This window comes from Anopheles merus, chromosome 3L (assembly GCF_017562075.2).
Source record: "Anopheles merus strain MAF chromosome 3L, AmerM5.1, whole genome shotgun sequence".
Lineage (NCBI taxonomy): Eukaryota > Metazoa > Arthropoda > Insecta > Diptera > Culicidae > Anopheles > Anopheles merus.
This window is the reverse complement of record NC_054085.1, coordinates 33,117,260-33,185,499: the sequence shown is the minus strand read 5'-3', so window position 1 is coordinate 33,185,499 and position 68,240 is coordinate 33,117,260. Positions and strand designations below refer to the sequence as shown.

The 68,240-nt window shown below is 47.0% G+C and overlaps 8 protein-coding genes and 1 long non-coding RNA gene across 9 annotated transcripts; 5 read left to right on the top strand and 4 right to left on the bottom strand.

Moving 5' to 3' along the window:
• Nucleotides 1–5,892: 5,892 nt before the first annotated feature.
• Nucleotides 5,893–9,077, top strand: LOC121599806 (venom serine protease-like). Its single transcript, XM_041927877.1, has 5 exons — nt 5,893–6,356; nt 6,881–7,113; nt 7,190–7,402; nt 7,475–7,583; nt 8,424–9,077. The coding sequence occupies exons 1-5, from the start codon at nt 6,185–6,187 to the stop codon at nt 9,059–9,061; spliced, it is 1,365 nt and encodes a 454-aa protein (XP_041783811.1). The 5' UTR covers nt 5,893–6,184; the 3' UTR covers nt 9,062–9,077.
• Nucleotides 9,078–9,091: 14 nt separating this feature from the next.
• LOC121599807 (venom serine protease-like) lies at nt 9,092–10,373 on the bottom strand. Its single transcript, XM_041927878.1, has 2 exons — nt 9,788–10,373; nt 9,092–9,718 (listed from the first exon to the last, which is right to left on the bottom strand). The coding sequence occupies exons 1-2, from the start codon at nt 10,341–10,343 to the stop codon at nt 9,099–9,101; spliced, it is 1,176 nt and encodes a 391-aa protein (XP_041783812.1). The 5' UTR covers nt 10,344–10,373; the 3' UTR covers nt 9,092–9,098.
• Nucleotides 10,374–11,528: 1,155 nt separating this feature from the next.
• On the top strand, nt 11,529–11,958 carry LOC121599095 (splicing factor 3B subunit 5). The gene has a single exon (XM_041926617.1). It carries the CDS (start codon nt 11,653–11,655, stop codon nt 11,908–11,910), a length of 258 nt encoding a protein of 85 aa, XP_041782551.1. The 5' UTR covers nt 11,529–11,652; the 3' UTR covers nt 11,911–11,958.
• Nucleotides 11,959–11,962: 4 nt separating this feature from the next.
• LOC121599094 (exosome complex component MTR3-like) lies at nt 11,963–13,078 on the bottom strand. Its single transcript, XM_041926616.1, has 2 exons — nt 12,833–13,078; nt 11,963–12,759 (listed from the first exon to the last, which is right to left on the bottom strand). The coding sequence occupies exons 1-2, from the start codon at nt 12,996–12,998 to the stop codon at nt 11,999–12,001; spliced, it is 927 nt and encodes a 308-aa protein (XP_041782550.1). The 5' UTR covers nt 12,999–13,078; the 3' UTR covers nt 11,963–11,998.
• A 300-nt stretch (nt 13,079–13,378) lies between these two features.
• Nucleotides 13,379–15,492, top strand: LOC121600213 (glycoprotein endo-alpha-1,2-mannosidase). The gene has a single exon (XM_041928628.1). The coding sequence runs from the start codon at nt 13,756–13,758 to the stop codon at nt 15,208–15,210; it is 1,455 nt and encodes a 484-aa protein (XP_041784562.1). The 5' UTR covers nt 13,379–13,755; the 3' UTR covers nt 15,211–15,492.
• Nucleotides 15,493–16,125: 633 nt separating this feature from the next.
• On the top strand, nt 16,126–17,777 carry LOC121598864. Its single transcript, XM_041926210.1, has 3 exons — nt 16,126–16,324; nt 16,481–16,640; nt 16,735–17,777. The coding sequence occupies exons 1-3, from the start codon at nt 16,189–16,191 to the stop codon at nt 17,174–17,176; spliced, it is 738 nt and encodes a 245-aa protein (XP_041782144.1). The 5' UTR covers nt 16,126–16,188; the 3' UTR covers nt 17,177–17,777.
• A 1,714-nt stretch (nt 17,778–19,491) lies between these two features.
• LOC121598863 (exportin-4-like) lies at nt 19,492–26,341 on the bottom strand. The gene is made up of 5 exons (XM_041926209.1): nt 25,590–26,341; nt 24,150–25,123; nt 22,563–24,081; nt 21,632–22,012; nt 19,492–21,541 (listed from the first exon to the last, which is right to left on the bottom strand). Exons 1-5 carry the CDS (start codon nt 25,638–25,640, stop codon nt 21,068–21,070), a joined length of 3,399 nt encoding a protein of 1,132 aa, XP_041782143.1. The 5' UTR covers nt 25,641–26,341; the 3' UTR covers nt 19,492–21,067.
• A 520-nt stretch (nt 26,342–26,861) lies between these two features.
• LOC121600435 lies at nt 26,862–64,283 on the top strand. Its single transcript, XR_006005825.1, has 4 exons — nt 26,862–26,948; nt 27,034–27,199; nt 43,872–44,017; nt 58,154–64,283. It is a non-coding gene; the product is annotated as an uncharacterized LOC121600435 (long non-coding RNA).
• LOC121600429 (longitudinals lacking protein, isoforms A/B/D/L) lies at nt 31,909–67,932 on the bottom strand. The gene is made up of 4 exons (XM_041929010.1): nt 67,278–67,932; nt 39,960–41,012; nt 34,172–35,583; nt 31,909–34,073 (listed from the first exon to the last, which is right to left on the bottom strand). Exons 3-4 carry the CDS (start codon nt 35,483–35,485, stop codon nt 32,784–32,786), a joined length of 2,604 nt encoding a protein of 867 aa, XP_041784944.1. The 5' UTR covers nt 35,486–35,583; nt 39,960–41,012; nt 67,278–67,932; the 3' UTR covers nt 31,909–32,783.
• Between the last annotated feature and the right edge of the window lie 308 nt (nt 67,933–68,240).

The following is a 68,240-nucleotide window of genomic DNA, read 5'->3' as shown; positions in this document are numbered from 1 at the left end:
GCGAGTCAACCCGAACCTACGCGGTCGAAGTCATCCAAAGTGCTGCGGGAGGTAATGTTGGTTCCAGTAGGTTCGGTAGGTTCAATAGGTACAGCAAAGCATATGCGATTCCCACCCGTGGGTGCAACGAGTGTAATAGGTTCATACGAGTTTGGTAGGTTCATGCGAGTTTGGTAGGTTCTGTGCCTATAGGAGTTCAATAGATTGCGTAGGTTCATTAGGTTCATATGAGTTAAGTAGTTAATAGGTTTGAACGATGTCTACGAGTTCAGTAGGAATATAATATGAATTCCCTGGTACGATTGACTAACTAAGGAGCTCACACTCTATAGTTGGATTGTTCGATAGACGGCGAATGTGATGATAAAAATATAATGGTTTATTTATGCTTTTATTCATTACAATTGCTGTCACAACTCGAATGCACCCACCAAACCTACTAAATCTACTGAACTTGTTCGAACCCATTGAACCTACTGAACCTATTGAACTGTCGTAAGCACCTACCGGACTCATATGCACCTATGGGTCGGAGTCACATACACTGGGTCGAACTCGATGCCGACCGCTGACCTGACTCCGGTTCGTTCGATCAGTGGAGTCATATGACCCAACACTAATGTGCATGAAAGAAAAAAAACAAGACCGAACAAGGGCCGGAAAACAATGATGCCATCGGGGTTTTCGGTGACTACGACTACTTGCAGGAAGCATAAATAATGGCTTCCGATTGTGCTCCGGTGGAGTGTTTTTTGGTGGGAGCGGGGGGGGGGGTTCAAAAACCGGTTTCTAACCGAGGTCCCGCCAGGTCCGTTTGGCGCTTTTTGGTGGTTTTTTGATTAGTTTTTGATTGACGTAGCCTAAAATTGAACCCAGACCAACCCGGGCCCGTTATCAACTTACTTCACCGGCTGGTTTGGTATGTCGTATGACTCTCTTTCTCTCTCTTTTTCTCACTCTCTCTTTCTCTCTCTTTTTTGTAGAACCGGTTTAAAAAAAAACCGTCCAATTTCTAGTCACACACGCATTCAGCACCGCAGCACTAGGTGCATTGGGTGAAAAGTGGGGCACAACGGTTTTGGTAAAATTACGAGCGGTTAAGCGATTTCACCTGTCACTGTGGGGGCATGGCGGAACTCGCGAGTACCAAAGAGGCGCCGGTTATATCGTTACCGACCCCCCGGTTCGAATTTTTTTTATATTAAGCCTTCTCACACCTGAAAGAGTTGCAAACCGTGGATCACTGTGGGTGGATCATTCAAATTAATGGATTCGCTTTTGTTTTAGCTCCAAACGTCACAAGGACGCGTTCTCATACGTTTTTTTGGGGCGTTTATGCTTGTCCTCTAGGGGAGGCAGAAAATACTCCTAAACTGAAGCCAGTACTAGGTTGAACTAGGCATTTTCTATTATTTTTTTGGTTTTCATTTTCCCACTGTCAACATCCACCGGGATTCAGCCGCTTTGTGAGCAATTGTAGAGTATAAAAAATAAGGGAAAAAACACTTTTTTGCCCAGCTGGCCTTCAACCAGGCTACCCACTGAAGCAGGTGGGCAGCCAGATTCAATGATGCTGAAAACGGTACCATAAATCATCGCCTCGATAAGGGACAGAGTGAAATGCATTTCCAACCACACCAGGGGAAGGAAAGCTATATTTTTTTCAATACTGCATCATCAAATGCGCTGAAAACCAGCCCCATGACCGTGCTGCGTATTAACGTGTTAAAAACTATAAACAACGATGCGTATTAAAAACTATTATTGCGAAAGCCTGCCACCACCCTGTTTCGGTCGCTATGGTAGCAGCTATGACCGTATGACAACTACACAATAACACTACAAACAAAACACGAACAGCAACAAAAAAGTGTAAATATTAAACTGATAACACACACACCCACTGCGGGGGGGGGGGGGTGTTTGATATAAGCTATTTAAACAAAGCAAAACAAAAGAAAACAACAATTGCCGCGCCACACCCCGTACCCTGTAATCAGCTGGAAACGCGTGGCACTTGCATCGCCGCCTGCTGCCATACTTTGTACCCCCCCCCCCCCCCCCCCCCCCCCCCAGTTGCCGACCGTGACGGAGCGCAAGCAATTAAATTCAATATTTACGTCCGTAATGGATTCGCGGAAAACGGCAAACGGCCAGGTCACTCGGCACTAAGAGAAAGAGAGAGAGAGAGAGAGAAGAGGGTCGTAAATTTTCGTCAACTTAGTTGTGCGTAAAATTGAATTTTTGTCAATCGATTTCATTTTACCTCGTAATCGCTGTTGTTGGCAGCGTGTTTTTTGTTTTTTGTTTTTCACCCTACCATTACAATCAATTGGCTTGAATGTATAAAAATCCAATAGAATTTATTGTTTTTGCTGCCTCATTAATACATTTTTATTATGCTTTGCTCAATTAAATCCATTGCAGGGTGGGATATTGCATCCTGCAGTGTGATTGAACAACCAGTGTGTCAGACCAAAAAACAAACAAAACAATCTATTAATTATTTGCCTAACATTGTTTTTGAAGTGTTTGCTATTGATCGTAGTGTGGTGAGGTTGTTGAACTGGTCCCGTTGTAAAGCTATTGATTGGAATGCTTTACACCATGTTGAATAAGTTTGAATACAATTTCAAAATGTGTTTAAAAGATAAATAAGATATACAACCTACGGATTCAAGTCAATTCCTATGGAAAATATGTTCATTGAGAACATTTATGGCATATTGTCGGGGAGCAAGACGCTTCTCAAAAGAATCGCACGCACCTGGTCCAACATGTATGACTATACATAACAGTCCAGTGGGTTGCAATCGGGGTAGCTGGGAGGCCACAAAGTCTTATAGACAAAATCAGTTGATATGATATGATCAGTCAATTGCCTCGACACCACGTTTGGACGATATTTTTAGCTCTGACCAGCCTCTTTTTTGCTGTAGCCTCCGTAACTCCGAGAGCGGTGAAGCGTTTCTTGTACGGCTTTCATCCTAGATCCTTCGTAATGATGGTTTGAGCAGTCCCGAACGACACATCCAGGACAGCAGCGGTCTTCCGGATCGAGCGGAAGACAAAACCTCTCTCCTGCTGCTGATTTTCTTACCGAACGCGGCGGCCGGATCTCACACGGTCATTGGTCAGGCCCGCCTCCCGATACTGACGGATGGTGGTATAAATGAAATTCCAGCATTATCCGGAGTCGCCCGGAGTCGCCCGGAGTTGTCCGGAGTCGTCCGGAGTCGTTCTGAGTCGGATTCGTCCGGAATCGGCCGCAGTCATCTGGAGTCGTCCGGAATCGATTGTAGTTGTCCGGAATCGATTGTAGTTGTCCGGAGTCGACCTTCGACGCAAAGGCCTGTAAACAAAGTGCACGCGCAAAGTGAAAGAAACAGAAAGACAACAAAATTAAATGCCTGATCACAAGCATATTGCACCGGGCGGCTCCTGTTGACTCTGATTGACTCTAGACAACTCCGAATGACTCCGATTCTGGTTAACTCCGGCCAACTCCAGGCGACTCCGGACGACTCTGGATGACTCCGGCCAACTTCAGACGACTCCGGACGACTCTGGACAACTCCAAGCGACTCCGACTCCACGCAATGGGTCAGATTTTGCTGGGGTCGAAATCGGACTAACAATAGTCGGTGTTGGATCGGAGTCGTGGGTGCGATCCAAAGAGCTCAACACTAGTCCACAGTTTGGCATGAAGCGCAGGGGAGCACAGCGAACTCGATGGCTCGATCAGGTGATGCGAGACCTGTTGGAGATCGGCTGTCTACATGGAATGGGAGGCTGCAGCTGTGGACCGGGCCATGTCATGACGACGTACTCTATTGTGAGCAGGCCAACTAGAGAGAGAGAGAGAGAGAAAGAGAGAAAGAGAGAGGAAAATCAACTACTTCACGGAAAAGGTAAAACGTTCAATTAGCTTTAAAGCAATTAACTAGCATGATGAATGAAACAAGTTTTGAGAATGGCAGGAAAACAAAAAACCTTAAAAAGCAATCATTTCTAAGTGCAAAAAAAAAAGATTCCAAAGCCATTACTTCGAAGCGCTTTCTCTGTAAACCATGTGATGCTGATATTTAATTTAGCTCATAGTAGGAGAAAAAAGGGTACCAATTGTCCCAACCGGTCAAAAGATATAATACAATTTAAATTACATTCTCAATGGATTGTGGAAATGGTTACAAAAAAAAGAGCTCCAACCACCAGCTCAAAGCGGTTTCGATCGAGTTTATCTCCCCACCCGATGATGCGGCGTATAATAGGAACCAGGAAAAAAACACCAGCCCAATCAACCCCAAAACTCAACTATTTTGTTCTCCCTCTCTCTCTCTCTCTATCTCTCTCGCACTCGGCAAACCATCCCACGCAGATCGAGCATGATAGGGGTTGGTATGCAAGGAGAGTGGTTTGTGTGTACCGTCTTGTGTGATGTGCTTTCTTTACTTCTGGGTCACATAAAACCCGCTACTGTATGGCACATCCCTCCCTGTCCCATGACCAACGCCACCCCACAAACACACATGATGATATGCAAAATTTATTTGCACCGCCACCCAACCACCCACCACCAACATCACCAGCAACGTGAACAATAATGTGTGATTGTTGTCTCAGACTCGTTTTTTTTTCCTCATTTCGGTTGGTTTTTGTTTTTGGAAAGGCTTATCTGTGTTCTCCCATGCAGCCAACGTCCGCACCCATTTGTTAACATTCTGAATTACTGTGTCGCCATGCCCCTGGAAGTATGCGTACCTATCGCCACTACGTATATTGCTTGTAGCTTACGCTCGAAAGATTAGAAGTATAAAAATCATATCATGACATTTTTTGTTTTTTTTTTTTTTTTTTTTTTTTTTTGTTGCATGCAATAGTTGGGTGATCATCATGCGTGTGAGAAGAGGGAGGGAAAAATGACAAAATTATTCTTATCCAACAGCAAACAACACGGACATATTTTGACCTCATTCCACACAACTTTCTACAGCGAAAACGGACACATTTCCTACATTGTGACCACTTTGCTTCGCGTTCTTATTTCCACTGGTATGTGTGCGCCTATTTATCCCTTTTAATACTTTTCCTGCCTTCCACTCACCAGCCCCCCCCCCCCACCCGCTTCTTTTCGTGCATTCCAACAGCCTTCACGCTATAAAGCACGTGATAGAATGTGGCACACACGTGCTGGCCCCCGCTCCCCGGGCACTAACGTGGGAGAAGGAAGAAACTATGCGAAACTATAAACACTCCCCCGGCACTCTCCCTTTTTCCCAAGAGATGAAAATATGAAAGAGAAAGAGAAGGAGAGAGAGAGAGAATGAAAAGCAAATAACTTCTCCCCTGTCTCGGTGGAAAGGAGCTTCCTTCCGACGCAATTTACACTTCCGCAGCGGTGCAAACTTTCCCCCACACACACACACAAAAGGGGCGCTCCAACGACACACACGCTTGGTGTGTGCAGGAGGAGGAGAAGGAAGGGTGAAAGTATTTGCAAAAGTTGAAGGTTTGGAAAATGAAATGAAAATTCCACCCGTCTGCTGCGCGTGAAAAAGGAATAAAATCTCACTTACTATCATCAATTGGATTCGCTTTTTCTCATTTTATTTTTCGTTTGTTTCCCCTTGCTAGTGGGTTCCTGCCTGCGCCTGCCCACGATGCTTGACGTTTTGGTGGTGTAAATGTATATTTACTTCCATGGTTTTTTTATCTTTATGACTGGCCGGGGGCCAGTAGGAGGTAGCCGTACCCATGTCCACGCTCGAGACGCACCAAAAACCCCATGTCAGCGCTGTAGACAAAACCCGGGAAGACCTTTCGCCTACGGTTCATGCTTATCATGAACGCTTGGTTATCTCTTATCCCCTTTCTGGACTATATTGGACTATAAACGCGGAAGAAATTATCCCGCCAGCTTCAGTCCGAGCGAGCATCCGTGGAGCGGGGATCCACCTTCCGGACGGTTAATTGTGTGTGCTGCCTGGACTCCCACAGGGGCAGGAGAAACTTTGCGAGCTGGAAGACGTTTTGGCATTTCCGTATTATTTAATTGTGTGATTTTTGTCCAGTGAAAGAAGCGGAATTGAAACTGTGCGAATTGTGTGAGCAAAAGGACTAAAAAAAGAAGCTAATAAGCTGAACGCTGAATGATCAGCGCTTTTATGCTGTTCGAGTGGCGTTGATGAATACAGCAAAAATTAATAACAAACGGAAGGAAAGAAGCAACAAAAAGGGCGACAATAAAAAAAAAACAATCCGCCCAAGTGGAAGAATTGGGCAGCAAAGGGGGCTGGACGACCGGAACACCGCTGTAAAGGAGCGGATAAGCAAAATGAAATTAAAATTATCCTTCGGTAAATAGTCGTCAGAAATGGCAAGGGGAGGAAGTGGGAGGGAGAGAGAAGGTGAGGTCACACGACAGCACAAAAAAGCACACCAAGTATCGGAACTCATCGGATACGCTTCCGGGGGCAGGGAACCATAATTAAATATCCACTTCCCTATCGTGGCGCGATCGCATATAAACGTAAAGTGGACGGAACCGAAGGTTAATGAGCGTTTGTTTGGTCGTGCTTTTTTGTTGTTGTTGTATGACCGGAAGTTCCTCTTCAATCTGTGGCTTTGCTTTCATTTACATTTACATCCCGGGGAAGGCGCTTTACAGTATAGACACACAAAAAAAAACACATCTCCATACACCACATCCAACAACGCAAAGCAGGGAAGAATGTCAATATTACGGATTAAATAATAGCTCGATTCTCGGTAGCTCCCCGGAGCCCAACGCGGTGGAAACGTTGGACAAACATTTAATTAAGACTTCGTTCTTCTTCACGCTTCACGCTGTGGTTGGGCTTCTACCACTCTTTCTCTCTAGGGCCGGCCACTTTATGGCTGTTTGTTTGTGCCGCGCTGGATGCGGCATTGTTGACCGACGCTCAGTACGCAGGGTGTGACTACACGATCGATGTCGCTAGCGGGCAGTCGTACTCGATCTACTCGCCGTACTACAGTGGGCTCTATCCCGCCTACACGCAGTGCCGGTGGACGCTGACCACGACGCCCGGTTCCCGGATCGCGCTGTCCTGCAGCGATGTTGCGATCCCGCTGGTAAGATCGTCCGTTTGCTGATCGTTGACAAAAATGGTATGTTTTGAGTGAGAACTTTGTCCCGCTTCCCTTGCAGAGCACTTCCTGCGGCGCCGATCGGCTTGTCATCTCCAAAACGGGACAAAGCAACCTGGCCGATGGGCAGGCGTACTGTGGTACCGGCGTGCTGAGCACGGAGTCAACGTACGGCGGGCTAACGATCGCGCTGCTCGTGCCCGGCACATCGAAAGGGGGCCGGTTCTTCTGTACCGCCACCAAGATCGAGTGTCAGTGCGGTATGCGTCGAACGGTAAGGCGAATTATTTGCATTAAATGAGCTTCAGCAGATGTGCTCATACGGAATCACTTACTTTCCGCGCAGAGAAAGATTGTTGGCGGTGAGGAGACGCTGGTGAACGAGTTTCCCATGATGGCCGCCCTGGTGGATGGATCGAAAAGCGGCGAGGGCATCTTCTGCGGTGCTACAATCAGTAAGACACATTCTAATAATTCTTATGATTCGTTAAGTGAAGAGCTGGTTCAGTACCGAATCGCTTAATAGGCCTAAATCGTTGATCATGCAATTTTCATGATTTTTAACCTTTTTTTCCCGCTTATGTTGACACCTGTTTCGTATCGAAAGCTCGATTTTGCCATGGGAGATGCCGTTCTTTTTTATGTGTACAAATCAGTTCATTCTTTTAAACTGTCCTGTCCAATCAGTTCGTCGTTCATCTATTCGTTAATATATTCATTTGTCGCATGGAAGGATACTTCATCAAAATTACTTCCCAAGTGCCACAAATACACTAACCGACCCTTAAATGGAGCCTAAACGACTCAAGCTCTCGGCTAAAAGGAACCTTAAAAGACTCTGTTTAGCAGACGATAAACGACTGGCGCATTAAAAAATAGTAAACTAATTGTGGCGCCATCTGTTGATGGGATAGCTAACTTTAAAAGCTTTCACCTTCCTCTTGTACTGTTGTATGGTTTTGCATTGATATACAATTTACCAGTCGTTTAGGCTTAATCTGTGTCGCTTGAGAATTGTCGTTTGTCCGTTCATTTTTCAACGCTTGTTGGTAAACGATTTACATTTAAGCAATTTTGTGGACACAGTTCGATCTTCCGCTTGAAACGAACTGATCAGATCTCGTTCATTCTTCAGACTGAGAGCAAGATTGTAGTCTTGTAGAACATCTCAATCTTCTAGACTTTATGGAAACATAACGATCTTTAAGATCGTTAATGATGAACATGATCTCTAATGAAAATCATCACAAATCTGGATAAAAATCACTCAACATCATCCTCCCGTTTCTTTCCAGTAACGAACTATCACGCAGTAACGGCGGCCCACTGCTACATGGGCCGCTCGATAGCAAACCTGGCGCTGCTCGTCGGCGAGCACGACATTACCACCGGGTCCGAATCTCCCTACACAGCCCTACTCCTGCTCGCATCGATCAAAATCCACGAAGGATACAGCAGCACCACCAGCTCCAGCAGCAACGATATCGCAATCGTACGCACGCGCACGGAGATCCTGTTCAATGCCGGCGTTGGACCTGCCTGCCTGCCGATCAAGTTCGTCGGTGCCTCGTTCGTCGGCATCCAGCTGGAAGCGGTCGGCTGGGGTACGCTCGATTACGGCGCTCCCAAATCGAACGTACCGATGAAGGTCGCCCTACCGGTGGTGAGCCCGTCCCAGTGCTCCGCGCTCTATCCGACCTTCTCCGCCCAGCAGCAGCTGTGCACGCTGACCCCGAACAAAGACACCTGCCAGAGCGATTCGGGCGGTCCGCTCTTCTACACCGATGCGTACAACAAGCGGGCCTATCTGCTCGGCACGATCGGGTACGGTATCGCCTGTGCCACCGATCGGCCCAGCGTCAGCACGAACGTGCTCTACTACACGCAGTGGATAATGAACAACACACCGGAGTGGAGCTATTGCTATCAATAAAGGAAACGCAAACGAACGCTAACACGCTAATTCAATTTCATTTCGCACAGTACGAAACTTCTGGTGTATTCTGACGGATCCAGCTTAGGTAGGCCGTGACGCGCGTTGCTACGGACGGTGTCGAGGCAGCGCAGGCCGACCCGTAGCTAATGATGCCGATCGAGTACATGCGCTGGCTGCCCCGCAGGAACAGTGCGCCGCCAGAATCGTACTGGCAGGAGTCACGGCCCACGGCAAACGTGCAGATCTTCTGCTCGTTCACGTACGGCGCGGTACAGTTCGCGTTCTGCAGCACGTTCAGCGTGGTCTTGCGCAGTATCGTGGACATCGGTCCACCGAAGCTCGTCGTACCCCAGCCGGCAATGTCGACCGAAAGCCCGCCAAAGCTGTACGTACTGTACGTGAAGGGCAAACAGATGGGGCCTACACCCCGGTTAAAGTCCATCTCGGTGGAAGTTTTCAGCAGCGCAATGTCATTGTTGCGTGTCTGCTCATTGTAGTACTCGTGCGAGATGATCTGCTCGATGCTGTAGATCGCCGAGTACGGTGTATCCAACCCGGAACGATAGTCATGATCACCGACGAGAGCCTGCACGCGGCTCACGCTCGGAATGGTCCGGGTACAGTGTGCAGCAGTGAGAACGTACCGTGAGCTTACTGCAATGATAATGGAAGGGAAGAAACGTCAGTAGGACCTGCAAGATCATCTCGATCATCTCGACTTACTGATTGCACCGGAACAGAACACGTTCACCGTTAGCGGATCCAGCAGTCCCACCATCGCAGTGTACTCATTAACACCGGCCACACTACCCCCCACGATTTTGGCCGTACGCGACCACCCACAGTCACACTCCTGCGGCTGCACCACCAACCGACACGTGAACGAGCCCGAGTTTGTGGAGGTGGACGAAATGTACGAGATCGTCAGCTTGTTGAACAGTGACTTGCGCGCGATCTGTCCCTTGCCGCAGAAGAACTCGCTGCCCACCGGCGAGGCAAAGCCTTCCGTTGACACGTACAGAAAGTCCGTCGTACAGGCGGCCGTTGGATTGGCCATGCTAAGCGTACACGTGGCCTGTATCGTGTAGCCCGGTGGGGCACGTACCACAAACCGGCACGAGCTTCCGGCGGGATAGTTCGAGGGGTAGAAGGGTGAGTTAAGCGTGACATCTGCCACGCTGGTGAGCTGAAACTGTCGATCGCAGGAATCGAACCATTCCGCACGTACCGGAACCGAATGGGCAAGCGTTGCCAATACTACCGCACACAGCCAGCGCATTTTGACTACTGACAAGTGGAGGGACTATGAGTGAAGTGCTCAAACGATATTTTAATGAAGTGTCTGGAAGATGCAACAAGCCAGCTATTGATGCGCATTTTTGTTTAAAGCCAGCTGTGTAAACAGCTTTCCCTCACTCTAAGTTCAAGTGTAGTAAAGGGGCTACGGGGAAGGCTACGAGGTGCAGCACGATCAATGACAAACTATAGCTAAGGCTGTTTCGTTAAGCTTGACTCGCTTAATTGTCTATACCGATTCATTTAGAACTTAGAGACCAGTACTGGACGAACTATAGGTTGAAGATCAGCTCTCCGATAGATCCGGGAAATTTTCCGAATCTGCTTTGAGACTTTTTCTAGAACCGGAAGTCTAGGCTAAGAAGCTGTTCTAGAGCAGGATCGTGGATCCATGGTATCTTTGAGATCCATTCGGATGTTTGTTCTAGACTAATGATGACTAATTTTGGAAACAAATTCAACCGGAATGAACTCCGTGCCAACTCTGAAAATCTTCGAAAGGTGTTCAACTAGCATCATTCCGAGTCACCCGGAATCGTGCCAAGCCGTCTGGAGTCTTTTGAAGTCGGAGTCGTCTGAAGTATTATTCAGCCGGAGTCGGGAACTTTCGAAGTCGTAGTAGTCCAGAGACGAAGTCGTCCGGAGTCGAAACGATCCCGGACCGGTATGGGTTAAGGGAGTATCATTGACCGGTGGGCGGGGGGGGGATGATAGGTGGTTCCTAGACTGGTATAGGTTCAATTTCCGTTTCAGGGCCCGTATGGGGACAGTTTCAGTATCGGTTCCAGGTCTTGGATGGGTTCGGAATCGCTTCGTTACCGACGGGATAGGTTTGTTTTCTAGAACGTCCATGGCCGGTATGGGTTCAGTAACAGTTCCAGGACCGGTATGGCTTTGGTGTCGGGTTTATGTCTTTTGATTGGCCGCAATCAGTTCCTGATTGGAGTAAAGTTTGGGAGACATTTTTTTTGTTTTTGCATACTCCTCCGATAAAAAGGAACGTTGAAATTTCGAAACGCCTGTTAGCCTGGCGCCATTATTAATTAATACCGGACAAATTTGAAATAAACTGTCCGGCCTTTTCGCAAATCATAAACCATTGTGCGTGGTACAGCTTTCGCTACCATCCGCTTCGAGCGCTCCCGTGCCTTCTCTTGCAAATTTGACAGCGAAGCAATCGCCCCCAAAACCACAACAGAAAGCGCGTCTCGACATAAACAAACACACCGCTGGTGGAAAATCACAATCCTGTTAGTGGAAAAACCACCCGAAAACAACCTCCCTGCTGCACGATGGGCGATCGGTACAACATCCACAGCCAGCTGGAGCATCTGCAAAGCAAGTACATCGGTACGGGCCATGCGGACACTACGAAGTACGAGTGGCTTACCAACCAGCACCGGGACTCGCTTGCCAGCTACCTCGGGCACTACGATATGTTGAGCTACTTCGCCGTGGCCGAGAACGAATCGAAGGCACGCATCCGGTTCAACATCATGGAGAAGATGCTGCAACCCTGTGGCCCTCCGCCGGAGAAGGTGGAAGATTAACTTTCATGAAGCCGCCCGAAATAAACGTAATTGAATGACGAAATGTAACTAGTATGTGTTTTTTTTGTGTTTTATTGTTCTCTTCCCTTCATCGATCTTCCCCGGAACCCTGTGTAGACGCTTCGGTAGCACCTTCCTCCTTGTCCTGCTCAGCTTCCTCCTCTTCATCGCTCTCCAGCTCCAGCTCTTGCAGGTGTGTTTTCACTTTGCTCACCAACAGATGCTGCACTACCGGCACGAGATCGCCACAAGCCGCATTCAGCTGCTTGCACGTGTCCCACAGCAGCTCCACATCCACAAACCCGTACTGCCAAATCTCCGGCACCTGGTCCAGCGTGGGCAGCTTCGCCAGCATCACCAGCCCATGATTTTCCTCCGTGTGGCCGGCCAAACACAACGCCTCCTCCTCGGCCGTAGGATCCATGACCACACGATCCCCCAGCACGCCGGCCGTTGCCGCCGTCACGATGTCAAACATTGGAACGCACGCATCGCCCAGCGCAAGGCCGGCCGCCGTTATCGCCACCGCCAGCGCCGATCCATCATCTTCCAGCACGTTCGCAAACACGTCGATCTGCAGATTGGGAAACAGATGCCGGCAGACGGACGGGTTCAGGGCGCTGGTCAGTGCGGCGGCCATGCTTCGCTCGCGCGCATCCGGTTGGTGCGTTTTTCTCGCTGCCGAGGCGAAGGGCGAAAACTTCAAGTCACAGAACAGCTCTCCCAGCTCGCAGAATTTGTTCTGCTTCGGTATTTCGCGCGGATCGAACACGGACACGATCACCTTCGTGTTGCCCAGCTCGACGTACGCCGATCCTTTGGCCGTTGAAACTACGCCGATTTTTGCATCTAAAAACGAGCGAGCAGTTGGGGTGATTTGTGTTCGAAGAGAAATGTAATGTTCAATACGCTGATTACATACAATATTTGCGGCTTTCCTGCAGGCGTCGACCATCCTTTCGTTTGCCGTCCTTTCCGAGGGCTTCCTGCAACCGCTCGTCGAACGGTTTCGGTGCGTTGGCTTTGCAATGGATCCGGTACGATCGGGTAAATTCTGGTCCATTTATTCGCTTCGTATCTTGCGGCATGGCGGTAAATGCGATTCAATTCGTTCGCCCAGCACCAAAACGTGTTTCCCGGTCGCGATGTGTTTTGTTTTGAAATGGTTGGGTTTTTTTTTTGTTTGCCTTTTGACACTTGACATAGTAACGCCATCTTGCGGAACATTTTGAAAGTGTGAAATTTAAAAAAACCGTTGAACAGATTCAATATGAAGCATATAAAATGCGAAAAAAATAAAAGAATAACGTAAAAATGTATGTTAAACTCGACTTTTTCATTTCAAACGTAAAAAAATCGAAAAACAGATCCTCCTTCAAAGGCATACGCTCGCGCCTGTTCAACGCCATGTTTACCAGGAAGCAACAGTTTATGGGTGTCGCTGGAAAACAGTGCATTATTAATTTGTTTACAAACAAATTTATAGCCATTTCCTTTCGTTCCCTTCCAAACATTACAAGCATTTGGCTCGCCTGCTCTGGCTCGCACACCGTCTCCGGCAAGGATACTGCCGAGGGGAAAACGGCACATGCGCAATGGCCACGCTACATCCTTTTCCATTTCCCCCCACTTGTATATCCTTCACAGACAGTTGTCAGTTCTTCCTTTCCCTAGAAAACAATTCTAATCTGCTGTCTCGTATTTCGATAAACTATTGCTCGATTTTTGAACCTTCGTCCTTTCAGATCCGGACAGCAGCATGCTCTCCATACTCCGTTCTAGTGCTTGAGCAAGTGAAGCAAGTGAAGTTCGCCACCGGAAACACAACAAAAAGCCCCCAAAAAAATGGCCGCACACAAGCTGAGCAGCATCAAATCGATGAAGCTGTTCGTCTGCCTGATTGGCGTCACGTCCTTCCTGCTGCTCATCTTCTGCCTCTACACCACGATCAGCACGCCGGAAAAGGAGGTAGCGCCACTGTCCCTGCCGAACGATGGCTACCAGAACGTGGTTTCGTACGAGCTGCGGCGCAGCCAAACGATCGTGCCGGAGAAGTACAACGAGCACCAGGTGAAGGCGCGCATCATTCGCGACAAAATCAAGCGCCTGGTCGGTAGCGGAAATCCCAACACCGCAACCGTACCACCATCGGAGCACCGCAATCGAACGTTCCCGCTGAATCGGAACGTGCAGATCCACTACCACGGTACGGTGGCGTGGTACAAACCGCGCCCCACACATCCGTCCAGCGATCGGTTGATAGCGCGCATCTACGAGAACAACTCCGTGTCGTTCAAGCCGAACGACGAGCCGGTCATCAACACGGCGTTCTACCCGAAGCGCCGGCTGTACAACACGAGCGAATCGATCGTGCGGGAACACTTTAACGAGATACAGAACTGCGGCATCGGTACGGTGGTGCTCGGCTGGCAGCCCAACTTTTCCGAGTACCTGCTGCGCACCATCTTCAGGGTGGCGGAGCAGTACGATCTGAAGGTGGCGATCGAAATCCTCGACTACGCGGACCGCACGATCGAGAGCATCCGCAGCAACATCAAGTACTTTGTGGACGGGTTCGGGAAGGGGCCGGCCGGGACGACCAGCACGCTCAGCTACTACACGGTGCTGTCCAAAAGGCGTGACCTACCACTGTTTTACATACGCAAGGCGTACCGTATAACGGATCCGGAATGGAAGCGGTTGCTGAGCCGCAACGGCATACTGACCATCCGGGGTGCTGCGAGCTACGATGCCGTACTGTTGGCGCACATCAGCTCCAAGGACCACAAATCCATGGTACGGCGGGCAGGGTTCGACGGGTTCTACACGTACCTGCCGAGCAATGGGGCGAACTATGCGTCAACGTGGAAGAACTGGAACCAGCTGAAGAAGTTTGCGGACAGCTATCGGCTACTGTTCGTACCGACGATTGGGCCCGGGTACTACGATCGCCGGAAGTACCACCGGAACGTGAACCAGAACCACGGCATTACGAACATCAAGCGGTACCGGTCGAACGGTCAGTACTTTGACGTTGGTTGGCGTACCTCGCTCAAGAACAACTTGCAGATCATCACGATCAACAGCTACAACAACTGGGTGGATGGGACGCAGATCGAGGCGGCCATACCGGTGTTTGGATTTCGGGACTATCTGCCCGGACCGCCGGAGAAGTATCTCGATCTGACGCAGGCCTGGGTGGAGGAGTACATCAAGTACAAGCTGAACAACATTAAGCTGAACAAGAAAACGGAACTTACGCTGAGCTGTTACGATTTCATTAACAGCACTATATGTTAGGCAGTTAGGCGCTATGCTACTACTAGTGATGGGTAAAAAGTGGGCAAAAATCAGGAGTCCGGATTTGTTCGGAGTCGAAGCTGTCCAGAGTCATCCGGATTCGTTCGGAGTCGTCCGTAGTCGTCCTCAGTCGTCCGGAGATATTGGGAGTCGGAGTCATCCGGAGTCGTTCGTACTTGTTCAGCTCGTCCAGCCGGAATCTAGACGACTACGACGACTCTGAACGACCTTGGACGACTCCGAACTACTGCGGACGACTCCGGACGACTCCGGATGACTACTTTGGACGACTCCGACTCCGGGCGGATCTAGTGGTTCCATTTTGCCGGAGTCGGAATCGAACTAACAAGAGTAGGAGCCGTGGGTGCGCTCCAGAGAGCACATCACTGATGTTAACTATGTTGTGGTACGCCACGTGTCCATTAGATGAAAGCGCACCCCACCCGTTGTACTACGATAGTTGAAAAAATGTTTAACCGCTCAAATGCTGATACCAAAATTCAATGCCAAAGTTAGGATGCTGTCCGCACGCATAGTGTATAGCACGTGTAGTGTTTGTTACATAAAAGGGTTGAGACGATATATTTTACCGTATGAGTGGATTTTCGAGTAAGAGTGTAGAAAAAGGCGCTTCGTAGAAGAGGAACTTTGATGGAGTAGAGTGTACAGATGTGTTGGTTTTTGTTTTCGCCTTGAAATTCGCAATAAATTCATATTGGTTAAGGTTTTAAACGATAAATTGTAGAAGCAGATTTATGAAACAAATAAAAAAAAATTATGCCTAAAAACCATAAATCTCATTTTATCCACCTAAAAGATCGCCACAACGGTTGATTTAAAAATAACATCGCTCCACAAAACAATAATGGTCAGCTGACAGCCTCAAAAGAAAGAAAAAAACATCGCCCACCAGTTTGACAGGTGCAATAATAGACGAATGTTTACAGTGTTTACAAACTGGCTGGCGCCCTGAAAAATATGACCTTCGAGGAGGATTTAATTGCAAAAGTTCGCGCTAACGAGGTGCTGTACAACGTGAAGAATGTAAACTATCGAAGGAAAAACGACAAGGAACGGCTGTGGCAGCAGATCGCGTACGAGCTCAACTGCTCCGGTAAGCCTTTCCCATCCCAAGTCCCTGGTGCTAACGCTGCTGCTGCTTGTCCCCCTGGTGCCGGACATTGTCCCGTGTTGGCCACTGTCCAAAGCAGAAAGACGCACACACGAAATGAATATTACGTGCACTTTCTTTTCTTTCTTCCGCCTGCAGTGGAGGTGTGCAAACGGCGATGGAAGAGTTTGCGGGACAAGTTCATCAAGCTGAGCCGGGCGGAACAGGCGGCCCGCGGCACGTCCGACGAGGAGCAGCCGAAGAAGTGGCGCTACTTCGACAGTCTCTCCTTTCTGCAGGGCTACAACAAGGCCTCGCTGTGAGTAATTGCTGCTGCTGCTGCTGCTGAAAAGATCTATTTCTATTTGGCTCCTCTTACACTCTCCTGAACACTTCCCTTTTCCCATCCCCAGCACTACGGCCAACTTCCTGGACAGCATGTACCCAAGCGAAGAACGGTATGTCGACATCAAGTGTGAACATCCGATAGGGCGGCAGCAGTTTGTACGCGACGATCCCGCTTCCGCGTTCGGCGACTGCGGTACTGGGCTGGTGGCGGTGAGCGAGCGGTTTGCCAACGCCCGCCCCAAGGCAACGCACCACGAGCAGCCGGCGAGCGAAACCGGCGGCAGTAGCCGCAAGCGCCACACCGATCTGATCGAGTCGGAATGCATCAAAATCATACGGACGGCGGCGGAAGCGGTGCAGCTCGAGGCGCACGCCCATATTCGCCGCAGCAGCACGCAGCTACTGTTCGAGGCGCTGGCCCAGCGGATCGACGAAGCGAACCTGCCCGCCAGCCGACTCAATGCCATCCAAACTGCCGTCACCAATCTGGTGTACTCGTCCTTATGAACGGGTGGCGGGTGGCCCGGTTGCCGGCTAACCACAAGCAAAACGGCTTCCGGGTTTGCCGGATAAATGCTGCAATACATGATGCATTGGGGAAGGAAACCCTTTGACCTATATTTCGCTGTATGTGCGGTTTCTTCTCCGCTCCGATGGCACAGAAATTGAACAATGCTCTCTTTGGCTATGGCGGCGGCTGAATACGTAAATTAAATGATAAAATGATAGGGAAACTAGCGTAGGTTTAGTTTGTTACGTTATCTTTCTTAGCTAAGAGAGGGCCGCAGTCGCTTGTACTTGGTAAACTAGACTTAGACCTCTGGGATACACCCGGTTTAGCGTTTGTTCTTTCTTTAATGCTCCGTAATTTCTATTTATATTTCCGTTTGCTAGCAAATATGCTTTAAGGTGAAAGAAAAAGGCTTTTTTTCGATTCAAACCTTTTACTTCCAGAATGAGCGCATGGGACACAATAACTTAACTATTGATACATACAGTAACAAAAACAAAACAGATTGTACAACGTAAGATAAGCAGCTAAGAATACACAGCTAAGCAGGCAATAATAATAAAGCGTACATTACTCTACGTGCTTTTAAACAACTGACCATTTGCAACTATTCGATGGACGTTTCTTTCCCACAGTATATGTGTGCAGTTAAAGAAAGGCAACACAACAAAATTCTGTTGTAGCTTTCGGGTTAGCTTTGTTATTGATTTGTGTAGCCCAATCGATAAACTTTATTCTCATTAATGCCACCCTCCGCGTGGCCATCTCTCTCTCTCTCTCTTTGCAGTGAGACGACGCAGCGAAAACCGGGTTGGATGATGTTAGGAAACGGCAAAAGATGCCTCAAAATCGAGACCACAATTTAACTGTAACCCCCGGAGCCCCGCTGACTCTGCCTGTTTATAATGATCACCGAGGATCGAGGATTCTCATATTGGTGAATCGTACAATGTGTTTCATAGGTGTGTGTTGTGTTTACCCCATACACAACACATAAGCGTGGTGCCTTGTTTTACTTTTTGCGCTCTGCTTTTAGTAGCTTAGTGGCGTAGTTGCTTGCGTTTGTGTTTATATTTGCCTTTAATTTGTACTCAACAATCCGTGTGTCCGTGCAGTGTATGCTCAGTTACTGCGCTACCTCTACCATCCCCACGTGGTTCGTGTGCAATGTGTATATATAGCTGCGGACCAGACAGTAGTGGTAGTAGTAGGTAGTATATATCCAGTGGAAGTAGTACTCATAGTGTGTAGTGTAGACACCGCAATAGTAGATTAGTCGCCAGACATAATTACATGACAAATGCAATCCTTCCTTTCAAAAACAGAGCACGCGCGGCTGGTTTAAATTTTGATGTTTCGTAATTTTTGCACTTTTTGTTTCGCTTTCTTTTGCTATTTTTTTATTATTTTACTCTCGCGGGCACACCCATGTGCAGTAGTAGTAGCAGTAGTAGTAGTAGTAGTAGTTTTGATCATGCAAATTTGATCCTTCTTAAAATGCCCCGCTCGCCTTCCCGGCTCTAGTATGCTCAATACTTATTGGAAAGAAAAAAAATCAAAAATGTATATAACACGCCGTCTTTTTTTAAAACAGAAATTCTAACAATCAACAAAACAGAAAGCTCGTAGTGCATTTAAAAAAAACACACACGCACACATATCTTGCTTGCAGTTTTGTTTCTTTAAAAACGTTTGCCTAATTCGATGCCACACAAAACAGGAAAGCAAAACAATTGTTCCCCGATACCTGATCACATACACACGTTGTATTCTCACTCGGTGCGTTCCTCGTTTCACTCTCCAAGCATCGTGCTCCGCGCGTCAGTGACTAAATCATTGCAAAATACTTCATTTGTTTGTTTCATATCAAATCTACCTATACCCTTCCGTGGCACAACTCATCCCACACAGAGGGGGACGACATCAGACATCAAAATTCGATCGAACGATAGTAAAAATGGCAAATGTAGAAAACATTAATTCAATTACATTTTCGCTATCCGTTGAAACTGCCACCCTGCTGCTGCTCCTACACCGCGTGACACGTGGGGGGCTTTCTCCTACTAAGGTTCGTCGCTTTCCCTCGCCGATCCTCTATCATAAGTCGAATATCACACACATCCACACACAGCGAAAGAGAGACAATGCTCGGCTCTCGGCATCTTTTACCTAATGTCCCCCCATCTCGGGCAAAACTAACTAAATTGTTGTCCTCCGTCGTACAAATCTGCTTACTCTCCCTCTCTTTATCTCTCGGGAACGAAGGCAAAGGATCAACCATCTTAAAAAAAAGGAAGTGTAACGACATAACTGAACGGGAAAAATGAAACACTTCTATTCTGAAACGTTTCTCCTTGGCTTTGGGGCGGGCTCTTAAGGAGGAGATTGTTTGCTTTTCACCGTGGAAAACAGGGTACACACACGCGCGTGCCACAGTCCTCATTTACGGCTACATATAAATATCTACAATCGCGCCGAAGAAGACACCAAAACTGGCTATGGCCAGTAACCGCGGCACGATCCTTAGTCAGAACGTGGAACTCTAACGTGTTGGTGATGTTGTACTACACTGCTGTTTTTGGCGCTCTTCTCATCAAAGCGCGATAAATATTTCAAATACAGGAACAGGAAGGAAAAATTGCGGAAGGAAAGGTTTCCGAAAAAGGGGGTGCGCGCTGGATTTTGCTTATTTTGTTTTTTCTTCTGTGAATGTTTTTAAACTTTCTAACACTAATCTATCGTTGCACCGTGTTACACGTCACGTCACTGTGTGCTCTTGCTCTCTCTCTTTCTCTCTATCTATGTATATATCTCTTCGTAAACCCTTTCCATAGGGTGATGATGCCTATCCACTGTGTGCGTCGTGCGTCGTATTGCAGAAAAAACGTGCAGATATCGTTCGAACTACATATGCTCTACATGCTATCTAAAATAAACCGGAAAGAAACGGGTAGTAGTAGTAGTAGTAGGTGTGCAAATACACGGTGCAATTTCGTATCCTTTTTTCCGGCTTGTAAACATTACCATATCACACACACACACACCAACGCTCCGTTTTTGTGTAGACATTTCGCCCATCGTTTGGAAAGTGATCCGCGTTTCAACGCCGAATCCGTCCCTCAAACATTCAATAAGTTACCCAATCTTTATGTTTGCATGTGTGTTTGAGAGTTTTGTAATGCAGCTCAATATCCTTCGCTGCCTCAAGAGTCCTTCCCGTGTGTGCACAGTCCCAGTACAATTAGAGTAAGCCCCTAGCTATATCCTTTGTTTTCTTTGTTTCTTTAGTTAAGTATTGTGTGTTCCACTATCTATTAATTTGTATATATATAGATATCGTTCGTGCCGATTCGAATCGAATCCTTTTTGTCATTTCATCGCCAATCTCATCCCGCCGTGGGACGGGAGTACAAACGTTGCTTACTTTTCAATAATCGCGCATAGCTAAAAGTTCTCCATCCTCTCCCCTCCTTTGCGTCGTTCTATTTTTTATCCCCTAACGATATAGAAGCCAGATGCGAGAGACGCTTCTCCAGACCTTTGCCTAACGTTCACATACAAAGACGAAAGGAACTGTACAGTGGTGAGCCAAAAAAACAAGCAAAACTCGTTTCAACTCAAGCGCATTTTCTAATTTTAGTTGTTTATATCGAAAACTCTCATACATTTAAAAGAGAAAGTACGAAACATTGAAACGGAAAACTCGAACAGCACACAAACATGAAGGGGTCGGCCTAACACTGGCTATCATCCCTAACATTCGATTTTCCCCCCCGTCAGTAGGATTGGTGTTCCATTTTCCATTTGCGACGCGCGTCGTTTATCGTTTGTAATCGTGTTCCCTTTTCCTTCCCCCATTCTCTCTGTTCTCACCACCCAGTTCCATTCTACTTCTTGTACATAAGACTCACCAGCGAGACGAACCGATCGTACCAGTCGACGAACCGCAGCTTCATTAGCCGCACGTTCGCAAACTCGATCTGGTTCAGGCGCGCCAAGCTTTCGCCGATCATCTCCTTCGCCTTGTCCGTGCTGCTGTCCACGTGCTCCTGCAGGAAGCTCTGCACCATGTCCTTGAACGTGTGCGGAAAGCAGCAGATCACGGTGTACATCGCCTTGTACCAGTCGCTCGTATTGTTCCAGTCGATCTTCTGCCCGATCGTCATGTCGAGCATCAGCTTGAGGAAGGACTGGAGCAGCTGGGTCACGAGCGCGTCCGGGTTCTGGTGCAGCCGGACGACCTGCGCGAACGCTTCGATAAACTCGACGCACTTCAGCTCGACCTCGGACGTGAACGAGGTGAGCCCGAGCTCGACCGAGGCGACGAGCTGCTTCAGGAAGTCGGGATGCAGTGCGGGCACCTGGGGAAGAGGGATTGAAAATACAATTGAAAAAAACCTCCCGCTTTCAAGGCGCATATTTCATTTTCTTTTTTTTTGCAATTTTCATACCACATATGGCTTGGAGTCGACGAAGGACGTGATCGTGATGTAGTACTGATAGCACAGCTCCGGGTAGCGTATCAGATCGGCCGTTATTAGCGGCACAATGTTCGTCAGCCCGTAGATGCAGACGTCCGACGCCTGGTTGATCGTTTCCGGATCGTTGCCGACGCGGCTAGCACTCAGCCCGTGGATCAGCTTCAGGATGAGGATCAAATCTTGCGGATCGCGCTCGTTGTTGGTGGGATCGAGCGAAATCCGATTGCTGTTGTTCTTCACGTACACCCCGATCACGTCCATGCTGTACTGGTGGAGGGCAGCGCGCACCTCCTTCACCTCCGCCGACCGTTCCAGCTCGTTCAGCAGCTCCAGCACAAGCTCCACAATCACCTGGGAGGGAAAGAAACGAACCCGTTAGTAACAATGAAAGAAAATTCAAATGAAAAAATTATAAAATTTAAAAGAGGAGGAAATTTTATTTTAGTGTTAGTGTTTTTTCTTGTTTTTTTTTTATCTAACTAGTGATGGGAAATATGAAGTTTTCGTCTGAATTGATTCCGGCTAGCTCCAAAATTCCTAGGTCAATTCTGATTCCAGAGCCAATTTTGATTCCAGAGGCGGAATCAGCCCAAATGTTTACTCGGATCGGTTCCGGAAGCAGCTCCAAATACGTCTTCGGAATCGACTCCGGAATCGGATTCGATTCCAGCATAGGAATCAGATTCGATTCTAGCATCGGAATCGTCTCCGGAATCGGAATCGATTCCAGCATCGGAATCGGCGTCGGAATTACCCTACCCTATAGCGTAAAGTGCATTTGAGAGAGTTGGTGAGAATAATGCTCCCAAAACATGACAATGTGACGAGCATTACATTTTCATAGCCAAGAGTAAGCGACTTCAATTAAAAAAAGTGTAATAATAATAAAAACCATGCTCACCGTATCGTTCCTGTACACCGACATGAACGTGCTGAGCTGCTTGCAGATCGGCTGCACCTCCTGGTAAAGGATCAGGATTAGATTGTCGTACGCACCCTCCACGCAGCCGATCGTTTCCTCCAGCACCTCGATCACCTTCTGCTTGAACTGTTCGCTCTGGTGCAGGTGGGCGTGCTGCTGGAACGTCGCCTGCAGCAGCCCGAACTTCTCCTTCGTCCCCTGCACGATGCGCATAATGTACTCGGTGCGCACCTCTTCGCCCTCCACGCTGCCGCCGATCGTGACGAAGCCGCGCAGCAGCTTGCGCTTCACCGTCAGCGGCAGCTCGAAGCTCTTCAGGTCGCAGATCGAGCGGAAGTACTCGGAGTTGAAGATGGTTTGCGCGCGGTACCGGTTGCGCTGCAGCGCCAGCAGCAGCTCGATCGTTTCCTCCATCACGGCCGGCTCCGCCCGCAGGTGCTGCGCGTTCAGGCAGATCTTGTTCAGCAGGTAGTTAATTACCCACAGCGCCCCGGCCGTCCCGACGCCGAACGCGTTCGCAAAGATGTGGGTGGCGGTCGGCTCGTACGCGGACATTACGTACGTGCCGCACCAGTGGCGCAGGAACCACATGGTGGTGGCGCTCAGCTCGGGGCTCAGGAACTGGTACATCCGCACCTCGATGGCGGTCTTTTCTAGCTCGCACAGCCGAAAGCCGGCCGCCATTAGCCGTATCACCGGGTCGGTGTTCGATTCCGCGTTCGCTATCTCCTGAATGTCCTGGTGGGGGGAGGCGAGCAGCTTCAAGCTGTTCGACACGTCCGTCGCACCCGACTCTACCTGCTGCTTGCTGAGCACCAGTATCGGCTCCGGTATCATCGGCGTCTCGCCGACCGATTCCATCGCTATCACGTGCCCGCTGATCAGCAGCAGCCAGTGAATGTCCTCGAACAGATTCTCCAGGCTCATCCCGTCCGAGAGCGACAGCGTCTTGGACGCGTGCAGCATGTGCAGATGGGTGCCGAGCTTGCGCGTTCGATCCTCCAGCAGCTTCGCCAGCAGGCCGAGCGCGTGCTGCAGTATCTGGCGGCCGAAAAATCCCATCACAGTGAGCTGCTCCCGGAACCGCTCCCGGTCCGACTCCTCCAGCTCGGTAATTTCGTTGTCCCCGTCGCCCTCGCGCCCGCCCGCACCCCGGATGCCCTGCGGGGGTGCCAGATGGCACTGGACGTACTTTTCGAACATCTGCGTGATGTAGGGCAGCATCGGTTCGGTCGGATAGTTGCGCTTGTCGTCGAAGAAGGACAGCCAGATGCCGAGCATGTTGCTGAGCGCATCGATGTAGCACGCCTCGTCCGGTGCGACCGATTCTTCCGCCGCCGACTGCTCGAAAAACTTCATCGTCAGCGTGAAGCACTGCTGCATGGACGCGTCGAACAGCGAGTTTGGCAGCATCTTCAGCATGTCGGTCGGAAGGAACTGGAACAGCTTGCGCAGGATCAGCGAGAAGCTGTACGCTTCCTTGTCTTTGATTTCGATGCTGTTTAATGGGAAGGAAAGGAAAGTATGATGATAATTGGGATTCTTCCTCCCCGGCTTCACACTTACTTTGTCATCAGCGAGAGAAAGTGCGTCAGGTAGTTCGCCAGGTAGGACATGCTTTCGTCAATGTTTTCCGATATGATCGGACCGCGCAGCGTCGACAGCTGCAGGATGCAGGTCAGCGCCTTCGGCTGCAGATCGTCGATCTCGCGCATCTTCCAGTAGGTGTGAAAGAACACCTCCAGCACCTTCGGATCGAATATGACACTCTTCCACTGGGCCTGCAGCCGTAGCGGCGGTGCGTGCAGCGCCTTCGTCACCGTTTCCGACGTATCGATAATGCTCTTCGAAAGCGAATGCCGGACGCGCACGTTCCGCAGATTGGGCAGCAGGAAGCCCCACGTCAGCACGGTTTCCATCACCGTCAGCAGCTGCTTGAAGAAGTACATCTGCAGGCTGTTGGACGTATCGAACGCGTTCACAATCTCCACCATCGCCTGCAGCGTCATGCAGAACGTTTTGAGCAGGTCGGAGTCTTCGAACTGCTTTTTCGCCTTAAAGTGCTCGAGCGTGTTCAGCCCGGTATCGTCCGACCGGACGATGTTGCAGTACTCCTCCAGGATGGCGAGCATGATGCTGCAGCTCAGTATCTGCTGCTTCAGCTCGCCCGACGTGAGCATCTTTTTCGTCTCCTCCAAAATTTGACCCCGCTCCGCGCCGTGATCCTCCAGGCTGGCGCGCTTGATCATGATGGCCACCACCTGGAGCAGCTTGTCGCGGATAAACACCGGCACGTCGCGCTGTATGACGTAGCTGAGCAGGTACTGGCGCAGCGAGGCCCGGTCCTGCTCGGCGATGAACTTCCACTCGCCGACGACCGCCTTCTTCAGCACGTCGGCCGCCTCGAACAGCACCAGATCGACGGACGATTTTTCCAGTATCGCCTGGCAGAGCGCGTACGGCGTTTTCGTCCTCCGGAAGGTGGTGAAAATGTGCTCCGACTCCTGCCGCTGCTGGTTGGTGATGGAATTCGGCGGTGCCTAATAAAAGGGGAGAGAGCGTGTGTGTGTGTGTGAGAGAGAGAGAGAGAGAGAGAGAGAGAGAGAAGAGGTGAGAGAGATGAATCAGAAACAAAACAGTTAAATTATTACTACGCACGACTCGCTGCTGCTGCTGCTGCTCCACGCCACTGTGGGCGGAAGGAGGAGGCCACCACACACAGCGCGAAAACAATCGCAGGACGAAAAGAGACGCAATCAAAACAAAGAAAGTGTTTTCCTTTTGCGCAAAAAAGGGAAAAGGGGGAAGGGATAGCAAAACAACCCCATATCGATTTTCCTTGCGCCGAGCAGCGGCAGCAGACCAAACGATACACGCACCGCGCACGCATTCCAAGGTCCCTCGGGTGTTCCTTTGTTTTCCTTGCCCCTTTCCACCACCACCACCACCACCACCACCAGAAGCAACCCTGAGAAAAAAGGGGAGTGCTACTTCGATTAGCCTTACCATGATGATGTGGGCCGCCGTTTCGAGATTCTTCAGATATGTTTCGTCCATCGTTGCAGTGATTTTTCGCTTCGCATCAAGATATGGGCGAGGATTTCCCCTGTACCACGACGGGCTGGCTGGTTGTGTGTGCTCTGTCTATGCGTCGCTGTGTGTGTGTGTTTTTCTCTACTCCTCCCGCGATGCGTTTGGCTCGGCTAATGGGCTGGTTGCTTCGTCTTCTACCCTGACCGACGGCGACACTTTTCCTGTGCCACCGACACAGTGGCAACAAACACACTTTTTCAACACACGGCTGCCGTGGTGTGACCTTTCCCGCGACATAAACAACCACGGTTGTGCTGCGGTCGCTGCTCACGACTCGACCGATTCTTCGGTCTTCGGTTCCTCGGACGTTCGGACGACAAAGAAGCGACGACCCTGCCTGCCTGCCTGTCTGGCTACTCCGTACGGTGCGCCTTCGTCGTCGTGGTCGTGGTCGTGCTACGCACACCCGAAAATGCGCGACTGTTGCTTCTGCCCGCCGTTTGGCTGCGCTCGCCTTCTCTCTCAACTGCCCTGCGGGACTGTGCGCCGTGGGGTTTTCGCTTGACGTTGATGCAGCTTTTTCACCAGCCACGGGGGTGCGTTTTCACATAGCAAATGTTTATGGGTTTCTCACTGCTTCGTCACGGAATTTGCACGGTACCGGCAGGTGTTGATTTTTGTGCCTGCCGTGCTGGGAGGGCGAGCTGGACGAAAAGCGGTGAGACCATCGGTATTTCTGTTGCAATTTCTTCTACATCAGCCGTTTGACGTTTGGGCACAACTATTGATAAAACAACAGCGCAAGTGTGCATGGTGTGGCTTTTCATTTGGTATTTAGATTATAATTTTGATTTTTTAAAAATAATTTTAAGTCTTTAACATGAAAAAAATATATTTATTTCACCCTCATTTCATCAAACTCTTGTAATCAAGAGGTTGTGTTGACGAAACGGTCCTGTCAACTGTCAACTCGCAATGATCCAGCCTTGCGTATCTGGCCTCATGTAAACGGCATAAGGTAAATAGATACACATTTTTGCAAGTTCAAATAGCACAGTTTATAAAATGTGTAATTCTTCCAACAATTTTATCAAGAAACGGTTTTAGTTAACAGAAATAACACCACATTTAGCTTTAATTAATGAATTTGAATTGTGGAAAACAGCCCAGACCGTTTGAAACACACCTTTTTCTTGTGTATATATGACACTTGGTTTGCGAGCGTATCCAAACTGTCAAAAGACCGCAGAGCAACACAACTGGCGGTTGAAAAACAGATGCCTCCTTCTGTAGTGTTTATAGTAGTTCCATTTGCTAAGAAAGGATTATTCGGTAGTTTTAGTGTTTTTTTATGCAATCTCATGAGCTAATATTATATTTGTTCTATTCCGCCTATTCTATTCGTTGCTAACTTTAGTTGGAATCGTGTCTCTGTTCGGTTGTGTGTTACCATCTCTTCGACAACAAGTGCTGACATCGAAGTAGGTTTTGGAACATGAAGAGCTGAAGTAAGTGTGTGCCTGTAGTGGATACGTATTTCTCCTCTATTTCGAAGATAATTTTGAAGCTTAAGAACTAAAATGGTAAGTGTTATTTGTACATTTTAATTTGAATTGTATCGAAAAGAATAATTTGTAGCCGGAACCACACGGATGTCTAGTTTGAAACTTATTTGTCTTTGGCTAGTAGGTGCAGCTAGTTTGTGGGATATTGCAGTTGCCCATAGAAAGCTGTTGCATAACAATCATTCTGAAAAAGCGGCGCGGAAAGATGGCCGGAGTATTCAGTGATTATATACAATGACAATACAACTATACAACTTACAATAACCGGATAGTCAGTCCTTGCTACGGGGGGACGGTCCATGTAAGGCTTGTACCTGTTATTAATTCGTACGAGTTGACGACTGTACCATGGGACGTAGGACCCCATTTTGCTATCATTAATGTGGTTTAAAACTGTCGGGATGATTCGCGCATGGCGAATACTGCTTTGTTTTATATCCTTACTGACTGAATGACTCCATCTCAATCGGAAGCAGTTCCGGAAGATCGGTACAATGTGTACCGACGAAGCTTGGTACCGGAGACCCAGAGATCGGACATCGCTACGTTCGTAAACGGTTCGAAATCGTGGGTAAGTTTCTGAGAGCTCATCACTAAAGGATCAAGGGCTAAAGGATGCAAACCAGTACTGATTCCCAGTACATCTTTTTCTAGAGATCAGAGTCTTTTGCAATTCAACTAATTCACTCTCTGTGCTGACTAGTGATATACTCTTTTCGGATTAATAATAGTGTCTTACGATTTTGGAACATGATTTCACGTACTATTGTGATAAAATCCCAAAAGATGAGTTCATAACATGGATTGAGTAAGGAAGAGACTCTTATAAATTCTTCGTACTGAGTAGTATCCATACATTCACTTGCAGGAATCAACTCGCTCATTCACTATTACTCAGTGTGCTCATCTTTAAGGCCGGGCTACATTGATCGTACTCTGTAGTGTAATTTTGATTTTCACTAGCGCATCTGGCGGCGGCTGGTAGAAGTTTTTTTTGGTCCTCGAGAGAATGGTCGTGCCGGATCTCAAAATTAAGTCAAAATGAAGTGTTTTTTCATCGTTGTTTGATGCGAAAATGGCTGAAATACTTGCACAATATGTTTATCTATAAATTAGAAACATTTTCCAGTCCAGTTAAAGTAAAAAAATGGAAAAATAACATATTTTCTGGAGCGGCTCCAAATTGTTTGGCAAAATGCTTCGGTCAGCCGCCGCCAGGTGTGCTAGTGAAAATCAAAATTACACCAGAGAGTACGATCAATGTAGCCCGGCCTTTATTCTGCACCACGCCATCCAAAAATTGATCGGATTAGTCCATCGATGTATTCCTCTTTATCTTATACTTAGATTCGCAAAATGAGCCACAACATAGAGAAAAATACACTACCTTCATACATCGAAACTGGAACAAACGAGGAATATCAAGGCACAACTTTAAAAATCCTTTCTTTCCATCTAAAAAAAACGCACAAGAAACAACACAATGATATTTATAGTGTTTCTACAATGTTTTTATTATGTTCACGCTCATATGCTTTTGTGTTTGCAAATGCAGCTATACCGAGTTGAGTTGCGGTTCGACTGTGCAACATTCCACGAACGATTGCTGTAACAACGTTCACAACTCTTCCACAACACTGATATGCCTTCCTGCATACGCTAATTATGCTGTTTCGATGCTGTTCTCCCATCTGACACAGTTGCATAAACTTTCATCTTATCGTTCGGTCGATCCTGAAACCCGTAATCAAACATCCTCTCCCCCCGCAAACCAGAACCGAATTTAATCGGGTAGGACTTTTCCATCTATTCAGTGAGTTGTTTTGTTTTATAAAATGTATTTTTTTGTTTTATTTTTATTTTTATTTTTATTTTTATTTAAACATTTTTACTAACGAGAAGCATGCTCTTGCTGCCCCTTCCTTCCAACTATCCTATTCGTTTACGCTAGAGGATTCCTTCCTGACTGCTTACCGCACTCTAGTAATTCAATGACTATTTCACAAACTTAATTTTGGATTAGCGCGGGAGGCTTTTATAAGAAGGTGGGTTGGGACACGCACGGTGCAGCTAAAAATACATACAATTTACAACTCTGCCGCGAGTTCGAGTTCTTCTGGCCTAGCAAATACTGGAGGATTGGCATGTCCTGGCAGCTCGCGGCCGCCTTCTGCCGCGTGTTCCATGTGCTCCAGTGGATTTACTACACAGGTGATGATATTGCATCGGCCCAGCACATTTTTTTTTCTTTAATTATTTTGAGAATTTTTAACAACATTTCAAAGGGCACACAAACACACAAATACACTCACACACATCACATACATTCAAACACATACATCCACACACGCACTCTCTCACAAAAAGGGGGTAGCCCGTGCCGTCACATATGAATCCTGCCGGAATATTACATTAAGGTTTTAGCGCAGTTTTTTTGTAATCATAACAGGAAAATAATGGGACAAACAAAGAAAAGAAACAAAATAAATACATGCTTACAGCGGGTGCTCTACTGGGTGTGCGTGCGTGTGTGTGTCAGCCAACTGACCAGGAGCACCGCGTCCGTCCAATCGGTCTGTCCTTTCGGCCCATCTTGGTCAAGGGATATATATAGGTGGTAAATATTAAACTCAGTCTTTGCGTATTTGCGCGGGTAACGTAAAGGGCTTGTTTTTTTTTCTTTTTCTAGGAAGGATCTTTTGCGTAACGATTGGCCGGGCATGCGCTAAATGCCTTCAATTAAGGGAAAAGAGGGGGACCAAAGGGGTTGTTTGGTGCGAATGCAGCTCGATCTAAGGATATTTCACCAATGGGGTCCGGATACACTTTCCTACATCGTTTGCGATTCACTCTTTCGCTCGCGTAATACGCGTCTGTACACATTTCTAAAGCCCCCAATCCCCTTAGGTAACAACAAACAAGGTTCTCTTAATCAGTCTTTTCAATAATTATCCTTACAATTGGTACGCTTTTAATGGTTCTTAACGTTATCGTTCTTTTGCTGTATCCCTTTTGCCACCGTTGGGTTTGATTTCTGGTGTCCCTACTAACATCTACTAACATACTGAGCAGCAGTACGCTTAATAATACGCATTCAACATGAAGTTCTGCGTCTATAGTTGAATGCTTTTTTATATATGTATAGTTTATATGGCATTGTTTTTATATGTTTCAGTTTTTTCGAATTTTTTTGTTTCTTTGCTGTTTTTTTTTCATTTCCTTCTTCTCTTCTCTTCTCTTTATCAACAAGTCAATGCTACGGTAACATCAAAGCCTTTTTGTTTTTTTTTTGTTTTTACTACTTCTCTACCACATTCTTAACGATGAGGAAACCACCAACATGCTGTGTATTATACACTTTATCTTTTTTGATTGCTACTTTTTATTTGTCTATTTCTACGTATACTATTACTACTTGCTCTACTTTTACTACCATTACTACTACTACTACTACTACTACTACTTGTGTTACATGCCTTAAATAGTTTGATTTGCTTGTTTATATGTTTTCTTGCTTTGTTCACTAGGGCATCGCAACGGTAAAAAAAAGAAAAATATATGGCTTCATCCTGGTAAAGCAGTGTAAAAACGTGTAAACTTATCTGTTTCTTGTTTTCTTTTCCGATTCGCAATGTGTAACTAATTTCTCGTGTCTACATCTTGACTTACACTCGTACGGTAACTAGCTAATAGGAAAACTCATATGATGAAGAACATTTCCACGTAACGTAACGTACTTTCTTCACCCGCTTTAGCTTCCCATCTCGATCTCGGTTGTGATGAGCGGATGCCAAAGCCGGAGACGTACGGAAACGACATAAACATAAAATGCAGGAACCGTGTTGTTTTGTGTTTGTTTAACACTCTAACTCTCTCCTAAGCTTATAGGAATCATCATAATTATAGGCACTCAATGGTAGAATTAATCTGGGGATGGCGAGGCGACATTCCCCAAACCCCTCTGTTCTTGTCTTGTCTTGTAACGATGTTAAACTAATAACCACATAGAAGCTAATCAGTTAGCGATTGAAAGGCAACATAGATATCCGTCTATAAAGCTGTAGAAGGAGGTGTATAAGAGCTTAAAACAATGGGAAAAAACCTTACAACTAATAGTACATAATTTGGCGATACCATCCAACGCATTATTGGTTAAATTGTACAACTAAAGCAACTACTGATAAAACAATATTCGTTCGCGTGTTTGTTTGTTTCATTGTTATGCTGTTAAGGAAATGGTGCGATTTTGCCTTTTTAGTCTTGTTTTGTTTAACGCCAGGATAGTCGTAGTAATATTAGGGTAGTACTTTCGCTCACTAAGGCTACCGCGTGTGTCACTAAGGATATTATCGTCAACACTTTACCCGCCAACACTTTCGAAGGGTTGCACTGCCAAAACTTTAAGAAACGATGGTGTACAGGCTTTAGAGCCTGCGGTTTTCGATGCGGCAAAGGAAACGACTAACTAGCCGGGAGCTAGGCTTTAAGGAAAACAGCTAAAACCTATCGCGCTCTTCAGCTTCAAGAGAGTTAAACAAATGATTTGGACAACGAGAACAAAACAAAAATCATTTAAGGCAAAATGCGTTTCCCTTCCCTGGCAGGAGGGGTTTAAAGAAGGCAATCAACAAGAAGGTGTAAAAGCCCAAAATCATCTAAGATGGGTTCAAGCCTAGCCTAACGACAAACGACTGCTGTTTCTGCGCCGCCAATTTCCTCCTTTTTTCTCTCTCTCTCTCTCTCTCTCTCTCTCTCTCTCTCTCTCTCTTTCTTTCTCTATTGCACTTCCGTTGTGAGGGCAACGCGGCCTTTGAAGGAAAATCGCACACTTACGACATACATACAAAACACGTATCATCTATTGCCAGATTGATAGGGGTTAGCTTTTCTTACTTTGTTGGAGTTGGTGGGTTGAGTTATCTTTGTTGTCTGTTGGTTTGTGCGGTGAGTACTCGTTTCAGTCTATAAAGGTTCTCGGTTTAACTTTAGCCGACAAAGAGAATGCGTACGAAGAGAGGGCGCGTAGCTAGTAAGAGAGATTCTGATTTGTAAATGGATGCCTCTTGATGGTGAGGCTTTCATGATGTAGAATGTGCACTACTGATACTGCTTACTGTTAAACTTTGCTAAGTGTACGACACAAAATAGATTAAAAAAAAACATGCAGCAAAATAGCTAAAACTACAGGTCCTCTAGGCGGCTAAATGAAATTGGTGGGATCGGTTTCGATATGACGTCGTAGAAGGTAACTTTCGTTTGTGCTCTCGCAAGACACACATTTGCAACTTCCTGCTTGGAATCGTAGCCACGTGGCTCCCCGGGAGGGGGTTCGTCGCTTGTGATTGACGGTTTAATGCAAAACCTGGTGGGATCAACGGACCCAACTCAAAATGCCCAACTAACGCTACTCTAACGTACTTCCCCATGGGCTTGGAGGGGAGGGAAAAAAGGCGTGGAAAAACTCAGTGAACTTAGTTACCCGTTTCCAGTAGTTTTCTACCGTTTTGTCCTTCACAGCGGCGAATAAGGTTTTTAGGTTTTAACGTTTAGTTTAGTACGAACATGGAGGAGACTGCTCCGGGCGAATGGGACTACCGCCGTTCTACGACGATTCTGCGGGCGCATTGCTGTCCGCAATGATTTCCCGCTTGATGGTGATGTTGTAGTCTTTCTTTAACTTACCAGGCGCTGGCACAATGACACCCTGCTGCTGCTGGGGAGGTTGTTGCGGTAGCGAGGGTGCAGGTGAGGGTGATCGTGACCGTGCAACCGCCGACCGTACGACGGACACCGCCGCTGCCGGTGGTGGTGAGACGGATGGTACCCGCTCTTCCGAGTCCCGCTTCGGGCCCATGGACAGATCCTCGACGTGATCGTCCTGGCCCTCGGCCGGACCGCCGCTCGGTGGCCGTTCGCCACAGTCGCTGCCCGGTTCGTCGTCCTGCTCCATCGGATGGTGCTCCCGCCTGGCGTAGACCGGTTCCGACCCATTGTGATGCTCTCGGCGCTCGCGTTCCGCAAGATCGTGTGCTTCCCGCTGTTGCTGCGCCGAATGGTGCCGATCGTCTTCCGGCGAGCTCATCGAAACGGAGCGCATGTACTTCATCAGCACGCTCGGGCTCGGCGAGCGGGCCGTCCCGTGCGTACCCGGGGACGTGCTCATGCCGTTCACGGCGGCGTGAGCGGCCGCCGCGAACGCCATCGCGTGCAGTGCCTCGCGGCCGGCAATGTCGCCGCCGCGTGCTTCCAGCGCCTGCTGCAGGAAGGAGGGATCGAGCAGGGCGGCGGCCGGGTGCGGGATGGTCGGCGGCAGCCCGTGGTGGCTGCCGTGCTCGAGCTTGATCATGCGGCCCGCCTCGTGATGGTGGGCCATGGCGGCGGCGGCAGCGGCAGCCGCCGCAGCAGCCGCCGCGGCCGCATCGTCCTCCTGGGACGACTGGGACGGGAGCTGCTGGTGGTGGTCGCCGCCCGGATGGCCACCGGGCCCGCCGGGCGTACCGCTGCCCGGCCCGCCGAACATGTGGCTCGCACCGCTCAGCCCGTACGGGAAGGAGGCCGGACTGCCGCCCGAGCTGGGCGACCGCTTGAGCGCCCGGTTGATCGGCCGGCCCGTCGTAATGCCCAGCTTCTTCACCTTGTCGTACAGGGTGCGGGACGGCACGCCGAACTTGCGCGACGCCTGCAGCGCACTCATGCCCTTGCGCACACACTCGATCGCGTTCAGGATGTCGGTGCGCGTGTACTGCTTGTAGCGCTTCCACTCCGGCTTCTGCTGCTGGTGCGGCACGTACGATGCTAGCCGCGCGTCGCCGCTAAAGTTGTGCGGCGAGTCGAGCAGATCGTCATCGAACGATTTGTCCGCGTACGGTGAGTGGGGTTGGTCCTTGATTAACTGTTTTTTTTTTATTTATTTTTAGGAAAAGAGATGGATTTAAAGAATAATGTTATTGAGAGATTCTATTTGAAGGTGCTTGAGCTGTAACCACCTACCTTATAACCACTGCCGTTGGAGTGATGACTGCTCGGCTGGTCCGGATCCGACTTCATGCCGGCCTGGTACTGGGACTGTATCGTGGCGACGGTTGCCTGCGCTGTCCCAGCCCCAGGCACACCGCCCGCCTGCGACGAGTCGGCCGGGTTGGACTGCGCGAGCACGTTGCGCAGGATCGGTGTGTCGCGCAGCATGCTCGACATCGACTGGAGCTTCTTGCGCTTGAGCGGGTTCATGTCGGTGCTGGAGTCGTACGCCGAGCTGAGCATACTGTGCAGCTGCGTCTGGCCGAGGGAGGGCCAACCGGCGGCCAGGGCGGCAGCCGCCGCCACGGTCGATGGTTGCGCGGAGACTGAGGAGGCGCCGGCGGAACTGCCGGACTGGTGGGATGCCGAGGACGACTGGTGGTTGCTGCTGGCGGTCTGCGATTGCAGTGCGATCTGTGCCGATACGGAGGAGGCGGACGAGCCGGCGGACGTGGACTGGATGCGATGGGGCGGCGGTGAGGTCGTGGCTGGCGGGTGCGAGAAGGATGCGGAACGGTCGCGGCTACGCTCTTCCCGCTCGCGATCGCGCTCCACCGCGCCGGGGCTGCGGGAGTACAGGCTAGAGTAGGGCGACTTGTACGAGTACGGTGGCGAGGAGCTGCTGCTTTGAGCGAGTGACACGTTCGTGGAGGTGGAAATGACCGGCGACGACTGGTGCTGGTAGTGGGGGTAATGGCTGCCACTGCTGCTGGTGGGCGGTACATCGCGCCAGGAGGAGGATGTGGCGGTTGCTGCAGCAGCAGCACTGGCTGCCGCACCGGTTGCAGTAGACGACGAACCCTTGACGGTGTAGTTGTTGTTGCTGCTGCTACTACTGCTCGCGTGCAGTGTGGTGGCCGGGTCACGGTCGCGCATCAGCTGATCCACATCGACCATTTTGCTGAAGCGCCCCTTCAGGTCCGCCATATCGTACAGGCCCTTCACCTCGAGCTGCTCCGCAATCTTCATGATGCGCGGGATCTGTGCTTGGGTGACGTTCACCTCGCCGGTGTACATGTACTCGAGCAGTGCGCGCATCTCGAACTCCTGCACGCCCGGGAACAGGATGCTGCAGTGGTCCATCGGCACGTCCTGCAGGATCGACTGGAAGTAGGGCGAGTTGGCGGCCAGCACGACCCGGTGCGCCTTGAACTGGACCTGGTCGTCGACGTAGATCGTGCAGTCGACGTAGCACTCCATCTTGATCAGCGCGTCGAGTATCTCGACCAGGTTCGATTTGTGGTTGTTCCATCGCAGACAGTACGTTTGCCCTTCGCTGCTACCCATGGTGATGGAGTCGAGCCCTAGCGGGGGCGGGGGGAGGTCGATGTATATCGGTGTTGTACGGTGTGTATGCTGCGCAATTGCAGGCAGGGGAACGTTTGCTGGGGTGAAAAGGGATGAATAAGAGGTAACCATTCTACCGATTAGTACACTGCAACACTGTACACATTCATCTCAGGATAAAGGATAAAGAGAGAGAGAGAGAGAGAGAGAGTAGTGCCTGCGACAAACAAACAAAACGCTTGCAAGGTTCCCCTTGCGGTACAATTACACTTTGCCAATGGCGTTGCGCCCACTTGTCCACGACCATTTCCTCGCGCGACGAACAAAAACAACATTTGCGTCGCAAAATGAGCGCCTCTGACGAAAGCCCTCTGTTGTTGTTTACGCGAGGGAGGTTGAGTGACGAAATGTATCCACCACCGCTCCACGCCTCGTGGAAGTGTGCCGTGAGTCACGCGGAGCCCGGAATGTTTCTGATAATCGCAATCGCAAAGGTAGCCGTGCACGCGCGCGCTTGTGTGTGTGTGTGTATGGTGCCGCCCCGCTCTAGGTCGCAGCATATCAGCGCACCGGAACGGAAGCGTGATTGCCGAAAATTGACCCATCGGAGCCGTTATCTTACGGCAACGGCGCAAGATATTGTGTATTTTGAAGGCGAAACCGGCGCCCGAGTGCGAATATCGTGCGAAAATAACAACACCCCCTGGGCTGGGACCCATCCGGACCGGTCATCCGCTCCATTAGCTCCGATTATCAAACCGGTGGCGAGGTCCTACGGGACCGTGGTGGTGACCGGAAAAGCATGGCGCTGATATTGGGAGGGACAACAGCAACAACATCGGAGCGGAAAACGGTAACGGGGCATGGTGGGTTTGACTTTTGCCACTGGCTTATCTGATTATTCTTTGCTGTCTTTGCTACACACAGGTGTAACAGGGGGCCGAATTCTCATATAGTGAACATTGGGCGGTAGACGGGTGGGATGGGTTAGCATCGTGTCGAAATCGCACATCGCGTGACCACTAAACCGTGCTCCGCCAATTTTAGTGTACAAATTAGGGACGAACGACGAGTTGCCTTTATTGTTGTGTTTCTTGATTTTGTTTTGTTTTCCTTCCTTTTTTTGCAATCAAATTCTATTCTTCCATGCCCGATAATAGGAGGTAGAGAGGGAAAGAGAGACACTTCTGCAAGAGAGCACTGTGCAGAAGGGGCACCTACAGACGCTTTAATATTTGCAACGGAAATGGAAGAAAGTCAGGAGCTTTTGCCAAATCCTTTCTTTCCTCCGACGGCGTCCGTGCTTGTTGCGACTTTTATCTTGTTTTTCTTCGCCTTTTTATTTCACCATTTCCTTCGGCGGGCAGATTTCCGTCCATTTCGATCCTTATCTTGGTGTCTGAAGCACCAGCAGCAGCAGCAGCAGCAGCAGAATAATAATGAAAAAAGGTTCCACTTCACAAAGGGTCTCACAGCACAGAAAATCGAAACACTTGTTCAAGCCAAAGAGAGAGAGTTTAAGGAAAAAACAAAAAATATCCCAACGCAAGTGTGTTTTCTTGGGTGAAATCGGGTTTTTACGTGCTTGCCAAAAAAAAAAAAAATGTAAGCCAATCTTTTTGCCCTCCAGCCTTATAATCCACTTCCTGATGTCCTAATTTGTCGACCAACGGCCCCGGCCCTTTTTCGACTTCGAATGCTCATGCCAATTTTTCCGTTGCGTTTTATCCTCAAGTGCCAAAAGCTCAACAGCAACAAACCCAACAAGCGAAGAACAATGCGAAAATGAAGCAAACAAGCACTGCCAAAAAAAAGGATCATCATCAACAGAGCGAGGAAAATAAAATGAAGAGAGCAACAACGAAAAAAACGTGCCCCGACCGAAGAAGGATTTGAAAAAGGGCAAGCGATTTTTGCACTTTGCGCAGCGAAGAAGGGATGCGTGTGCTGTGCGCAGGTCAAATGCAACCTGGAGAGGATCGGAAACAAAATAAATCAACTTCATCGGTCGTCCTTTCTGCATTCCCTCGGATAAGCGTGAATAGCAGGAGGATTAAAGCTGCACGCAACAAGCCAATACACACACGACGGTACGGTTGTGCAATATTGGGTTAGTAGGCGAACAAGGTGCCTTGCGCTCTCTCCGTATACCGTTGTACCAGGTATAATGTGGGTCGAATTAGGATCGATGTAGGAGCGTGCTGCGGAAGGGATGTGCGGATCGCTGGACAAACAGACGGGACCTAACGTCCTCGGGGTCAGCAAATTCCCATCCTCACAAGATCGCACCAGCATCATCATCATCATCGTCATCATCATCAACATCAATTCCATACTATCGTAAGCGGCAATGATTTATTGACAAATGCTTCTAACGCTGGGACTGAGATGGTGGCTGAGGGACAGTGCACAAGCACTACCGGCATACCGGCACCGGCGACGACCCCCGAGATAAATGATCCGGGAGGGTCCCTGCCATCGAACCCTTGTCTCGAGCTCCTACCATTAATTACTCACACTCACTCACAGCAAAGACATTGCGAAACGGGCGACCTTTTTGGGTGCTTTCGGCAAAGTAACTCCGGCAGCAGAGGGAACGATTTTGGGACTGCGTTTTTTTTTTTTGCAATTTGCTGACGGTGCCGGTGTGGTGCCACAACTTGCCACGACTTGGCTGCGTTGACGTCACCCACACCCCCGAAAAATCGTCACGTCACTTAATACAGGAGAAGAAAAGAGTAAAAAAAGCAGACACCCCTAACCACCAGAAGGTAACCTTTGGCTTTCCCACGGCTATGCAGTTCCCTGTGTCTGTGTGCAGTTAAGGCGATGCCTCAGCGCATCGCAAACTCTTCAAATTCGAAGATCATCAGTTTGATTGCGGTTCATTTCGTTTTTTTTGGTCGTGATATTTCTTCCTCCTTTGTGTGTGTGTGTGTGTTGCTTCGGGACACAAATCCATTGCGTGCGCATTCCCTCCCTTCTTTTTTTTCTTCGACGTTGCCTTTCTTTGTGAAAAGGGCAAAAAACAGAAGAAAAGGGCGCAAATAAACTATCACTGCTTTGCCATTGTTGAGTGCCAACAACCAGCGGAGGAGATGGAAAGCAGCGGAATTTAGACAACCCGATGCCTATTTCTTTGAGGTTAAAGGTCCGCACAATAAACGGGGTAGGATCATCTTTTCTATTGCATTCAAATGGCCAAAAGGGATGCATGGGATGCACTTTGATGCATTCGAACAGATCATTAAAAATCCCTCCCTCGGGTTGCGAAGGTTGGTTATGCAAATTTGGTTCGTGTAATGCTGCACTGTCGAAGGGGAGAATGAAAGGACTGTTTTGGGAAGCGAAACACAATTAGACAGCAAACGATAAATGGGAGAAAAAGTTTTATGCAAATTCTTCGGCTTCACTTTCGCACGGATTCTCAAGGAAGGGATGGGAAAGCAGCGGGATTCGAAAAAAAAGGAAAGTGAAGATGAGTTTCGCATCATCAAGAACACAATTTCCCAAGGCTTTCATAACCTTCCCAGCCATTGCATCATTGCGGTCGAAAAGATCACCAAAAGCAGCACCAGCAATCGTTTCGGGCTTTGGCTGCTGATAATGCACAATCTCGTGCGGAGTTATTCACGTCACCAATTCCGTATCTTGTGTAAATGTGTGCGCTCTATCGCACATTCCAAGAAATTGTGCGCTTCGTTCAAACTATCAGTTTGCGCATGGGATGATGGAACGCATTAGGTATAGGCGGTGGCGGTATTTTTGGCATAGTCGCAGGAGAACACACACTGAAACCTAACGACTCCCACCACAGCCTGCAACACCAGCAGCATTCCGTTGGGTAGTTCTAGCAGCCCTCAGACAGACCAACAGATTCCTTGGGATTTTAGAGAAAACTGACGCGAAAAAAGATCAAATATCCACGACACGATGTTTAAAAGTTGCTTGAAAACGGCATTCAACGCCGTCCTTCGGGAAATCGGGCCTGTCTATTCCTGGAGTGCAAAAAAACGCACACAGAACACAGCAACACAGGGCAACGAACATGTGTGTGATCAGCACACATTTCGAAGGATGTTTTTCGATGTGATCCTTGAAGTACACAGACGTCGAGTTTTGCGTTCTGTTTAGTGTTTGGTTTCCGCCGTTCGCTTTCTATTCGCAGACGACCGTCCAAATTGTGCAATGTGTGCAGACGGGCCTGTGTGTGTGTGTGTTCTGCCTGCGTTTGGCCTAATTCTTCGCCCGCGTTGCTTATCGCTTCTAGCGAACATATGCGCTTTGGCTTCCTTCTGTGAGCAACTGAGACTAACGAGGGAGTATTGGTGTTGTAGGAGAAAGTTGTACCGCGTGCAGACATCTTTTTGAGACGTTTTGTAAATATGTCACATGCTCGTCTAGCCAGCAAACATGTGCAATTGTACCAACAAGAGAGAAAAGAAGAAGAAGAAAACAAGCAAAAACAACTTACCGTTCGCTGTCGTCTGCTTCTAGCGTTGTCCTGGAAAATCGCCTTATGTCGCCGGAATCACTGCCAGCACCGTTTCGTGGACAACAAAAAACGAACCGCCTGCTCACCAAAGTTCACGCTCATCACGATCGTGTGTCTGCACACATACACACAGCTACACCTTTTTTGATGCGTGTTGGGGTCGTCGTCGTCGTCGTCACACACACGGACGGCGTTCGGAATGGAGATCGTGTACTACAACCACAACAACCGCGCGTTGGTGTGTGTGTGGGGATGAAGGGTGATGATTTAAATGGGGGGTAAAGGGCGAGAAAAATTTTGATAACCTCAAGCACAGCTAGGTCCGAAAAAGTTATTGCAGAAATGTGAAGATGTGTGGAAAATTCACGTACTCGCTAGCCACTTCCTTGCTTTCCAGAAGTTGCTAGGCGGTGGCGTTGCTTGATTAATGCTGTGCGAGGTGAAGAAGTTTTGCGGTGAGGCGCTTTTTCGCTTCTTTTTTGTTTTGAGGGATGGAACTGAAAACTTGCTTGTTTTAGGGTACGTGCACGATGACTTTTTTACGCCACTTTTGTTTTGTTGTTACTTTTTTCTTCTAACGCGTTCGTTACTTCGCTACATTCGTTATGCTTTCTTCGATGCGATCGTTGGTCAGTTTTTCACTCACTGTGTAATGCACTTTCAATGCAACAAACTTGTAAAGTTTTACTTGCTTTTTTGCACTTTTTTTTCTCTCCTCACTTTCAACTTTTGGTTCACTTTTTTGCATTCGTTTGTTTCCTTTTTTTTTTTGTTAAAATTCACTAATGTTTCGGTTGCCTTTTCTTTTGTTTGTTTGTTTTCGTTTGTTTTTGTCGTTAAATCTACTTCGCTTTGCACACGTCTTTCATGTTACCATGTTACGAACTTTTGCACCTTTGCACCGGAACTGCACTGCACTGCTGTGTGTCGCTGCATACACGCGACCATACTTCCGGAGGGGCGCGGGAAGGTCGTCTGCGCAAACTTCCGCCTGTGCTGCTGGCTGGCTGACTTGGCAACTGTCACGTACACCTGCGACGAGAGGAGAGGATGATCCCGTTACTACTAGTTCACTTGTGTGTGTATGTTTTTAACTTTACTAAATTGAGATTTAAATGCACAACTGCTTTCGAAACGTGTATCGTACCGTTTTTGTGTTTGTTTTTTGCTATTTTCGTTTGATGCACTTTTGCACTCGCGCATCGGTTTTTAAATTAATAATTCAAATTCTCGCTGCTGCCACCGCCGAAAAAAACCGCACGCGCTTTCACAAAACTGCACATGCAATTTTGAACTTTGAACACTCTGGAGCACCGTATCTATCGGCCCGGCCGCTGGTGCGCTCTCGTTTTTCGATCGTTCGCGGACACACGTGCTTGCCAATGAGCGGACTTTTCGCTTCTGATTCCGAGAACGGTTGCGGCCAAAACCAGAGCCCACCGCACCGAAAATTGCCCGAAGTCAAAACCCGCTGTCGATGGCACTGGCGGGGAGAGTGGAAGTAGCGTAGAGCGGGACTGCACACAGACCCCGCTCGCTCTCACCACCACCACCAGCGGGTCACTCGTCGCACTGTCTCGCTTGCACCACCGGCTGGCAAGCAGCCCAGCAAAAGGATGCACGAAAGATGCACGATCCTTTGCCACCCGTCACTCAAGGCGCTCCTCGTTCCTGTCCCTTTTTCGCAACTGGCAGTTTTCCCTTTCCGTGCCTTGCCCACTGCACGCAGGGCTGGGCTTGGGTGAGTGAATCTGCGCCCTTTTCCGAAGGGGGTTTTCCCTATCCCTGTTGCTCTCAGCATGCGCATGCACACACACGCACACACAATGCTCGCTCTCTTTCCCGCACTTCTCTTTGCGCACTTGGAAAGGGCGCACTTTTTATGCTGCACCGCGCAGCATCGCATAGGGGAAGGAAGGAGTGCCGCCGCGAGTCGGTCAAACAATTCTCTCTGCTATGTGTTCTTGCTGTCTCTTTCTTCGCCGAGCGCAACAAACCTGTCTTACCTTCCCCTTTAAGGGTTTGGTCCTCTCGCTTGCGCTGACCCTAAAGGTTTGTCGCTTGCGCCACCAAAAACACAGCTAGCCCTTCGGCTTTTTTTGTGCTGTGCCCTTCGCACAAAAATTATTCGGCAGACCCAAGAGGGGGTTTTGGTGGGACCACCACTCACCGCCGGACCGATTTATGCACGCAGGCTGCAACGGCATCGGACGGTGGCGTGGGGGAAATGGTTTTTGTTGATCGCGTACGCAAAACCTTCACCGGCAGCCAGCCGCCGGGCCGGTTTGTGGAGGGGATGGCTCACGCACGCACACTGTGAGCACCCCTTACGCGGGGTGCATCGCGATGCGCGTGAGTTCTCGCGCCAGGAGTGCAGCACGATCGCGGGCAAATGGAAAAGCCTGAGTTCTCTTCGCCCCTCTCCCGCTTGCTGGTTTCTTGTGCTTGCGCTTGTGCGAGATGCAGTTTTCGGTGTGCGAGCGAATTGCGTGCGATGGTGAAGGGACGGGCGGGATGGAAGCTAGCATATCTACACACAAACACACGCGCAGAGGCATAGTGAGATCGGAAGAAACAGGGCTAAATTGCTGTTGTCGGAGGCAAGTTTCATCACAGCAAAACGAGCTATAGAGAAACACACACACACGCACACAGACAAACACACGAAACGTGTATCTAGCGCATTTCTATGCTCTCTGCTTCGATATCGCTTCTAACGTCTCCCGGCCCAATGGATGCTTAATTTATCTCCTGTTTCACTCTGTACTGCTGCTGCTGTGTGTATGTGTTTCTGTCTCCGTCTTTCCTCTATCTGTGCACCGGAGGTCAGCATTCAACGTGACACGCCACGTCGATTATATTGGCGCATTCGTTGACCATAATCGTTAGCATCATGCTCAACTAGCACTACGGTCGCGCAAGTGCTGACCGGTAGTGCGAGGGAGGCGAAAGAGTGCAGAGGGAGACAGACAGTTAATTTGCCTTTTTATATGTTTTATAGTTATTTTTATGATTTTTTTAAAATAAAATTTTTAAAATATGCTTTATTTACTTTATTTCAGTTATGTCAATGTATTACTTTGTAGAGAGTGTTATGTTTTTTTCTCAAATTTATCCCAATCTTTGAAAAGTATATGAACGGTGATAATCAAATGGTATTTAATTCATAAATATGTCTCTACTCTTATGTTTTATAATATTCGACACAATTCAAGCGGACGCCTGGTGCCCCGTACAAGAGCAAGCATTTGGCAAGCGTGGTCAGACCATTTTAAGCCCGTGTTACAGATCGAGTGAAGTTGAACGTGAAGTTGTATGATTCTTTGCTATATTTCATTAAGCACTAATCATAATAAGACTTATTTTAAACCACAAAAAAAAATGAAAATTCAATTCCCCATCCATTGAAACTTTAAAACATGTTAAAATATGAATTGAATGCATTTCCTTGTGATTTGCCGTTTTGTTCACGGTAAAAAAATAATTATCAGCGGCGAATCACAAGAAAATGCATTTAATTTATTATTTTAATATGTTTCGGATAATGTTTTTTATTGTTTCAATATTTATAACCTAAATAGTTTGGGGAATTGAATATCCTTTTGATGTACGATAAGCCATGTTCTGATGTATATTCAATGAGTACTTTGTATATTTTTCATTTCACATTATTTGTTTGCTATAACATGGTTTATTTAAAATTGAAACTTTTAAACTTTTTTTTTAACTTTTTTTTTTGGAAAGTCTTCTTTATGAGAATAGGCATTTGAAAAGGGATTCGTTCGGAAATTTTTACTTTTGTTTTCGTGATTTATTCGTTCTTTGTTTGGTTATTTCACAATGTTTGTGTGCTAAACTCAATTCATTTTCGTTTTGTTTTAATATTTGCAGCACATGCATAGCATTACTACTGCTTACATACGCCAAACAGGCATGAGCTTGATCTTGGAACGACGATCCTATGTCAGAAGTAATTGTTCTGGGCGGCATGTAAACGTCCCAGATGCGCATACCACGCAGGATGAATGAAGTTTCAGGTAAGTCATTGGTTTAGCTTGCTTATTTTTATATCATTTATGTAATTATTATCAGTAATTAGTATCAAGTATTAAAATTGTATTTTAATTTTTTGTTTTATTGTTTTATGTTACTTATTTTCATTTTAACCTTTCAATTAAATTGGCTATATTTTCTATTAATTTGCTTGGTGCCGAACCGAGCAGTGAATCGATATGCTTTTCTACCTTCACGGGTTCATTGATGCATCGATTGGTCAATGGTTTGCGGAAAGACGCATGAATGGAAATGATAGCAGCATAATTGTACCAATGTCCATTCTGAGTGCAGTCTGAATGAAACTAGCCTTACCCTAAAATCGCGCTTTGTCACCCCTGCAGCTCACGGTAGCAAGTAGCTGCGAGCGCTCAATACTGGTCCCGCCTATAACGCCTCTTTTTTTTGTTTCGGGACAATTTTTACTTCGTTGCTAAAAACACATTTTTCTTATCGTACCTGATCTCGTAGGTCTTCCTTTTTGCTATGATACCTTCTTTTTTGTTCGAAGGTAATTCGCGCATTCGTGTACACCCTGACGTAATTATGAATGAGAACGGGGTAAAGAGAAGCATCTAAAAAAATGCTGCAGCAATACCCAGCGGTAGGGGTGGGGTACGGGGTACAGAAACACGCCAACACAATGGCAAAAATTGACAAATTGAACGATCCCGTGCACCCGTGAGGAGAGCTGTGCTTAAAAATTAAATTAAGGGTATCGAACGACGAATGCACAAAGAACGGAAAGACCCAAACTCACTTTCCCTTGCTGATGATGGGGTTAAAGTAAAGAGAAAAAAAGCGCTCAGAAATAGGATGTTTACAGTAGGAGTGCAAAAGGAAGGATCTGTGAGAAGCATTTCTTCCACAACAAGGATTGACAACCCATTCCAATCTCTCTCTCTATTATTCCTGTTTCACTTCAATCCTTCTTCAACAAAACCTCTGCTTTCGGTGGTGGTTTCGTTTGCTTTTGACCCCGGGTACGTTTATGACACTCTCAAAACCCACCCGCGCCCGCCGTTCCACGGGAGGTGCAATCGTAGGCAACAAAAGGGAGAAAATTGCACACACACACGCATTATTTGCTTCTTCCATTCAGATTCACACAACAACAGCAAAATGGGGAAAAAAAGTGCACGGCGGCAGCGTTGCATCGGGCGGGGTCGATTATTATAACCTTAAATAACCACAATAAAAGAAGAAATAACAACATTACCGTGCACAGCGAGCACACATAATGCGCTTGCAGGCATCGTCGGTCTGCTTTCGGTTGTGGCTGCTGCTGCGGCTGCTGCTGCGGCTGCTGCTGCTCGGGGTAGATAGAGAGGCTGATGAGGCAATTTCTGTGTTTTTCATTCCTCTGTTCCCTCTGTTTTGCTTCCTTCTGTTTTGTCTACAAGTTGATGCTGCTGTTGACAATTTCTTCCACACACACAATGGTAGAGAAGAAGGAGCAGCAGGACACTGGAAAGCCTTCTTTTTGAGAATAGGCATTTGAAAAGGGATTCGTTTCTAATTTTTGGCAATGTTGAAGCGCATTGTAAGCCGTTTCGCCGAAGAGAAGGATCGCATTAGGGGTAGCAATTGCATGTTGTTTGCTGGAATCGATCGTTCTCTTTGTATGCTCAAGTGTAGAATGCAAAAAGAGGTCGAGCATTTTACCGAATTAGAATCGTATTATTATGTTTTTTTTTCTCTATAACTTACAATCTCAGAATCAAAGCAGCTTTTAATGGTAATGATTTCTTTTATTTTGTAAGCCAATTTGTGTGTATATTTTTAATTATTTCTACACACTTCAAATGACAATTTCTTATGTGTTGAAATGATAATCATCGATCACTGCTTCCTGCCAATGCGTTTCACAAGCATTGCAGATGTGTTTCCAAAATTTTGTTTCCAGTTCGTACACGATTACGCCTAGCTCGAGCGATAAGCGATCGTTCAGAAACGAGCATAGACACACACACACACATACACAGAGATACGCACCGTGTGCTTGCGCACAGTACGCACCCAAGGGGTACGTGCATTGACTCACTTGCATATCTCACGCATCGCCACACACGCCCGTGCGCTCTTCCCCCGTTTTACGCGCGACCATCCGCTTGCCATCAACCCCGTCGCCCATTCGAGCGAGCGAGCGGGCATGTACGAGTGCAGCAAACCTACGCAAACTGCAGAACCAGTTCTAATTCGACAGCCACAATGAAGCAACAACGCGGCATTCGCGCCACCACACAACTTCCAAATTCACAACGCCACAGCAGCAGCAGCGTGTGTGTGCGTTGTGTTCGGCATTCGCGGCGATGCAACATCGCGGAAGTGTGTGTGTGTGTGGGCGCGAGGGGCGGTGAAGCTTCTGGACATTTGAAACGAATTTTGGACGGTCAATGCACTTTGAGGTTTTCTCGTTGATTGTCGAGCGTGCGTGTGTGTGTGCGAGCGACTTTTTTTTGCCCATTATTGAGGCGTCCCTTTCTACACGCACTTTACCGGGTGGTGGCAATGCACCGGGCGGTCAATTGAACCAGCCGATGATCGGAGCGACAATGATGGTAGAGCGGTGGTCCCCCTCTAGTGAACGGACGCCACGCTGGATGTGTTCCACCATGTTTTTGTTGGTTCGTTTTGCGTCGCAATATGAATATGCTCTGCATAATCAGCTACTGCTTCTATGCTTATTGTCGGCGATTACAACAGTGTCACTGATTAGACACGACTGTTATGCTACACGTTAATTACACGCACATACACGCTCAGTGCTGTACTGCAACGTTGCATATACGGATTTATGAAACCATATTGTATCAAAAGATTGCGATTGAGCCAATGCTGTATAGTGCTTTAAGAACATTTTGCTATTTTCTGTTGCTTTTTATTGGTTTTAATAATATATGTCGTGGTATTCATGCTTTCTTCTCCAGAAATTCTACTTTTCTCAAGATGAGTTATCCGAATTCTTTGTTACTTGAGTTTCTATTTCTGAGACAGTAATAACTTTGCTAATAATAATAATAGTATTAATAATAATAATAATAATATGTTGTAGAGATAGCAAACTCTGATACAGCTTCATGAACCTTAACGGACCCTTGATGAAGAGTGTTTAAGATTCATGAATTTTCATGGAATATTGAATCCATACATATGTACAATCCCTCTAGTTATTCAAGAATCCCCGTAACTCTTAAGATTCATGAATCTCTTGAGATCATCATGAAATTTGCGAATCTATATAGATTTATAATCTGTAAAGACTAAAGATGCATGATAACAGCTACAAGGATTTGTCATTTTCTTTAGTTTTATAAATCTTTAGACATTCATGAACCGCGTAAGATATGTGGAGCAGTCGTCAGCTTGCACTTAACGTGACATTACGACATGCACGTGATAAGTTCAAGCCTCATATGGACCGGACCCATCCCGCTGTAGCAAGGATTGAGTATCCAGCTGCGTGGTACTACATAAGTCTCGAAAGTCTGTATAGGTGGGCATAACCGCGTAGGTAGAAGTCGCCAAAAATATGACTTATGATCTTAATGATCTTAAAATGTAATTATAATATTAAAAGTATAGATATTTGGAGATTAATTTCTCTTTATGGATTCAGGCAATATTTGGAGGTTTATGAAGGTTTAGAGATTCGAATCACTAACTGCAGTAGATTCAGATGAATGTATCTCAAAGATTAATGAAGCACAACACTAATATTTTGTTCAAAAACTTTGGTTCTCGGTTCCTTTTTGTTCTGAGCGATGTAACATACGTTGTTAACAGCATAAATATGCAATATTACGACAGAATTCTGCGACGCACGTTAAAAATCTCTTGTTTTATTTGAACATTTTCCTCCATACATTTGTTAGCGTTTTATTAAATTTATGTTAGGGATTTTTAGTCGTCAATGCGATTCTTTTCATTTAATAGTTTCGGAATAGTAATAGTCTCAAGCCAAAAGTCTGGTCGTTCAAACACATTTGTATTCGATGCAAAACATCTATAATATCTCTTCGCTAAAAGTAAGATCCCATTTAATTCCTTTCGGCCTAATAATTGTAATGTTTACAATTCCAGATTGATCATGAATTAATGCTCGCCCAGTGTATGCGGGATGCCATTAGTGTAGCAATTTAAAAGCAATTGGCACGTGCATTAGATGCTTTGTTAGCTCTCTGCTGCAGAATTACCCAGCAGCGGGAGAAAGTGTGTTTGCCGATGGTGGAGGGAACCATCGGTAATGCGAATCCACTAGAAGTCTAGCAATAATTGACACTCTATTAATTGATTGAATGCAATTGGCATCGATCCGATGCTGCTGGGACTGTCGATTAAGGCCATCTCTGGATTCTACGCTTCTTCAGTTGTAATCGCCTTTGCAGAATAGATACAGGCAAGGGAGAGTCCCTCATGGTGCTTTGTGCCGGTTGCAGCAAACAGATATGCTACACAGAGGACATCATTAATACAATAAATAATACTGGCAGTGCCATAGTTTCTAGAAAAGAAGTATATTATACGTGCTGTGGTGGCGAAAAAATATGTCTTTAAAGACAAATGTGAGAAACTAATTTCACTTTCTTTTGTCGAACTTCTTGTACACTTTTATCACATGAATGGCCGTCCGTAAAAGGGTTTTACAACGATGTACCTCAACAGTATTATATTAGCGGCAAACATTGCAATAATTCATAACCCATGCACCCAAATATCGCGCTCTAACCCTTGCCCATTTCCCTTCTGCTCTCGATGACTTTCCACAAAAAAGGTAGGCAAAAATACATTTTCGCTTTGCACCTTCCTTGTTTCCCAATTTCGCTCATTCTCCCATTTCTTCGGCGTGAATGCTTCAAAGCAAAAGCACCCGCTTTTATGGCATCCCTTAATCGATGGTCACTCCCTGTTATGGGACCTTTTTTTGTATTTTTGGCAACCCCCGGTACTCCTCTCTCTCTCTCTCTCCGTCTCCCTGTTTATTGCAGTTTGTAGCATGCTTTCTTCTTACATGGCAAAAACCAAAATCGCATACCCTGCCACCATCATCATTAGCAATCGTTGTTAACTTTTACAACCCACCTCCGTTTTTTTCGGGCTTTTTGGCACAACAGAATGCGATTTTACTGTTTACACTCTCTGGAAAGGGCTTTTAGAGGGACTAAAAAAAGGGAAAACATATATGTAAAAAGTACGAAAGAGTTAAGACTCGTAAAAGCTCGCTTCCACATGTTGCAGGCTGGCTTGCAATTGCAAAAGGGTCGCCCTCGGCCACAGGTAGCACACAATGAGGCATCGTAAAAAAGCGGATCAGCGGATGCTTCAGGAAGACCGGAGCCAAATTCGCACAATGGGTTTGCTTCGCCTATTTTACCCCGTTCGTACTGTTCGTGCACGGGACTAGTAGGGGGAAAAAAGGCTTAAAATAACAAAACCCGAAATTTGGTGCATTATCGCAACTCAATCTCCGTAGACAACTGCCACAGCTCGGCAGCAAGAGACGATGGCACTGTTTTATGAGTTAGTTGCAATTGCAATGCTGAGCTTTTTTGGCAGGTAAAAGGGTGCAAAAATTCTCGATGCAATAATATGGCGATCGCTTTGCTAAGCCGACCGTCGCCAGACGGTAGAACGGGTTAGAGGAAGCTTTGCTTGCCTTTGTTTCTTGCAATTATGCCGTAAAGCAATCGCCAAACAATACACCCAACAAGACAAATATGTTCAATCGGAACTCACGGTACATCTCCGTCTTAAAAAAAGATAATGCAGCGACAAGAGCGCAACGCAATGCATGCCACCGACCGTCAGCTGGCCCTCTAATGGACGCTGAAATCGGTCAAACCATAGGGGTGGCTCCCTGTTTGCCATGGACACAATGTGCTTGCACCAGTGTGGTTCAACGAACTGTCGCCACACTGTATCGTTCGATGCCATCCAACTTCCGGGCGCTTTTCGACCGCCAAAATGTGCATTAATAATCATATATACCGCCGCGCCCCGTTGCTGCTGCATGCGGGTGCATGCAAAACGCACCAACGGGCCGCCAGTTCACAACGCCCGCTCAGGGAGGGTACCAGGAAGACATGCTCTCTCAGCTTTAATCAGTGTGTAAATATCGACGAGACCCAAAAATGCCTTCGGGAAGGGCCGAGCAGCCGACAGCGACGGGTCGAAATGCACTTTTACGGTGGATGTTTGGCGATAGTTCCGATGTTGTTCCGCAAACGTTTCTTTGTTGCGCGCTGGTAAGAACCTGTTCCTAGGTTCAATGGTCCCCGTGCAATGGTCACCCGCTGACCTAGGCCGGGTGTGTAGAGGAAGTGGGACGCTTCTCAAGTAGCATAAAGTTGAACTTGTTTGTGTGTGGAGGTCGCTGCAGATAATTTTTGGCGATTTCGGGACATTTGAATGTTTTGACCTCCAGGTCGACGGTTTCGAGCGAACAAGCTGCTGTGTATCTATTACATTTCCTCATCGGTGAGTTGTCGCGTTAGGGAGGGCTTATTTTGGGCATAAGTAATGTAACTTCTGCATGACGTCTTTAGGAGAGAAAAAATTGAGCCACTAAAGTGTCTCATTACGAATAATTCTGCGGGTTCGTCGTCCACGTCAGCTTAATGCAAACTTTACAGCAGTGCAGTCATACGCACTCCAATGGAGCTTATGCAAAGTAGCTCTCGGACGAATGTAGCAGTAAGACCGAGTCCACAGCTCAAAACTGTGTCCTCAGTTTGTGCGTCCCAGCAGGTGCGCGCGCTGGTGAGCGGTAGAAAATGGTTTGTTTTGGATTTTCTAAGGATTTATGTTTTGATGGTGTGTACTATTTTAGTGGACAGCTGGCTCGTGCACACCGGAGCGGAAGGTCATTACTTCCAGCTGTGTGCCGATTTTCAACCATCAAGCACCCCGTGGTGGTGCTCTTTGCATGATGTGTGTTTGTGTGGTGCTGATTTGTGCCACCTGATGGTGGCAGGGGAATTAGGAATAAAATTGGCACGAAAGCTCAGTCATTCGACGCTTCGAGCATTAGAGGCGCCCTACCATGGGTCCCTTAAATCCCTATCCGTGCATCCGTTCGCCTGGCTCGTTCCTCGTCAACGCCCCCCAGTCTACATTCTGAGTGGATGGTTTTTGTTTGAAGTCGTTCCTTTTTGTGCTCGCCTGACCAGCACACCATCGAAATTGCATGCAAAGCAAGATAGTGATTTCTGCCTTCCACCACCAACACCATCGCCACCAATATTCTGCTGTTTAAAAATGGCTGGATAGCAATTTTTGCCCCCTCCCCCCCCATGCCCCCATCAAGTGCACCCACACCGTTTTTTTGTCGGACCTTCTGCACGACAAATAAATTGCCAATTTTCGTGCCATTGCCGCGAGAACCTACAAACTTCGCCGCGGAATGTGCATGTTACTACCACCCTCTGCTCTGCTCCCCCGCTGTAACTTGCAAGTCACCCCGCCCAGCTCGGCGATCCACGAGTGCACGCGGTGCACACCTTCTCCAAAAGTGGTCCACCGAGCGGTGTCGCGCCAGTGACCATTAGACCTTCGCCGTGCGCCGGCGAAATGGCGCTGACCAATGCACCACCGGATTTGGCGAATGGTTCTTTTTTCGTGAATTTTTTATGCCACAAACCTCAATTACCTTGGCTCGCTGAACACGGCCGGTAGCCCCTCATTTCCCGCTCCCTCCCGCTTCGGGAGGCTAGCGCAAATAAATGCGAGCTGGTGGACGGACACCACCGCCGTTGGTGCACGAGAGCACACACTCCACGCTCGAAGGGAACGATGAATGCCGAATTAGCATGTTTTCTGCGATCCGGTGTGGCACGGTAGAGCCACTGAATCGCACACACGACGATGTCGTCGTCCATGGCAATCGATTAGGGAGCGGGAATGGGAACCGAATTGGAAATGGGAAGCGACGGCAAACATAATGCACCGATGGAATGATTCCAGTGCAAAAGACACAAATGGTAGGGTGAAGAAGCAAACTGTCTGTTCGACGCGCGCTTGGGTAATCATTGGAGTTGTCTTTGTGATTTATTTTCACGATACTGGTGTAGACACAAGGTGGTGGTGGTGGTCCACACTAAGCACACATTAGAATTGACAAAGTTATTATTTTAGCAGCAGTTGCATTATTATTTTTGCTGGAAGAACAGGGAATTGGTAGTGATGTTATTTTGGTAAACAATGCCCCAATTCATAGCTATTTTCCAATCGATGAAGGTTAGATTTCCCACATAGGTTAAAATAATTGGCTGATGCCATTAGTTCCTTGCTGGGTTTGCAGTACATTGCGTTATCTTTTACTTATCACACTAAAATGGTTTGAAGTTAGGAATTCTGCGCAGAAAGTACTGCGAATTTATGAAAGGTTCGCATGTTCGTAGCAGTGATGAAGACTGAAGATCCAAGACAACGAAGAACTAGAAACTTCTGAGATATCTTCGGATCTAATCTCTGGTGTAATGTTTTTATAGAAGGATTAAAGTTTTGTTGGAAGGATGGCTTGATCCTTTTTTGAAGTTCTTTTCTTATGTTCTTCTTATTATTCTTTTTCTTTTGTTTCTTGAAGATAACTACATATGCAAGGGCATGTCCAAAGCAGTCCTGCTGTACCAATCTTTTACTTCGCCTTGTTTACCATTTAACTGAAAGTTCGAGCTACGAAAATACGGTCTTGGATGAGGTTCGAACTACGTCCGGGCTTTCCCCACATCGGAACTATACGCATTCGACCACCCGAGTGTGTTCAGCTGATGAGTTGATTTTGCTATATCAATGTAAACCGTGTTGTTATATGTTTAAATTGAATTATAGTTGTTTTTTAATGTACTATTTAGATGAAATTCAATTTCGTAAAAACTTCAAGTGATATTGCACTTATACCTAGCAATCTGCACAAACTGCACCAATTATCTCTCACTCTTCTCAACCGACTTTCTCACCAATCTCTAATCAACCAAACGGCCATCCACCTCACGTTCCATCTATCCTGCAGGATAGCTTTCAACGCAGTCAACAGTGCCCGGAAATGTGCTAATTTGTTCGCATTGGAAAATAAATACATTACCAGCACGAAGGCAGCACAGCAAGCTACTCCGAAAACAATCATAATCCCATTTTCACATCATAATAGCAACTGTTGGGCAAAATGAACAACAAAAAAAAGGACGCACAACTGGACGCGCACCAAACAACACAACACACGTTTGTCTCTTCTGTGTTGCCGACAAGTTGCATCCGTTTTCCCGCTGCCATTGTGTACCTGCCAGTGTGGACCAGCAAAAAGCCCTGCTAAGCCTTCTGCGCGTGTTGGCTAAACAATGGTGGCGCGGCAGGTACTGCCTGCACATTCCGATGCTGCAGAAGGCGCAAATTGCAGTCTGTTGATCCTTTGGTGCTCGAGCCCGGCGGGTGGTAAAAGAGCCGGTACCATTTGGGTGCCGCCGACCAGAAGGATTGAGCGGCAATTTGCTCTCCGTTTGATGCGTGTGTGTGTGTGTTCTTTGTGCTGAAAAGGAAAAGCTACCTTTCGAGCGCGCGTTAATCAACTCCACGTGAGAAGGATAATGGCGCGCATCTAGTCTCGATTGTCGATTGGTGTTTCACTTTTTTTTTAACATTAAATTACTTTGCTCGCGTTTCCGGCCACGGTTCATTAACTCTCTTTGCAGTTCGATGCGATAGGAGATTGATAGCACGTTGTGATAGGGCGGCGTTTATGCGTAGGTAGGAGAGCTGGCATATGCGTGCGGAACATATCAACGCAACGGGGGACAACAGCAGCGGATACAGGGCGAATTCTTCCCGTTTTAACCCCCCACCCAATACGCACCTTTGCCGGGCATTGGTAAATGAATAATCTTGCCCCTACGCGTTTCTGCCGGTCACAAATTACCTTCCCCTTCACAGGGGGCAAGGCTTTATCTACCTTTTTTTTTGACCGCGCAAACCCCCACGGGAGTACCTTGCAAATGGAGAAAGGAAGTGGAAACGCAACAAAAGGACAAACGGAAAAAAACGAGCCTTGCGGTGCGCGCCATCTAATTCGTCGATTTCTCGATATCCTGATGGACAGCTCGGGCGAAATGGACAGTCAATTTTGGACCGTTAACCAACAGCTTTGAATCACCTTCCGCCCCTTATACTTTCCACCTCTTTCCCCTACGGCCAGCTGGGCTATCTTTCATACCCCTCGTTCCCCATCGCCATTTCGTCCTGGGTGGATTTTTTCTGTGTATGTGTGTGCGAGGGTTTTTTTTATTTTTTTTCGGGTGTCACGACACGCACAATTCGTTCGTCAACCAAAAAAAAAGGGAGCTTCATCGCCGCTGCTGCGTGGGTGCCCCTTGTCCATCCAGGATGGCGGCGTACATGCGTACGCTAAAACGTCAATATCTCGCAATTCGAGGTCCCTGGCCCTGGCCTGAGAGTGCCGGCTGTGTATTATAGGGGGGCACAATGTGTTGACCACCCTCGGTGTGCCGTAAGCGACACGCGCGGGGCCCGTTCAATTGATTTTATCATTTCATACCAAACTTTTCCCCCTTTCTACTCCTGCGTTCCTTGATTGTGCGTGCGGTGAGTTCGACCGTAGTGTGATAGAAAATATCCGAAAGCAATTTTCATGCCAACTAGAGCCAAAACAAAACGCTTCGCAGTGAGAAAGAAAAAAAGGTAATGGAAAAACGGCACACTACTCAACCAGGACGACAGAGAGAGATAGAGAAAGCGAGCTGAGCCATTTCGAAATTAATGTCCGCTTTCGTTAATAATTTATTGCTTCATGCTATATCAGCATATAAAGGACACAGTACTGTGTATTGCGAGTTCGGTGTAGCGGATGGTCAAATAGCGGTTTAGAGAGGTGGTTTGAATTTTTTTTCGATCTTCTAAACCGAACTACACACCTGTGAATTGTATTTTTGGAATATTTTGCGGTTATATACATATAATATGTATTTTTATTGCAAATTGATATCAGCAAGATTAAAGTATCAAATCTAATTGAGGCTTTTGTTCGTCTTTGCAGAATATTCACAAGTTTAATGCTCAAGATAGCATGTTAATTATCTCAGAATATTATTTTGACATTACCCTGAATGTTTCAAGTTTTTCAAGATAAAATCCTAATAGATGTAAGAGATTCACGGATATGCTATTATCTTCTTTCTTCTTCTTTGCTTTGGGGTGCAGAGGAAATTATACAGAATTGAGGAGGCGAGAGCGAAATTGGGAAAGAGGGAGATTGAAGTCAAACAGATGATAGTGAGAATTAAAGGATTCACAAGCTCTGATCCAGGGATCGTTTTGAGTAAAGGCAGTGAAGGCCTAGCCCTGAAGTGATGAGAGGGAACGTAAAGGGGAATAGACGAGACAAGGGAGGGAACATGAAGATCGGAGGAAAGGAGACCGGCTATGAATAGGGCCTGTAAGCGTGCAAGTGTCGAGTCCTAATGTCAACCAGACCTAATGGTCGCCAACGAACTGAGTAAGAAGATATTGGGCTATCGAATCCATGGAGAAACCAGCGGAACGCAAGTTGGCAAAAATCCGTAGCTATCTTCGATCCGACTCTAAACTTTTTGTAAAAGACTCCGCAAAGTCGTTATATCCGCATTATACGGCATTGTCTGGTATCGCCATCCGGAGTCGGACAGAGCACAGTCGAAATCATCTGGAGTCGGAATCAGAGTCGGAGTCGGCCGGAGTCGGTCAGAGTTGGTCGTATTCTGAGTGTCGGTGTCATTTAGAAGACGGTCGGAGTCTGTCAGTGTCCGGGATATCATAGTCATATTCGGAAACGGACTAACAATAACCGGAGTCAGATCGGAGTCGTGGGTGCGCTTCAGAGAGCATATAATATTCATAAGAATTTGTATGATATTTTCTATGATTTTCGTGCTTGTTCCAACTCTTTAATTTCTGTTACTTCATCTTAAAAACTAAACAACCCATACATGTGTTTAACCTCTTAGTGCATTTGTTCTTAAAAAGATTGGAATGCTTTATATGTAGAGATCTAATACCGAACCTACTAGAAGAATAGAAAAACATAGACAACTTCATTGTACTATGACTAACGAAACAATTGTTTTAATATGTTATAAAATTGACATAAAAGTAGATGAAATTGGCAATCAATGACACATTTATAATCTCTTACGGCTCTTACAGCGTAATAAAAGTACGAGCGATGCCAAACAATGCAACAATGCAATATGAGAACTTAATTTCAATTATTCACACCGGGCTTTAACTCCCTTGCCAGAGTTTACAACCCTTCAACGTGTCAGGAGATTTAATAACAAAATTAAACTACGATACACATTACTCCATATCTTATTAAATAGCTACTCCTTCACCTGTCTGCTAATAGACACACACACACACATTCCCCATTTCTCCCTCCCACCCACTCAGAAAGTTTTATCTCAGACCGGATCTTGTCACTTGCCAGTAGATCGAAACAATTGATTGCCGAAAAATAGCTAACCCTCCTCCATGTCAAAAGCCCCAAAACTGGGTGGAAGAATATTGGGAAATGGGAAAACAAGGACACGAATGCAAACGAATGGGACGTTGCGTTTCCTCACAATGTCCCAGCTTCTAAGGAGTGAAGGGAGGTTAAAGCGGGCGAGGGAACATAATCACTATTAAATTACTATGGCCGCTCTTCAGACGGTTCTCTTCTTGTTCGTTTTTATTCCCCCCAGTGGTGTTCCAAACTGCTGCTGCGAATGCCAGCGCGTAACGCGCAGCCTTTCCGCAACGCAACTATTGAGCAATACTTTATTTATGCATCCTGTCCCTTTCGCTTGGGCCCTCTAGGCACGCACCACGCATCCCCATCCCAGCCCATCAGGACACATGTGCGTTTTTTGGGGGAAAATCCCAAATAAATTATTGACCACGCGATTATTAAGGACCCTCGCTCGGTGTTGCGCGGAGCGCACGACGAACTCTACCGGCCGCGGTTCCGAAGGTGTACTATTGATTACAGTGCGCTGCCCTCGGTGCTGGGTGGTGTGGGCAAGAATGTGGGTGAGTTGGGGCGGCGGACAAGGCACGAGACCTGGCAGCAAATTTCGATTTTCGATGCTTCTAATCGTTTCGTGTCCGAAAAATCGAACACCAAGGTGTACTCTGAAGCGTCATTAGTGGAACGCGGCCGGGGGAAATGGGAAAGCATCGCACCGCAAGTAGTTGATGGTAATGATGGCCTTTTTAGCTGTTTGTGTGTGTGTGTGCGTTCGTCTCTCCACCCTTTTGGAGGAAAAGTGCGTTTATCTAGCAAAAAAAAACATGACGCAAATAATTCCCATTCAACACACCACACCATCGTCAGGCCACTTTGTGGCAATCTTTTTCTGGGAAATTCGACCGATCGCTTTGCCCCGCTCCACAGAGCGAGGTCATTAAAGTGCGTCCTTTTAATCCTTCCAATCAGCCATGCCATTCGCCCTTTCCCACCGAGGACAGGATAAAAGGTACACAATGGCGCCGACTTCCTCCAGGTGGTCCCCGGTGCACAGTGGTGACCGCAAAATGGATTTATTTGCTCGTCGCGTTAGTCCGTTTCTAGTAATTTTTTTTCCTTTTTCTGGCCCCCTCCTCGTGTGTCGTGCTGTTTACGAGCAAAAATAAAAACCCATCGAAAATTCATTCCGTCAGCACCTTCGTTCGTCCCCTTTTGATACACGATTTTTCGCCATTATTTTTATGTGCACCGCCACCGATGGGGGGTCGTCGGTGTTATCGCACTGTGCTAATCGATCGAACCGCGGAATGCTTTTCCTGCATCCGGTCCCCAAGGTATAGCCCTCCCTGTTTTTTTTTGCGCGCCCAAACGCGCGCTTAACCGGAAGTTGACCAAGGAGAGTGGACTGGAGCGTGTTCGCGCACCAAGCAGGGAAATGAAATTCGAACGAAATCAGTTTTCCAATCGGATAGCAATTTGCTTGCGGTCGTGATTTTGGTTCCGTTGTTTTTTTTTTTGGTTTTGTTTCTTTCTTATCCACTTCCGTGTGGCTAAGCGGCGGACCAGAACCTTTACCGAAAAAGCCACGATAAATCCTAATGATCTAATGTTGTTTCTCTTTCAACAGTGCCACCTCGCCAACAAATGTGTTTCGTCGCGCGAGGGTGAGGGCGTTTTTTATTTATTAAATTAACATAAATTCTGAACGCACACAAACGAAACAGAAGCCTTGGAATTATCCACGATAGCGGAGTTGTATGTTTGTATAGTTTGCAATGTTTTGATCCGAGCACTATGACTAACCTAGGACTTGTTCAGGAAATATGGGGGGGATTGAGCAGTATGAAAAGTATTCAATTTATCACATTAATTGTCTATTGTGTTGTCCTTTGCCACTCGATCCAAGTGTAGTACATTGTTTCGATCATCACAAGATTATGCACACGTAAGCCATTAAAAATTACGATAAACACTTCTATGCTTTAGCGCATGAAGCGCATGAACAAAAAACGATCGGGATTGTATTTGAAGTGTGTAAAATTTTAGGTGCTAACTGATAACATAATAACCTAATTTTTTACATAAATAACAACTTTGGACATAAATAATCAAATCATTAATAAAATAATAGTAAATTTTGTGTATTTTCTTTTAAATTTTTTATTAATGTACGTTAATTATCACAATTTAATTTCATCCACCGAAAACTATTCATCTTCATTCCCTGATTCACTGCTTACTTCCCAATAGTAATTACCACTATTAGTTAATCACTTCATCAGCGCACTTTTGGCTTTTGCTTGCCACGTAAAAAAAAAACTTTATCGTGCAAATACTTCCTCGAGTCAAATGCTAACGTAACAAAAATGTCCTAAATACTTCCCATAATTCACTAACCCAGCTCACCTCACCCTCGGCCTAGATCCTGCTTGGCCGGCGAAAAGCACTTCCGGCAGTGACCCCACCGACACATTGCAAGCTCAGTCCACGCAACAATCGCGCGCGCGAGGATATGAAGGTGTAAGCGAAAATATTAGCCTGATTACATTCGGCTTTTATTGCTTATTTCTCACCCTTGCTTCAACGGGGAGGTGGTTTTCCCCCGTCTATAATGAGAGTTCCTTTTCGGAACCTCCAAGCACACACGCACGCACGCACGCACACACATACCCCCATACATCGCAGATAATCGTACGTCATACCAGCGCGCCCCCGTTGGTCAAAAAAGGAATGTCTTGAAAATCGCAATAAATGTGCCGATGATAAATGGAAGTAAAATCATTATCGTAGCAATCGGGCGACCCTCGGCGGGCTTCCCGGGAAATTTGCTCGCATTTTCACCGACGTCAAAACAATCGGTTTGTCGCCAGAAGGCTCCTCGCGCAAGGAACGGCGGAAGAAGTCGTCATTAGCCAAAAACAAAACAGAAAAACCATCCATTAGCAAGCGGTTCGGCGTGATTTATTCGGCAACAAAGGGCAGGTCTACGGCAAAGGGTTCGTTGCTTTGATTAAGTAGCTGGCCGTTTCGGGCACTAGCCTTCGTTGTGCGAATGTCAGCGTGTTTCGCTATCGAATGCGAAGGAGTGCTGAGGGTTTTCCTTGGTTGCTCTATTGCGAAAGCGTCCTGATGCGCCGGAATCCGGCCGGCCGGTGGTCCCTGCATAGTGATGAATTATTTATTTCTCTTGCGCTTTTCCGGTTAGCACAGTTTGCTGCCCCTTTCTTGACCATTTTCCTTCCTCCCCTCCAAAAACAAAGCAGCTCCTTACAAAGCTAAAGATACAATTAGTTTCTCCGCGAAAACGATATGACTAATGAAGGCTTTCCAATGCTAACGCGGCTTACTTCCCGTTGCGTTGGTCACACATTTCCGTTCAATTGCATTAAATCGGCGGAGTGAATGTGTTGTGAAATAAATTGTCATTAGGCGCTCCACTCGGGTCGTTGTGAGTATCAAGGACGCACCTAGGCCGGTCGAGCGGAAGGTGGTCACTGGTACTACTCCGGAAGGCAATCAGTGACAATTTGTTGATTATTAATGAAATCCCTAATCGATAAAATCTACTCGGAGTGCTGTTTTTAGAGCACTGCTCCTTTTTTTTTGGTTAAGGATATTGAAGAGATTTAGCGCAAGCGAATAAAACGCTTTCGGTTGGTGGGACTATGACATGAAAAAGGGCAACACTGTTCTCGTGCCAAAGGCGTACACTTTCGTGCAGCAAAATTGCACGGATTTTTGTTTGTTGGAGTTCGTCGTTTATGATGGTAGCGTGTTACGTCGAAGCATGATTGCAAAACTTGCTCGAAAACACTCGACGCGATTTGGGTCTAATTTATATACTTTTATGTTCTCGTGCTCTTTTTTTTGCAAACCTGAACACATCCCTTTACATTCGCTTATCAGAGACGTCGTTTTAAGCGAAGTTTCATGCAGCACGCAAAACCAGTCCTCTTATCAGTGTGTTGGACAATAGTTTTTTGTTTTTAAATCAATTTTATAAAGAACGAACCCGTTTGTGTTTTGTTTTTTTGCTCGCCAAACAGCTTACTGCTATCGGTTTGATTAAAGAAATCGTCGTCTCTACCGAATGGATTTGCATAATCAGGGCTTTGGGACAATAGCAGGGAAAGAAAACAGTTCGAAAAAGAAATAATTATAATCCAACAATCAAATCCAAGTCACGAAAACAGCACCCGCCCCGGGGGGAGGGTTTGTATTGTGCTAAATTGGATTAGTTTTTGCGCTGCTTCACGCGCTGAAGTTTAGATATTTTCTGTTTCTGCGACGTCCGGAAACAAAGAAATTCTTTCGTGAAAACGCTGCTGCACGAAATGTGTGTCGAAAATAAATGTTATAATAATAATATGCTCTTCCTCATACTAGCGCCTTTGCACTACACACACACACACACGATCATTTTTGGCAGTGTTCTTGATGGCACAAAAACCTGTCTCCCCCGGACAGTGGGCGACGTCAAAGCGCAAACCGTGATTGCTGTTTCGATCGGCAGGCGGAAACGCTCGACAATCTTGCCTTCGTCATTGCTACCCTCGCTGCTGCTGCCTCGTAGCGGACGGCAATGCATCCGGTGCTCCGAGCATAACTGTGGTGCTCGTGGTTCAGTTCAAACGCCGCTGATGGTTGACTAAGTGTGTTGATGTTTTTGGCAAAAATACCTCCACCACCTGCATGTGTTTCCGAAGCCGAAATCCAAAATTGTGTAGCAAAATTCTAAGATTGTGGATGTATGTGGAGGTTTAGTGTGTAGAAATATTCAATCAAAGACTTTTAAGAAGGAATAACATTTACTTTTGCAGACTAGTTCAAGTCCAAGTGACCAAGTGTGACCAAGACCAAGATTATTAAAACTAACTGCTAGAAATCTTAACGTCAACCCTCTTCTGTTCAACACTTGCAAGCATTTTACATTTTTATACTACGATTAGTAACATTCGTGGTTTTAATTTAAGAAATAATTAGAAATAAACAGTTAAAATTCGAGATGAAATGAAATATGTTGGAATAAAGAAAAGGATAAATATTATTGAAAATCTTTCCAATCCTGGTCACGGCACCAGGTAATATATTGCGAGAAATGTACTCTTATGAGCAATTTTACCAATGCTCAACGACCCAAAAACTAGTATCATTTGGTCGAATAGTATTCCAATAGAAATCTCATAGAGAAAACCACCAGAGTGGATGGCTCGACAGGCTACTAAGACAAAAAGTCAAAGGATTTCACTGAAACACGCCAAAATGCAAATGTATTCCTTTTGCCACTAATGCCCCACACCATCAATTGCAATCATGCGAATGTATGTGACCGTTCGGAAGGCTAAAGCTCCTCCATCCCCACGGGCCGTAAATTCTCACCGAAGTAACCCACCACCGACCAAGGCTAATCAAATCAAGCTAATCTCGACGTACGATACTCCTCCGGCAATTCGCGCGGTACCTGTCGCGGTGCGGAGACGGACTGGAAAAGCTCGTAAAAATCAAAATCGCATAAATCGTCACTTCTACTCACAAAGGGTGTATTGTTTCTATTTCATTTACCCCTGGTTCACCCAACTCACGGGCCGTCGCTAAAAGCCACCACCACCACCTCCACGATCTAAGCCAATCGAAATCCGACCAGGAGGGAATCAAACATTAAATAAATCTACGGACATCCAGCGACGCCCGCGTACTTGCTGCTCACTTATCATTTGTAGCCACCTGGTTTGCTTTACTTACTTTGCCTCCTTTTTTCCCTCTTTTCACTGAAAGCTTAATTCCGGTGGCTAAAAGCCAATAAATAAGCTTTGCATTAGTCACTACCACAGTCTGCCACACAGTCCGCCAAACGGCGTCGGTTTGGCATTTCCCTTTCTGGTGCTCCCATTTTTCATACTTAACTCTCATTATCATTCCCAACCGGTTGGTTTGGTATGGTTGGCTCCAGTGGTCGAAAAACTGCGCGATGGATTCGTCCATCCATCTCGTGCACCATCGCCGTCGTAAATCGCGCACACTATGCGTTGCCCCCAAACCCAAAACCCTACTCGTGCCTCGCGTCCTACCTAATGTTTGGCTGTTTGTTTTGCCTACTGCCATCAAAGATTAGCTCGGAATAGGAACGCCGGCCACCCTTTCTTTACCTTCATTTCTCATACGGCTAGGGTGTGCTTCTGGTGGTTGGGTTTTTGTTTTTCAGGAAAATTCCTTCATGTCTCCACTCTCCACTCCTCCTACACGACACGCCCGGGACGACGAATGCGAATAACACGGTGAGACGACGGTGCAAAAGCGGACACATAAAGTCGGACTGCCCAAATGAAAAATAATAAAACAAACTTCCCGTTTTTCCCGTCCCGCGGCTGGCGGTTTGGTGTGTGTGTGTGTGCTTATTTGTGCACCCGCCGCTGGGTCCTGCTGAGACAGGAGACGATGGCCAAAGTGATGGCGATCGACACTAAATGAATCTTATGACTGTTTGATAGTTTTTGGCACGCAAATACGACGGACCCCCTACACTGTGGCATCGTCTTAAGAAAAGGGGGTATTTTGTGAAGGGTTTGGCACACACACACACACACCAAGAGGTCCCAACAAGAGTCCCCACACACCAAGCACACGGTGATAGAATGAGTTCAAAAAACCAAACAGTAGTACGGGAGCTGGTTGGCTGCGCTTTGTGTTGAAAGGTGACGAAATAATGGACACTTTTAGCAAACACCTCCTGCTGGGAATGTTCACTAATGCTTATTTAGGGGAGCGCACACGTGGTAAAGGAGGACATGTTGCGACCAGGCCAATGGAGTAGTGCCGTAAAAACAAAGTTTATGTGCTTCAGAATAGATCCACAAGTCTCCATCTCTGCTTTAAGACGAACTAATGCTCTCAAATTAAATTTACATCCAAAAAATAACCTCTTTTTTTCTCTGTCACTCCAAGCGCTTGGTTTTGGAGAGACTGTCGATTTAAAACAAATAAAACAAGAAGCTGTGCTAAGTCCCCGTTTAGACCTCTCCGCAAAATCGAAAGAAAAAAAACTATGCGATGCTGTTGTTGTTGTTTGCTATTTTTGGACATTTTTAAGAACTGGCGAACGAATATTTTGTAACAGGTAATCGTTCGGCTATCATCATTCGCCCTCAAAACCGGCCACCACCACTAACGCTCATCAATATTTCAATAATTAATGCATCCACCCACCGCTCTCCGTCTCATACCTCTTCGGCAGTCCGCGTTGGTCACGTGGCGACGGCAGTGTTTGTGTTAGATTAGCATTTGACCTTGACAGTGATGCTTGTGTGGCTGCGATGTGATGATTACAACTGGGAACTGGATTCGTCAATTAAAAAAAACATTCCGGTACATACGGTACTATAAATAAACACAATTTGCGTTTGTAAGTTTAGCAATATTGGATAAGAGTTGTGCAGAGATATCCAGAATTTAATTGATCCCGGCATGGTTGGCACAGTGGTGCACTTTGATATGAGTGAATGGACATAATTAATTACTGGCCACTCCCCAACACGGTCACATCGAATCAGCAAAAGGAAGATATAATAATACGTAATTCTGTTATCTTCATCGTTTTGTTACAAACTTTTTTGTAAATTTACACAGTTTAATTGTTGGGGAAGCGCAAAATTGTGTGTTTGTACTAAAGGATACAAGCTCTAAAGTAATGTTTACAAAGCAATGATCCCAACAATTAAGACTTCCAAGACTCAGTCGTGTTCTTTACAGAGTAAGTTATGTTTTTCTTTTAATTTAAATATTTTATATTTTTTTAATACCTTCTTCTTCTTTCTTCTTTGGCACAACAACCGTTGTCGGTCAAGGCCTGCCCTGTACCACTTGTGGGCTTGGCTTTCAGTGACTAATTGATATCCCCCCATAGCAGGATAGTCAGTCCTACGTATGGCGGCACGGTCTATTTGGGGTTTGAACCCATGACGGGCATGTTGTTAAGTCGTACGAGTTGACGACTGTACTACGAGACCGGCTTTTTTTTAATACCACTCAGCAAAAAAAAAGTTCGGTATGGTAGATTAACATCTATGGTAGAATTTTAATTAAAATTTCTTCTCATTTCATCGCAGAAGCAAACATGAAGTAAACAAACATGAAAATATTCTGGAATGTATTATAATATTTATTTTTAAATTAATAATGGGGATATTTATTATCACAAAACGTGAAAAAATTTCTTCCATACTTCCAAATAAGCCTACACGAAACGTCATTATCACACTATTTCTGTAACAATTATCATTCAAGGTCAAATTGCTAACGATTTACGCCCCATCGAAGCGCTCCCATAGTGCCTATGACGCATTGTTGCCCCACTCTCCCATTGCTGTCCAGTCTGATCAACATGTTTTCCCCACTGTGTACAATTTGTTACTTCACAGTTTTTTTGTTGTTGTTTTTTTTCCTACATTTTTCCCCAAAGTTGCCTCGTTTCTTTATTTTCTTGCAGTTCTTGGCAGGTTTCCGGGGGTGATTTTTCCTTCGCCATCGCCACCATCGTATCGTCTGCTTCTTCTGCATTCCACTATCAACATCACAACACTTTTTTGCCCATCCTCGTATCAGCCCTCTCTCTCCCTCTCTCTCCCCTTTCACCCTTGACCGTGGGTTTCAATTCCAAATGATTTCTGCGTAAGACATGCGTAAGCCGGCGAGCGAATATGATTTGCTGCCTCTTCCATCTTCTCTACAATTTCAGTCTATCGCCCTCGCGCTCGCCCTTACACTGCTCGCGCCTGCAACCCCAGAAGGGTGAGAGAACAGCGATTGGGGCGGTTGTTTACGCATAATACGCACAAACACAGACGCGCGCGTCCGTCTTACCTTCAACTCTTCATTTTAGACCTCCTGCCCAGGCAAGCAGACAGGGAGAAGAAAGAAGAAAAAAAAACATCTGATACGCGCACAGCGAACAAACACCTCCCGAGATCGCTCGTTATTCTCGCTTTTCGAGTCGGCGAATTTTCAGAATTCGCCACCGAAACCACCCCACTACTACCCATCTCGTTCGCACCGGCACCACCCTTATCTTTCTTCCACACCACCACCTGTCTGTTTCCGCCGCTTTCGCCTCTTTCTCTTGTTTTCGTGGTCATTTTCCCTTTCAATTTAACTTCTCACCTTCCGTTTTCAAACGCTTCTAGGCCGCTCCCTTCGGCTATCGCTGTTGGTGCTGTTCCTTTTTCGCTCTCTTCTCTCTCTCTCTCTGTCTGTGGGTTGGGGGGGCAGAAGGATAGATTATGTGTGCGTTTTGGAGAGACATACGCACTTTTGTTCGCTGCTCCGCGTCCGTGTCTGTCAGTTGTATTTTCTGTTTTTTTTTTTTTTTTTGCGCTCGTAACATCGTCCTCCTCCCCTCGACTAGCGTTTGCTGTGATGCTCTCTTTTCGCTGACTTTACATACATACACTCGAGCACATTACAAAACCACGGTGGGGTGCAAAAAATAATGAACGAACTAGAGAGGGCCAGCGAACCACGAACTGAACGAAAGAAAAAAAAACACAACAACCACAGAACAACAACTCGCGACCATCGGAAGCGCTGCGCGCTGCGTTTGCGTTCACGATCATTCGTTAGAACCTCCCCAAACCATACCACCTTCCCGCTTCGTGCACCCTCCATGCCGCCATTAGTCGCGCGGGGTTGGTTATTTTGACTTTTTGCTGGCTTAAATTTCTTTCCCATCCCCCCTCCCCCACCATCATCCCCTTGCGTACGCAGTTTTTTTGCTCTTTCTCTTCATTAGCCTAGCAACGACACACACACACACACACATACACCTTTCCCGTCCACCAACCACGTCCACTCTACGCATCTTTCTTGCACATAGTGAAACGCACTTTTTAATGCGTGAATCGAAAAGAAGAACACGCGGCCAAAAAGGAAGTTGTTTGGTTGGGGAGGAGAGGAAGCCGAATAACAAATTCATGTACTCGGCTGGTGTATGTATGTGTGCCCTGGTGTGTGTGTAAAGGCAAAAAGTTAGCTTTTTTTTTCGGCCGGTGCTCGGGCAAGCTAACTAGATTCGTTTGCCATTCTACGAATGGGCTTGTGTGTGCTTCTTTTACTTCCTACTTTTCCTGTACGCATTTTTTTTAATTTTGCTTGCTTGTCTCACACTAAACCTTCCTGTGCTGCTGGAGCCGTTGAACGAAAACGCACCCAGAATGGAGGGAAGTGGGAACACACAAAAAAATTGGCGAAACATTCTTTGCCCGGTCGATGGCACCGGGCGAGATGCGTAAATTCTGCCGTAAATTGGCAACAAAAATGGCGCTTGTGCGAAAATGGGCACTCTGCTCATTGGGCTTCCTGGCCAGTGCGCGAACCGGAAGCGCAAGTGGTTTCGGCAACCAAATCCAGTGTTCTGAGCTCGGTTGGCGATCATCGCTGGTAGTGCCAATGAGTCAACACAAAATCGCGGACCGGAACTTGGTGCGTGCTCTCCCACCTTTTCCCGAACCTGTTTTCAAAGTTTGGAGCACACGGGTTTGGCGAAATTAAAACCTGTTCCTTTGAAAAAGTTGTCCCACAAGCCCCTCAAGGGATTCTAGCCAGAGAGCGAGATATACCGCCTGGTAAGCAAGTAAGAAATGCACTTATGTCGAACGTGCATTGTAGCCTATTTTCGAACATAAAGATTGTCGTTTGCTGCACTTCACAATTACACAAACTAGTTATTAATTGGATAGTTTTGCCATACGAAACATACTTACACGTTTGGGAAGTCCAGTGCGACTCGTGGGAGGTCACCATTTCCTTCGTCGTACGCCATGATAATCACGTTTCGCTGCTTCACCGCTGCTTGGTCGTGAATTACAGCCGAGAGGACTAGCACTAGAATTTGGCCACATTTCAAAATCGCAAACGCAAAGCCCCACGATAAAGTTTTCTTTTTATCTCGAAATTTGGGAATACACTTCACACCGCTATTTCAACACTTTCAACAACATTCACTCACTCACTCACTCTTCACTAGAGTCCTATCGCAGTGGGAAATGTTCGTTTCGGCATTCTCCATGCCCTTAGCGCCACATAGATGCTCATTTCGTGCCGGTTGGTGTGGAATTGACAAGGCTGCCCTTAGACCCTTAGGCCCTTAGGCCTCACTCACTAAACACAGCACTTTCCCGATGCAGTTGCGCGTTTCCCTTGGTGACAGTTTCGATTGGTGCCTTCCAGCTGGACGCTTTTGCCAACTTTTGATCCACTGCTGATACATCTTCATTTATAGCAGCGAGCTGTCCGTCCGGGTTGAGGTTAAGTGCTGTTGCACATTTTCTGCAGCGTTTGGAGGAAATGTGTCCCCAACCACAAAACACTCGCACACTGAAGTCACTTATTTACCTATTTCCACTTATTACTACTGTCGATCATCACTTTCCTCTTTACTGCACTTTCGGTTCGAACAATTCTTTGGTACACAGGCGGGACGAGATATGATGGACACCATCACCCCGGCTAACGGCGATTGGTGACCGTGAAAATGTACATTTTAATATCGAACGGCGGTGTCGTATGGAACACTGAACACACCACCCCGACTGCTACCGAAAACCCGAGCGATAGAGCGATGCGTGTTATCGGGAAAGAGGAAACAACGCGAGACTAAGTCGAAAAACAACCCCGTACAACTTGTAGTGCGCGCGCCCCTTACGTGTAGCGCCCAGGCAAAACCG

What these genes read in the sequence shown, in the direction of transcription:
- LOC121599806 (XM_041927877.1), top strand. Translation starts at nt 6,185, where the DNA reads ATGAATACAGCAAAAATTAATAACAAACGGAAGGAAAGAAGCAACAAA. An exon ending in GAAATTAAAATTATCCTTCG is followed by an intron (nt 6,357 to 6,880) that starts GTAAATAGTCGT and finishes CTTTCTCTCTAG; the next exon opens with GGCCGGCCACTTTATGGCTG. An exon ending in CTTCTGCGGTGCTACAATCA is followed by an intron (nt 7,584 to 8,423) that starts GTAAGACACATT and finishes GTTTCTTTCCAG; the next exon opens with TAACGAACTATCACGCAGTA.
- LOC121599807 (XM_041927878.1), bottom strand. Translation starts at nt 10,343, where the DNA reads ATGCGCTGGCTGTGTGCGGTAGTATTGGCAACGCTTGCCCATTCGGTT. An exon ending in GTTCTGTTCCGGTGCAATCA is followed by an intron (nt 9,719 to 9,787) that starts GTAAGTCGAGAT and finishes TTATCATTGCAG; the next exon opens with TAAGCTCACGGTACGTTCTC.
- LOC121599095 (XM_041926617.1), top strand. Translation starts at nt 11,653, where the DNA reads ATGGGCGATCGGTACAACATCCACAGCCAGCTGGAGCATCTGCAAAGC.
- LOC121599094 (XM_041926616.1), bottom strand. Translation starts at nt 12,998, where the DNA reads ATGCCGCAAGATACGAAGCGAATAAATGGACCAGAATTTACCCGATCG. An exon ending in GCAGGAAAGCCGCAAATATT is followed by an intron (nt 12,760 to 12,832) that starts GTATGTAATCAG and finishes GCTCGTTTTTAG; the next exon opens with ATGCAAAAATCGGCGTAGTT.
- LOC121600213 (XM_041928628.1), top strand. Translation starts at nt 13,756, where the DNA reads ATGGCCGCACACAAGCTGAGCAGCATCAAATCGATGAAGCTGTTCGTC.
- LOC121598864 (XM_041926210.1), top strand. Translation starts at nt 16,189, where the DNA reads ATGACCTTCGAGGAGGATTTAATTGCAAAAGTTCGCGCTAACGAGGTG. An exon ending in GTACGAGCTCAACTGCTCCG is followed by an intron (nt 16,325 to 16,480) that starts GTAAGCCTTTCC and finishes TTCCGCCTGCAG; the next exon opens with TGGAGGTGTGCAAACGGCGA. An exon ending in GGCTACAACAAGGCCTCGCT is followed by an intron (nt 16,641 to 16,734) that starts GTGAGTAATTGC and finishes TCCCATCCCCAG; the next exon opens with CACTACGGCCAACTTCCTGG.
- LOC121598863 (XM_041926209.1), bottom strand. Translation starts at nt 25,640, where the DNA reads ATGGACGAAACATATCTGAAGAATCTCGAAACGGCGGCCCACATCATC. An exon ending in CGGCGGCCCACATCATCATG is followed by an intron (nt 25,124 to 25,589) that starts GTAAGGCTAATC and finishes CCCTTTTATTAG; the next exon opens with GCACCGCCGAATTCCATCAC. An exon ending in TCGACTCCAAGCCATATGTG is followed by an intron (nt 21,542 to 21,631) that starts GTATGAAAATTG and finishes CCTCTTCCCCAG; the next exon opens with GTGCCCGCACTGCATCCCGA.
- LOC121600429 (XM_041929010.1), bottom strand. Translation starts at nt 35,485, where the DNA reads ATGGGTAGCAGCGAAGGGCAAACGTACTGTCTGCGATGGAACAACCAC. An exon ending in CCAACGGCAGTGGTTATAAG is followed by an intron (nt 34,074 to 34,171) that starts GTAGGTGGTTAC and finishes AAAAAAAAACAG; the next exon opens with TTAATCAAGGACCAACCCCA.